General features: G+C 47.6%; 1 protein-coding gene across 6 annotated transcripts; it reads right to left on the bottom strand.

Annotated features, from left to right (window-relative positions):
- Positions 1-34,701: 34,701 nt before the first annotated feature.
- Positions 34,702-41,957, bottom strand: LOC119308474. 6 transcript variants are annotated; one of them, XR_005150141.1, is made up of 7 exons: positions 41,326-41,957; positions 41,131-41,243; positions 40,608-40,704; positions 39,465-39,822; positions 37,124-38,807; positions 36,537-36,694; positions 34,702-34,754 (listed from the first exon to the last, which is right to left on the bottom strand). XR_005150141.1 is itself a non-coding variant. In XM_037584604.1 (5 exons), exons 1-5 carry the CDS (start codon positions 41,511-41,513, stop codon positions 38,793-38,795), a joined length of 561 nt encoding a protein of 186 aa, XP_037440501.1. In that variant the 5' UTR covers positions 41,514-41,957; the 3' UTR covers positions 38,434-38,792. The 6 variants fall into 6 exon arrangements, 2 of the variants coding, with proteins under 2 accessions (XP_037440501.1, XP_037440502.1); XR_005150138.1 differs by lacking the exon at positions 34,702-34,754 and having other exon boundaries at positions 36,422-36,694; positions 39,465-39,520; positions 39,675-39,822; XR_005150140.1 differs by having other exon boundaries at positions 37,124-39,822; positions 40,605-40,704.
- Positions 41,958-72,089: the final 30,132 nt, after the last annotated feature.

The raw sequence follows: 72,089 nt of genomic DNA, 5'->3' as shown, positions 1-72,089 counted from the left end.
AGACCAAACTTGTAACTCAAATATTCTCCTCCATGATCAGATCATAGAAAATTTATTTTCTTGTTACGATGATTTTCCACTTCACTCTGAAATTCTTTGAACTTTTCAAATATTCCAGACTTATGTTTCATTAAGTAGATATACCCATATCTGCTCAAATCATCTGTGAAGGTGAGAAAATAACGATACCCACCGCGAGCCTCAGTATTCATCTGACCACATACATTAGTATGTATGATTTCCAACAAATCTGTTGCTCGCTCCATAGTTCTGGAGAACGGCGTTTTAGTCATCTTGCCCATGAGGCATGGTTCACAAGTACCAAGTGATTCATAATCAAGTGATTCCAAAAGTCCATCAGTATGGAGTTTCTTCATGTGCTTTACACCAATATGACCCAAACGGCAGTGCCACAAATAAGTTGCACTATCATTATCAACTCTGCATCTTTTGGCTTCAACATTATGAATATGTGTATCACTACTATCGAGATTCAATAAAAATAGACCACTCTTTAAGGGTGCATGACAATAAGAGATATTACTCATATAAATAGAACAACCATTATTCTCAGATTTAAATGAATAACCGTCTCACATTAAATAAGATCCAGATATAATGTTCATGCTCAACGCTGGCACCAAATAACAATTATCCAGGTCTAAAACTAATCCCGAAGGTAGATGTAGAGGTAGCGAGCCGACGGCGATCACATCGACTTCGGAACCATTTCCCATGCGCATCGTCACCTTCTCCTTAGCCAGTCTTCGCTTAATCTGTAGTCCCTGTTTCGAGTTGCAAATATTAGCAACAGAACCAGTATCAAATACCCAGGTGCTACTGCGAGCTCTGGTAAGGTACACATCAATAACATGTATATCACATATACCTTTGTTCACCTTGCCATCCTTCTTATCCGCCAAATACTTGGGGCAGCTCCGCTTCCAGTGACCAGTCTGCTTGCAGTAGAAGCACTTAGTCTCAGGCTTAGGTCCAGACTTGGGTTTCTTCTCTTGAGCAGCAACTTGTTTGCCGTTCTTCTTGAAGTTCCCCTTCTTCTTCCCTTTACCCTTTTTCTTGAAACTGGTGGTCTTGTTGACCATCAACACTTGATGCTCCTTTTTGATTTCTACCTCCGCAGCCTTTAGCATTGCGAAGAGCTCGGGAATTGTCTTGTTCATCCCTTGCATATTATAGTTCATCACGAAGCTCTTGTAGCTTGGTGGCAGTGATTGAAGATTTCTGTCAATGACACTATCATCCGGAAGATTAACTCCCAGTTGAATCAAGTGATTGTTATACCCAGACATTTTGAGTATATGTTCACTGACAGAACTATTCTCCTCCATCTTGCAGCTGTAGAACTTATTGGAGACTTCATATCTCTCAATCCGAGCATTTGCTTGCAATATTTACTTCAACTCCAGGAACATCTCATATGCTCCATGATGTTCAAAATGTCGTTGAAGTCTCGGTTCTAAGCCATAAAGCATGGCACACTGAACTATCGAGTAGTCATCAGCTTTGCTCTGCCAGACGTTCTTAACGTCGTCAGTTGCATCTGCAGCAGGCCTGGCACCTAGCGGTGCTTCCAGGACGTAATTCTTCTGTGCAGCAATGAGGATAATCCTCAAGTTACGGACCCAGTCTATGTAATTGCTACCATCATCTTTCAACTTTGCTTTCTCAAGGAACGCATTAAAATTCGACGGAACAACAACACGGACCATCTATCTACAACAACATAGACAAGCAAAATACTATTAGGTACTAAGTTCATGATAAATTCAAGTTCAATTAATCATATTACTTAAGAACTCCCACTTAGATAGATATCTCTCTAATCATCTAAGTGATCACGTGATCCAAATCAACTAAACCATAACCGATCATCATGTGAAATGGAGTAGTTTTCAGTGGTGAACATCACTATGTTGATCATATCTACTATATGATTCACGCTCGACCTTTCGGTCTTAGTGTTCTGAGGCCATATCTGCATATGCTAGGCTCGTCAAGTTTAACCCAAGTATTCTGCATGTGCAAAACTGGCTTGCACCCGTTGTAGATGGACGTAGAGCTTATCACACCCGATCATCACGTGGTGTCTCGGCACGACGAACTTTGGCAACACTGCATACTCAAGGAGAACACTTTTACCTTGAAAGTTAGTGAGAGATCATCTTATAATGATACAGTCAATCAAAGCAAAATAAGATGCATAAAGGATAAACATCACATGCAATCAATATAAGTGATATGATATGGCCATCATCATCTTGTGCTTGTGATCTCCATCTCTGAAGCACCGTCATGATCACCATCGTCACCGGCACGACACCTTGATCTCCATCGTAGCATCGTTGTCGTCTCGCCAACTATTGCTTCTACGACTATCGCTACCGCTTAGTGATAAAGTAAAGCAATTACAGGGTGATTGCATTGCATACAATAAAACGACAACCATATGGCTCCTGCCAGTTGTCGATAACTCTGTTACAAAACATGATCATCTCATACAATAAAATTTAGCATCATGTCTTGACCATATCACATCACAACATGCCCTGTAAAAACAAGTTAGACGTCCTCTACTTTGTTGTTGCAAGTTTTACGTGGCTGCTACGGGCTGAGCAAGAACCGTTTTTACCTACGCATCAAAACCACAACGATAGTTCGTCAAGTTAGTGTTGTTTTAACCTTCTCAAGGACCGGGCATAGCCACACTCGGTTCAACTAAAGTTGGAGAAACTGACACCCGCCAGCCACCTATGTGCAAAGCACGCTGGTAGAACCAGTCTCGCGTAAGCGTACGCCTAATGTCGGTCCGGGCCGCTTCATCCAACAATACCGCCGAACCAAAGTATGACATGATGGTAAGCAGTACGACTTGTATCGCCCACAACTCACTTGTGTTCTACTCGTGCATATAACATCTACGCATAAAACCTGGCTCGGATGCCACTGTTGGGGAACGTAGTAATTTCAAAAAAAAAATCCTACGCACATGCAAGATCATGGTGATGCATAGCAACGAGAGGGAGAGTGTTGTCCACGTACCCTCGTAGACCGAAAGCAGAAGCATTAGCACAACACGGTTGATGCAGTCGTACGTCTTCACGATCCGACCGATCAAGTACCAAATGCACGGCACCTCCAAGTTCAGCACACATTCAGCTCAATGACGTCCCACGAACTCCGATCCAGCAGAGCTTTGCAGGAGAGTTTCGTCAGCACGACAGCATGATGACGGCGTTGATGATGCTACCGACGCAGGGTTTTGCCTAAGCACCACTACGATATTACCAAGGTGGAATATGGTGGAGGGGGGCACCACACATGGCTAAGAGATCAATGATCAATTGTTGTGTCTATAGGTGCCCCCTACCCCCGTATATAAAGGAGTAAGGGGGGAGGCGGCCGGCCAAGGAGGAGGGCGCGCCAAGGGGGAAGTCCTACTCCCACCGGGAGTAGGACTCCTCCTTTCCTTGTTGGAGTAGGATAGGGGAAGGAAGGGAGAGAAGAGAGGAAGGAAAGGGGGGGCGCCGCCCCCCCCCCCCTCCTTGTCTAATTTGGACTAGAGGGGGAGGGGGCGCGCGGCTTGCCCTGGCTGCCCCTCCTCTTCTCCACTAGGGCCATGAGGCCCAATAAACCCCCCGGGGGGTTCCAGTAACCCCCCGGTACTCCGGTATATGTCTGAAACCTCCCGAAACACTTCCGGTGTCCGAACATAGTCATCCAATATATCGATCTTTATGTCTCAACCATTTCGAGACTCCTCGTCGTGTCTGTGATCATATCCGGGACTCTGAACTACCTTCGGTACATCAAAATACAAATACTCATAATACCAATTGTCATTGAACTTTAAGCGTGTGGACCCTACGGGTTCGAGAACTATGTAGACATGATCCTACAGCGTATTTTTCTCATAATTTTTGGAGTTAGGGAAGTATGATGAATCTTGCATTCCTTACAGACTGTACTGTTTTGACAGATTGCTGTTATGTTTGCATTGTTTGCATATGTTTGATTGTTTAATGATTCTATTTGAGGATAGGAGTATTAAATATGCAGAGGAATTTAGTATGCAATGTGGAATAATAGTTTTAGTGATTTGTTACAATAGAAAATTATAAGGTTTTGCGTTGGTTTATACTAACCTATCTCACGAGTTCTTGTTGAGTTTGGTGTGGATGAAGCTTTTGATAAAAAGAGAAACCATGATATGAGAGGAACTAAGGAGACACAAAAGTTCAAGCTTGGGGATGCCCAAGGCACCCCAAGATAATATTTCAAGAAGTCTCAAGCATCTAAGCTTGGGGATGCCCCGTTAGGCATCCCACCTTTCTTCTTCAACAACTATCGGTTAGTATCGGTTGAGCCTAAGTTTTTGCTTCTTCACATGAGTTGTACTATCCTTGCAATGTCATTTTATTTTGTTTTGCTTGCTGTTTGAATACAATACCAAGATCTTAAATTCCTTAATGTTAGAGAGTCTTCACATAGTTGCACAATTATTCGATTACTCATTGATCTTCACTTATATCTTTCGGAGTAGTTTGTCATTTCCTCTAGTGCATCACTTATATCTTTTAGAGCACGACAGTGGTTATACTTTGTAGAAACTGCTAGTCTCTCATGCTTCACTTATATTATTTTGAGAGTCTTTTAGAACAGCATGGTATTTGCTATGGTTACAAAGTTGGTCCTAGAATGATGAGCATCCAAGTTGGGTATAATAAAAACTATCATAGAAAAGAATTGGATGCTATGATCAATATGATGCTTGATAATTGTTTTGAGATATGGAGGTAGTGATATTAAAGTCATGCTAGTTGAGGTGATTATGAAAAGTACTTGTGTTGAGGGTTGTGATTCCCGTAGCATGCACGTATGGTGAACCGCTTTGTGATGAAGTTGGAGCACAGTTTTATTTATTGAATGTCTTCCTTATGAGTGGCGATCGGGGACGAGCGATGGTCTTTTCCTACCAATCTATCCCCCTAGGAGCATGCGCTTAGTGCTTTTGTTTTTGATGACTTCTAGATTTTTGCAACAAGTACATGAGTTCTTTTGACTAATGTTGTGTCCATGGATTATACGCACCTCACCCTTCCACCATTGCTAGCCTCTCTTGTGCCACGCAACTTTCGCTGGTACCATACACCCACCATATACCTTCCTCAAAACAGCCACCATACCTACCTATTATGGCATTTCCATAGCCATTCCGAGATATATTGCCATGCAACTTTCCACCGTTCCGTTCATATGACACGCATTACTTTTGTCATATTGCTCTTTGCATGATCATGTAGTTGACATTGTATTTGTGGCAAGGCCACCTTCATAATTTTCATACATGTCGCTCTTGATTCATTGCATATCCCGGTACACCGCCGGAGGCATTCATATAGAGTCATATCTTGTTCTAGCTTTGAGTTGTAAATCAATAAAAGTGTGATGATCTTCATTATTAGAGCATTGTCCCAGTGAGGAAAGGATGATGGAGACTATGATTCCCCCACAAGTCGGAATGAGACTTCAGACTTTACAAAAAGAAAAAAAAGATAAGAGAGGCCAAAAAAATAAAGGTCAAAAGAAAAAAAGGGAAAAAGGAAAAAAGAAAAGAAAAAGAAAAAGAAAAAGGAAAAGGAAAAAAATAATAAAATGAGAGAAAAAGAGAGAAGGGACAATGCTACTATCTCTTTTTCCACACTTGTGCTTCAAAGTAGCACCATGATCTTCATGATAGAGAGTCTCATATGTTGTCACTTTCATATACTAGTGGGAATTTTTCATTATAGAACTTGGCTTGTATATTCTAATGATGGGCTTCCTCAAAATGCCCTAGGTCTTCGTGAGCAAGCAAGTTGGATGCACACCCACTTAGTTTCTTTTGTTGAGCTTTCATATATTTATAGCTCTAGTGCATCCGTTGCATGGCAATCCCTACTCGCTCACATTGATATCTATTAATGGGCATCTCCATAGCCCGTTGATACGCCTAGTTGATGTGAGACTATCTTCTCCTTTTTGTCTTCTCCACAACCACCATTCTATTCCACATATAGTGCTATGTCCATCGCTTGCGCTCATGTATTGCGTGAAAGTTGAAAAGGTTTGAGATTACTAAAGTATGAAACAATTGCTTGACTTGTCATCGGGGTTGTGCATGATTAAATACTTTGTGTGATGAAGATAGAGCAACAGCCAGACTATATGATTTTGTAGGGATAACTTTCTTTGGCCATGTTATTTTGAGAAGACATGATTACTTTGATTAGTATGCTTGAAGTATCACCATTTTCATGTTAATATGAACTTTTATTTTGTATCATTTGGATCTGAACATTCATGCCACAATGAAGAAAATTACATTGAGAATTATGCTAGGTAGCATTCCACATCAAAAATTCTGTTTTTATCATTTACCTACTCGAGGACGAGCAGGAATTAAGCTTGGGGATGCTTGATACGTCTCCAACGTATCTATAATTTTTGATTGTTCCATGCTATTATATTACCCCTTTGGGATGTTTATGGGCTTTATTTTACACATTTATATCATTTTTGGGACTAACCTATTAATCGGAGGCCCAGCCCATATTGCTGTTTTATTGCATGTTTCAGTATTTCGAAGAAAAGGAATATCAAACGGAGTCCAAACAGAATGAAACCTTCGGCAGCATGATTTTTTGGAAGAATATGATCCAGGAGACTTGGAGTTCACGTTAGAAGATCCTCGAGGAGGCCACGAGATAGGGGGCGCCCACCTCCCCGGGCGTGCCCTACCCTCTCGTGGGCCCCTCGAGGCTCCCCCGACCGACTTCTTTCGCCTATATCAGCCTACGTACCCTAAAAACATCAAATATCAAGATAGATCGGGAGTTCCGCTGCCGCAAGCCTCTGTAGCCACCAAAAACCTCTTGGGAGCCCATTCCGGCACCCTGCCGGAGGGGGAACCCATCACTGGTGGCCATCTTCATCATCCCGGCGCTCCCCATGACAAGGAGGGGAGTAGTTCACCCTCGGGGCTGAGGGTATGTACCAGTAGCTATGTGTTTGATCTCTCTCTCTCTCTCGTGTTATCTCTATGGCACAATCTTGATGTATCACGAGCTTTGCTATTATAGTTGGATCTTATGATGTTTCTCCCCCTCTATTCTCTTGTGACGAATTGAGTTTCCCTCTTGAAGTTATCTTATCGGATTGAGTCTTTATTTGAGAACACTTGATGTATGTCTTGTCGTGTTTATCTGTGGTGACAATGGGATATCACGTGCCACTTGATGTATGTTTTGGTGACCATTTTGCGGGTTCCGCCCATGAACCTATGCATAGGGGTTGGCACACGTTTTCTTGACTCTCCGGTAGAAACTTTGGGGCACTCTTTGAAGTACTTTTGTGTTGGTTGAAGAGATGAATCTGAGATTGTGTGATGCATGTCGTATAATCATGCCCACAGATACTCGAGGTGACAATGGAGTATCTAGGTGACATTAGGGTTTTGGTTGATTTGTGTCTTAAGGTGTTATTCTAGTACGAACTCTTGAATAGATTGATCCGAAAGAATAACTTTGAGGTGGTTTTGTACCCTACCATAATCTCTTCGTTTGTTCTCCGCTATTAGTGGCTTTGGAGTGACTCTTTGTTGCATGTTGACGGATTGTTATATGATCTATCTATGTTATTATTGTTGAGAGAACTTGCACTAGTAAAAGTATGAACCCTATGCCTTGTTTCCTATCATTGCAATACCGTTTGTGCTCATTTTTATCATTAGTTACCTTGCTATTTTTATTATTTCAGATTACAAAAACCTATATCTATTATCTATATTGCACTCGTATCACCATCTCTTCGCTAAACTAGTGCACCTATACAATTCACCATTGTATTGGGTGTCTTGGGGACACAAGAGACTCTTTGTTATTTGGTTGCAGGGTTGCTTGAGAGAGACCATTTTCATCCTACGCCTCCCACGGATTGATAAACCTTAGGTCATCCACTTGAGGGAAATTTGCTACTGTCCTACAAACCTGTGCACTTGCAGGCCCAACAACGTCTACAAGAAGAAGGTTGTGTAGTAGACATCACTTATATATTGGGCATAAAGATCTATAGGGATAGATCGAGATGCTTAATAGGACTTTCACAAAGCACATACCTTGACAAAGTTTTGAAGAAGTTCAAAATGGATCAGTCAAAGAAAGGGTTCTTGCCTGTGTTACAAGGTGTGAAGTTGAATAAGACTCAAAACCCGACCACGACAGAAGATAGAGATAGAATGAAAGTTATTCCCTATGCCCCGGCCATAGGTTCTATAATGTTTGCCATGCTATGTCAGATGTATTGTATACCTTGCCATGAGTTTGGCAAGGGGGTACAATAGTGATCCAGGAGTAGATCACTACACATCGGTCAGAATTATCCTTAGTTAATTAAGAAGGACTAAGGAGATATTTCTCGGTTATGGAGGTGATAAGGAGTTCATCGTAAAGGGTTACGTCGATGCAAGCATTGACACCGACTCGGCTGACTCTGAGTCTTTATCTGGATACATATTGAAAGTGGGAGCAATTAGCTAGAATATCTCCATGCAGAGCATTGTAGACATAGAAATTTGCAAAATACATACAGATCTGAATGTGCCAGACTCGTTGACTAAACTTATCTCACAAGCAAAACATGATCACACATTGATACTCTTTGGGTGTTAATCACATGGCGATGTGAACTAGATTATTGACTCTAGTAAACTCTTTGGCTGTTCGTCACATGGCGATGTGAACTATGGGTGTTAATCACATGGAGATGTGAACTAGATTATTGACTCTAGTGCAAGTGGGAGACTGATTGAAATATGCCCCAGAGGCAATAATAAAATGGTTATTATTATATTTCCTTAATCATGATAAAGGTTTATTATTCATGCTAGAATTGTATTGACTGAAAACTTAAATACATGTGTGGATACATAAACAAATAGCGTGTCCCTAGTGAGCCTCTACTAGACTAGCTCGTTGATCAAAAGATGGTTAAGGTTTCCTAACCATAGACATGAGTTGTCATTTGATAACGGGATCACATCATTAGGAGAATGATGTGATGGACAAGAACCATCCGTTAGCTTAGCATATGATTGTTCAAGTTTATTGATGCTTTCTTAAAGTCAAAATACATATTCCTTCGACTATGGGATAATGCAACTCCCGAATATCGAAGGTATGCCTTGTGTGCTATCAAATGTCACAACATAATTGGGTGATTATAAAGATGCTCTATAGGTATCACCAAAGGTGTCTGTTTAGTTGGCATTGATCAAGATTGGGATTTATCACTGCGTGTATCGGAGAGGTATCTCTGGGCCCTCTCTGTAATACACATCATAAGAAGCTTGCAAGCAAAGTGACTAAGGAGTTAGTTGCAATATGATGTATTACGGAACGAGTAAAGAGACTAGCCGGTAACGAGATTGAACTAGGTATGAAGATACCGACGATCGAATCTCGGGCAAGTAACATACCTATGGACAAAGGGAATTACGTATGTTGTGAAGGAAATATGCCCTAGAGGCAATAATAAAGTTATTATTTATTTCCTTATATCATGATAAATGTTTATTATTCATGCTAGAATTGTATTAACCGGAAACATAATACATGTGTGAATATATAGACAAACAGAGTGTCACTAGTATGCCTCTACTTGACTAGCTTGTTAATCAAAGATGGTTATGTTTCCTAACCATGGACAAAGAGTTGTTATTTGATTAACGGGATCACATCATTAGTTGAATGATCTGATTGACATGACCCATTCAGTTAGCTTAGCACCCGATCGTTTAGTATGTTGCTATTGCTTTCTTCATGACTTATACATGTTCCTATGACTATGAGATTATGCAACTCCCGTTTACCGGAGGAACACTTTGTGTGCTACCAAACGTCACAACGTAACTGGGTGATTATAAAGGTGCTCTACAGGTGTCTCCGATGGTACTTGTTGGGTTGGCGTATTTCGAGATTAGGATTTGTCACTCCGAATGTCGGAGAGGTATCTCTGGGCCCTCTCGGTAATGCACATCACTTAAGCCTTGCAAGCATTGTAACTAATGAGTTAGTTGCGAGATGATGTATTACGGAACGAGTAAAGAGACTTGCCGGTAACGAGATTGAACTAGGTATTGGATACCGACGATCGAATCTCGGGCAAGTAACATACCGATGACAAAGGGAACAACGTATGTTGTTATGCGGTCTGACCGATAAAGATCTTCGTAGAATATGTAGGAACCAATATGGGCATCCAGGTCCCGCTATTGGTTATTGACCGGAGACGTGTCTCGGTCATGTCTACATTGTTCTCGAACCGTAGGGTCCGCACGCTTAAGGTTTCGATGACAGTTATATTATGAGTTTATGAGTTTTGATGAACCGAAGGAGTTCGGAGTCCCGGATGAGATCGGGGACATGACGAGAAGTCTCGAAATGGTCAAGACGTAAAGATCGATATATTGGACGACTATATTCGGAGTTCGGAAAGGTTCCGAGTGATTCGGGTATTTTTCGGAGTACCGGAGAGTTACGGGAATTCACCGGGGAGAAGTATTGGGCCTTATTGGGCCCTGCGGGAAAGAGAGAGGGGCTGCCTAGGGCAGGCCGCGCCCCCCCCCCCCCATGGCCTAGTCCGAATTGGACTAGGGGGAGGGGCCGCACCCCCTCCTTCCTTCCCTTCTCTCTTCCCCTTCCTAGTCTCCTACTCCTAATACATGGAAGGTCTCCTAGTTGGACTAGGAAAGGGGGAATCCTACTCCCGGTGGGAGTAGGACTCCCCAGGACGCGCCATAGTAGAGGGCCGGCCCTCCCCTACTCCTCTCCTTTATATACGGGGGTAGGGGGCACGCCATGGACACACAAGTTGATCATTGAGATCGTTCCTTAGCCGTGTGCGGTGCCCCCCTCCATGATATTACACCTCGGTCATATTGTAGCGGTGCTTAGGCGAAGCCCTGCGACAGGAGAACATCAAGATCGTCACCACGCCGTCGTGCTGACGGAACTCCTCCCCGCGCCTCTGCTGGATCGGAGATCGGGGTGCGTCATCGAGCTGTACGTGTGTCAAGAATTCGGAGGTGTCGGAGTAACGGTGCTTGGATCGGTTGGACCGGGAGGACGTACGATTACTTCCTCTATGTTGCGTCAATGCTTCCGCTTCGGTCTATGAGGGTACGTAGACAACACTCTCCCCTCTCGTTGCTATGCATCACCATGATCTTGCGTGTGCGTAGGAAAATTTTTGAAATTACTACGTTCCCCAACAGTGGCATCCGAGCCTAGGTTTTTATGGTTTGATGTTATATGCACGAGTAGAACACAAGTGAGTTGTGGGCGATATAAGTCATACTGCTTACCAGCATGTCATACTTTGGTTCGGCGGTATTGTTGGATGAAGCGGCCCGGACCGACATTACGCGTACGCTTACGCGAGACTGGTTTTACCGCCGTGCTTTGCACACAGGTGACTAGCGGGTGTCATTTTCTCCAACTTTATTTGAACCGAGTGTGGCTACGCCCGGTCCTTGCGAAGGTTAAAACAGCATCAACTTGACAAACTATCGTTGTGGTTTTGATGTGTAGGTGAGACTGGTTCTTGCTTAAGCCCGTAGCAGCCACGTAAAACTTGCAACAACAAAGTAGAGGACGTCTAACTTGTTTTTGCAGGGCATGTTGTGATGTGATATGGCCAAGACATGATGCTATATTTTATTGTATGAGATGATCATGTTTTATAACCGAAGTTATCGGCAACTGGCAGGAGCCATATGGTTATCGCTTTATTGTATGAAATGCAAACGCCCTGTAATTGCTTTACTTTATCACTAAGCGGTAGCGATAGTCGTAGAAGCAATAGATGGCGTAAACGACAATGATGCTAGATGGAGATCAAGGTGTCGCGCCGGTGACGATGGTGATCATGATGATGCTTCGGAGATGGAGATCACAAGCACAAGATGATGATGGCCATATCATATCACTTATATTGATTGCATGTGATGTTTATCTTTTATGCATCTTATCTTGCTTTGATTGACGGTAGCATTTTAAGATGATCTCTCATTAAAAATTATCAAGAAGTGTTCTCCCTGAGTATGCACCGTTGCCAAAGTTCGTCGTGCCCAGACACCATGTGATGATCGGGTGTGATAAGCTCTACGTCCATCTACAACGGGTGCAAGCCAGTTTTGCACACGCAGAATACTCAGGTTAAACTTGACGAGCCTAGCATATGCAGATATGGCCGCGGAACACGGAGACCGAAAGGTCGAGCGTGAATCATATAGTAGATATGATCAACATAGTGATGTTCACCATTGAAAACTACTCCATCTCACGTGATGATCGGTTATGGTTTAGTTGATTTGGATCACGTGATCACTTAGATGACTAGAGAGATGTCTGTCTAAGTGGGAGTTCTTAAGTAATATGATTAATTGAACTTAAATTTATCATGAACTTAGTCCTGGTAGTATTTTGCAAATTATGTTGATCAATAGCTCGCGTTGTTGCTTTCATATGTTTATTTTGATATGTTCCTAGAGAAAACTGTGTTGAAAGATGTTAGTAGCAATGATGCGGATTGGATCCGTGATCTGAGGTTTATCCTCATTGCTGCACAGAAGTATTATGTCCTTGATGCACCGCTAGGTGACAGACCTATTGCAGAAGCAGATGCAGACGTTATGAACGTTTGGCTAGCTCAATATGATGACTACTTGACAGTTTAGTGCACCATGCTTAACGGCTTAGAATCGGGACTTCAAAGACGTTTTGAACGTCATGGACCATATGAGATGTTCCAAGAACTGAAGTTAATATTACAAGCAAATACCCGAGTTGAGAGATATGAAGTCTCCAACAAGTTCTATAGCTAAAAGATGGAGGAGAATCGCTCAACTAGTGAGCAAGTGCTCAGATTGTCTGGGTACTACAATCGTTTGAATCAAGTGGGAGCTAATCTTCCAGATAAGATAGTGATTGACAGAGTTCTCTAGTCACCATCACCAAGTTAGTAGAACTTCGTGATGAACTATAGTATGCAAGGGATGACGAAAATGATTCCCGAGCTCTTCGTGATGTTGAAATCGACGAAGGTAGAAATCAAGAAAAAGCATCAAGTGTTGATGGTTGACAAGATCACTAGTTTCAAGAAAAGGGCAAAGGGAAAGAAAGGGGAACTTCAAGTAGATTGACAAGCAAGTTGTCACTCCCACGAAGAAGCCCAAAGCTGAACCAAAGCCTGAAACTGAGTGCTTACACTGCAAAGGAAATGGTCACTGGAAGCGGAAATACCCTAAATATTTGGTGAATAAGAAGGATGGCAAAGTGAAAAAGGGTATATTTGATATACATGTGTTTGATGTGTGCCTTACTAGTGTTTATAGCAACCCCTCGGTATTTGGTACCGGTTCAGTTGCTAAGAGTAGTAACTCGAAACGGGAGTTGCAGAATAAACAGAAACTAGTTAAGGGTGAAGTGACGATGTGTGTTGAAAGTAGTTTCAAGATTGATATGATCATCATCGCACACTCCCTATACTTTCGGGATTAGTGTTGAACCTAAATAAATGTTATTTGGTGTTTGCGTTGAGCATGAATATGATTTGATTGTGTTTATTGCAATACGATTATTCATTTAAGTAAGAGAATAAACTGTTGTTCTGTTTACATGAATAAAACCTTATATGGTTACACACCCAATGAAAATGGTTCATTGGATCTCAATCATAGTGATACACATATTCATAATATTGAAACCAAAAGATGCATAGTTAATAATGATAGTACAACTTATTTGTGGCACTGCCGTTTAGGTCATATCAGTGTAAAGCGCATGAAGAAACTCCATGCTGATGGGATTTTGGAATCACTTGATTATGAATCACTTGATGCTTGCGAACCATGCCTCATGGGCAAGATGACTAAGACTCCGTTCTCCGGAACAGTGGAGCGAGCAACTAACTTATTGGAAATAATACATACTAATCTATGCGATCCGATGAGTGTTAAGGCTCGCGGCGGGTATCGTTATTTTCTGACCTTCACAAGATGATTTGAGCAGATATGGGTATATCTACTTGATGAAACATAAGTCTGAAATAGTTGAAAGGTTCAAATAATTTCAGAGTGAAGTGGAAAAATCATTGTAACAAGAAAAATAAAGTTTCTACGATCTGATCGCGGAGACAATATTTGAGTTACGAGTTTGGTCTTCAATTAAAACAATGTGGAATAGTTTCACAAATTCATGCCACCTAGAACACCACATCATAATTGTGTGTCCGAACGTCATAACCGTGCTTTATTGGATATAGTACAATCTATGATGTTTCTTACCGATTCACCAATATTGTTTTGGGGTTATGCATTAGAGACAGCTGCATTCACGTTAAAAGGGCACCATCTAAATCCGTTGAGACGACACTATATGAACTGTGGTTTAGCAAGAAACCCAAGTTGTCATTTCTTAAAGTTTGGGGCTACGATGCTTATGTGAAAAAGTTTTTCATCCTGATAAGCTCAAACCCAAATCGGAGAAGTGCGTCTTCATAGAATACCCAAAGGAAATTGTTGGGTACACCTTCTATCACAGATCCGAAGGCAAGATATTCGTTGCTAAAAATGGATCCTTTCTAGAGAAGGAGTTTCTCTCGAAAGAAGTGAGTGGGAGGAAAGTAGAACTTGATGAGGTAACTGTACCTGCTCCCTTGTTGGAAAATAGTACATCACAGGAACCGGTTTCTGTGACGTCAAAACCAACTAGTGAGAAATTTGATGATGATGATCATAGAACTTCAAATCAAGTTACTACAGAACCTCGTAGGTCAAACAGAGTAAGATCCGCACCTGAGTGGTACGGTAATCCTATTCTGGAATTCATGCTACTAGATCATGATGAACCTGTGAACTATGAAGAAGCGATGGTGATCCCAGATTCCGCAAAATGGCTTGAAGCCATGAAATCTGAGATGGGATCCATGTATGAGAACAAAGTATGGACTTTGGTTGACTTGCCCGATGGTCAGCAAGCAATTGAGAATAAATGGATCTTCAAGAAGAAGACTGACGCTGACAGTAATGTTACTGTCTATAAAGCTCGACTTGTTGCAAAAGGTTTCCGACAAGTTCAAGGGATTGACTACGATGAGACCTTCTCACCCGTAGCGATGCTTAAGTCTGTCCGAATCATGTTAGCAATTGCCGCATTTTATGAAATCTGGCAAATGGATAAACAAAACTACATTCCTTAATGGATTTAAAGAAGAGTTGTATATGATGCAACCAGAAGGTTTTATCAATCCTAAAGGTGCTGAAAAAATACGCAAGCTCCAGCGATCCATCTATGGACCGGTGCAAGCATCTCGGAGTTGGAATATACGCTTTGATAAGTTGATCAAAGCATATAGTTTTATACAGACTTGCGGTGAAGCCTGTATTTACTAGAAAGTGAGTGGGAGCACTACAGCATTTCTGATAAGTATATGTGAATGACATATTGTAGATCGGAAATAATGTAGAATTATTCTGCAAAGCATAAAGGAGTGTTTGAAAGGAGTTTTTCAAAGAAAGACCTCGGTGAAGCTGCTTAGATATTCGGTATCAAGATCTATAGAGATAGATCAAGACGCTTGATAAGTTTTTTCAATGAGTACATACCTTGACAAGATTTTGAAGTAGTTCAAAATGGAACAGTCAAAGAAAGAGTTCTTGCCTGTGTTACAAGGTGTGAAATTGAGTAAGACTCAAAACCCGACCACGACAGAAGATAGAAAGAGAATGAAACTCATTCCCTATGCCTTGGCCATAGGTTCTATAAAGTATGCCATGTTGTGTACCAGATCTATTGTATACCCTGCACTGAGTTTGGCAAGGGAGTACAATAGTGATCTAGGAGTAGATCACTGGACAGCGGTCAAAATTATCCTTAGTGGAATAAGGATATGTTTCTCGATTATGGAAGTGACAAAAGGTTCGTCGTAAAGGGTTACGTCGATGCAAGTTTTGACACCGATCTGGATGACTCTAAGTCTCGATCTAGATACATATTGAAAGTGGGAGCAATTAGCTAGAGTAGCTCCGTGCAGAGCATTGTAGACATAAAAAATTGCAAAATACATAACGGATCTGAATGTGAAAGACCCGTTGACTAAGATTCTCTCACAAGCAAAACATGATCACACCTTAGTACTCTTTGGGTGTTAATCACATAGGGATGTGAACTAGATTACTGAATCTAGTAAACCCTTTGGAAGTTGGTCACATGGCGATGTGAACTATGGGTGTTAATCACATGATGATGTGAACTATCGATGTTAATCACATGGTGATGTGATCTAGATTATTGACTCTAGTGCAAGTGGGAGACTGAAGGAAATATGCCCTAGAGGCAATAATAAAGTTATTATTTATTTCCTTATATCATGATAAATGTTTATTATTCATGCTAGAATTGTATTAACCAGAAACATAATACATGTGTGAATATATAGACAAACAGAGTGTCACTAGTATGCCTCTACTTGACTAGCTTGTTAATCAAAGATGGTTATGTTTCCTAACCATGGACAAAGAGTTGTTATTTGATTAACGGGATCACATCATTAGTTGAATGATCTGATTGACATGACCCATTCAGTTAGCTTAGCACCCGATCGTTTAGTATGTTGCTATTGCTTTCTTCATGACTTATACATGTTCCTATGACTATGAGATTATGCAACTCCCGTTTACCGGAGGAACACTTTGTGTGCTACAAACGTCACAACGTAACTGGGTGATTATAAAGGTGCTCTACAGGTGTCTCCGATGGTACTTGTTGGGTTGGCGTATTTCGAGATTAGGATTTGTCACTCCGAATGTCGGAGAGGTATCTCTGGGCCCTCTCGGTAATGCACATCACTTAAGCCTTGCAAGCATTGTAACTAATGAGTTAGTTGCGAGATGATGTATTACGGAACGAGTAAAGAGACTTGCCGGTAACGAGATTGAACTAGGTATTGGATACCGACGATCGAATCTCGGGCAAGTAACATACCGATGACAAAGGGAACAACGTATGTTGTTATGCGGTCTGACCGATAAAGATCTTCGTAGAATATGTAGGAACCAATATGGGCATCCAGGTCCCGCTATTGGTTATTGACCGGAGACGTGTCTCGGTCATGTCTACATTGTTCTCGAACCGTAGGGTCCGCACGCTTAAGGTTTCGATGACAGTTATATTATGAGTTTATGAGTTTTGATGAACCGAAGGAGTTCGGAGTCCCGGATGAGATCGGGGACATGACGAGGAGTCTCGAAATGGTCGAGACGTAAAGATCGATATATTGGACGACTATATTCGGAGTTCGGAAAGGTTCCGAGTGATTCGGGTATTTTTCGGAGTACCGGAGAGTTACGGGAATTCACCGGGGAGAAGTATTGGGCCTTATTGGGCCCTGCGGGAAAGAGAGAGGGGCTGCCTAGGGCAGGCCGCCCCCCCCCCCCCCATGGCCTAGTCCGAATTGGACTGGGGGGAGGGGCCGCACCCCCTCCTTCCTTCCCTTCTCTCTTCCCCTTCCTAGTCTCCTACTCCTAATACATGGAAGGTCTCCTAGTTGGACTAGGAAAGGGGGAATCCTACTCCCGGTGGGAGTAGGACTCCCTAGGGCACGCCATAGTAGAGGGCCGGCCCTCCCCTCCTCCTCTCCTTTATATACGGGGGTAGGGGGCACCCCATGGACACACAAGTTGATCATTGAGATCGTTCCTTAGCCGTGTGCGATGCCCCCCTCCACGATATTACACCTCGGTCATATTGTAGCGGTGCTTAGGCGAAGCCCTGCGACAGGAGAACATCAAGATCGTCACCACGCCGTCGTGCTGACAGAACTCCTCCCCGCGCCTCTGCTGGATCGGAGATCGGGGTGCGTCATCGAGTTGTACGTGTGTCAAGAACTCGGAGGTGCCGGAGTAACGGTGCTTGGATCGGTTGGACCGGGAGGACGTACGACTACTTCCTCTACGTTGCGTCAACGCTTCTGCTTCGGTCTATGAGGGTACGTAGACAACACTCTCCCCTCTCGTTGCTATGCATCACCATGATCTTGCGTGTGCGTAGGAAATTTTTTGAAATTACTACGTTCCCCAACATGTTGTCATAAGGTTTGACTGATAAAGATCTTCATAGAATATGTAGGAGCCAATATGGGCATCTAGGTTCCGCTATTGGTTATTGACCGGAGAGGTGTCTCGGTCATGTCTACATAGTTCTTGAACACGTAGGGTTCGCACACTTGACGTTCGTTGACGATATAGTGTTATATGAGTTATATGATTTGGTGACCGAATGTTGTTCGGAGTCCCGGATGAGATCACGGACATGAGAGGAGCTCTGGGATGGTCCGGAGGTAAAGTTTAATATATAGGATGATGATATTCGGACTCCAGAAGAGTTTCGGAGTGCACCAGGTAGTTATCGGATCACCAGAAGGGGTTCCGGGCACCCCCTGGAAGTATATGGGCCATATGGGCCAAAAGAGGGGAGCACACCAGCCCACAAGGGGCTGCCACGCCCCTCCCTATGGTAGCAGGTCTAGGGGAGGAAAGGAAAGGGGGAATTCGTCCTCCCCCTTCCTTTCTCTCCCCCCTTTCCTTTCTCCCAGAAGCAAATATGGAGGGAGGGGGGGCCAAGGCAGGAGCCCAAGTCGGTTTTGGTCCTACTTGGGGCACCTCTTGGCATATCCCCTCTCCCCCACCTATATATATGTGGGAGGGGGCGCCACACATAACCACGATAATTGCTTAGCCGTGTGCGGTGCCCCCCTCCATAGTTTAGTCCCTCGGTCATATTTTTGTAGTGCTTAGGCAAAGCCCTGCGGAGATAGCATCACCACCACCGTCACCATGTTGTCGTCCTGCCGGAACTCATCCACTACTTCACCGTCTTGCTGGATCAAGAAGGCGAGGACATCACCAAGCTGAACGTGTGCTGAACGCGAAGGTGTCGTGTGTTCGGTACTCGATCAGTTGGATCGCGAAGAAGTTCGACTACATCAACCGCGTTAACAAACGCTTCCGCTTACGGTCTATGAGACGTAGATACACTCTCCCCCTTGTTGCCATGCATCTCCATGGATAGATCTTGTGTGTGCGCAGAATTTTTTTGTTTTCCATGCAACATTTCCCAACGGTCTTTAATGAACCTATGGCCCCTGAGTCCATTCTCCATTATTACTAAAAACCTAAAATTACTCGTTGTTTTAATTTCATTTTATTTTATTTACATATGTATCACTATAAGATCCTTGCAATTGGGGAAAACAAGGGGATTGACAACCCTCTTGCCTTCGTTGGGTGCAAACATTTGCTTTGTGTCTGTGTAGCTACAGTTTACGTTCGTTTGTGTGTCGTCTCCTTCTTGTTAGATAAATCTTGGTTCTTAACTGTGGGAAATAACATCCGCTAGTATACTACATCACTCTTCCTCTTCGAAGAATCCCAACACTATCACAAGTAGCATCCCACTTCGGTTACCATGTATCGCTTGTGCCACCACCGTTGCATCCCCACTTCAATTACCACAATGATGATTAAGGGTTTCCCCCTGAACACCACATAAAGCTTTAGGGTTATCCGTTACTCCCTATTGCAATGAGCCGTGAAGGTAGGGAGACAAGTATTGTCACTACAGACCTTTGCATCCCACCTTCACACCAATATTAATTCCCCCGAGTCCACAAGGGGCTAATGTTGAGTGAGCACTCTCAACAAAACCATGAGGATATCAACAACACAAATAAAGGAGATATTTGTATCGGTTATTAAACATTAAGTGCTAATCATGCAAAGGTTCAACCAAATCCTTGAGAACTAATACAACTACTCAAACATCATAGAGGGGGATGCAAGTTACAAGCCGGCATAGAGCCGGTGGAGGAGAGAAGCATGGTAGCGATGATAATGGAGGTGGCACCGGTGATGGAGATGGTTCGAGCTGGTGCATGTGGGGGCGATGCCTCCTCTTCGTCCTCTTGATTTGGCCCTTCTTCTCTCTATGGATGTGGTCTTGGAGCAGCAATGCAGATGGGATGGATGTGTAGAAGAATGATGTAAATGATTGTGGCAGTGGCTAGGATTGGAGGTGCATATATAGGAGGTCTCCTGAAGTCCCCTCCGTAGATTTGGGTCCTCCTCCTTCATCTAGGGGCTCAAAATGAGCCAAATCCTCTCCCAAACTATCCTTATCAGCCAAGGATCATGAGGGAACAAATGAAGGCGAAATCAGTGAAGAATCTCGTTTAGATAGGCTACTTTTGGGCTGACTCCACCTAGTACGACCACCGGCACGACTATTTTTGGTCGTACTGGAGGTCATCTTTTGTTCTAACCTCCTCTAATAAAACGCTCCTAATTTCCTCATTCGAACTCCGTTGTCGATGTTCTTGTGCTAGTTGAAATCACAAGAACACCGCAGACGCACCGGTGGTATTAGATTTTGATTTGAGGTACTTTGGAGTAAAGAAATCACCTTTTTAGGCACTTTGGGAAAATCACTTTTTTGATCTTGAGGACGCCAACCGGATCTAAGCTCCACCGTCAGATTTTGAACATGAGGAGCGGCTACACAGAGGGCGCAGAGGATGAAGGAGACATGAGACTGCTGGAAGTGGTGCGGCCGGGGAGCCATAGAGAAGGCAGTCATTGTCGCCATGCTCCAGCCCATTTCCTCCCGCAGAGATTTGGCACAAGATCCAGTCAGTTTGGGCGAATCGCGGTGGAGGACAGGTCCGAGCAACTTACCGGCCAGACGGGGAAGCGACAACGGTTTGGGGGTTAGGGCATCTCCAATGGCAACCCGCGAAAAACCTCCCGCATCCGCGGACAGGGGGGCCAGTCCGCGGACACGGATGCGGGAGGTAGCCATCCAACACTAACCGCATAGATTCGTGCAAACACGGCCGGATTCCATGCAAACATGATGGATTTCATGTAAAAAAGCCAAAATTTCATATAAACATGAAAAATTTCAGTACTTTTACATCAACGGTGCTAGTCCGGCTCTGAAGGTATAATTAATACCTAATCTAAATCGCCGCATGCGGATCCCTTTGTCTTCCTCATGTCCAGCAGCCCAATCATCGGACTGCCGGGAGCCCCGGAGGTATATGCTTCAGCACAAAGGATGACTCGCTTCCCCGCCACTCATCGGAGTGGAACCCCCGGTTGATGCTTCAGCGGGAGGGGAAGGTGGCGCCTCCGCTTTCGTGAAGCCCATGTCAGATCGACAAAGGTCCTCGAAAGAGAAGAACCGGGCAAGGCACCGGATGTGTACGCCAGTGTCGCCTAGGCGGTGGCCTTCATGGGACCCAAGCGGTGGCAGACTCCCGTGTTCTACTTCTCCTCGGTGATGGCGGCGGACGCAGAGGCGGCGGCCACCGACTCATCTCTCTTCGCGCACACGACTTTTGTGTCTTCCTGCATGGAGCGGTCGCAGGCGCGGGAGGTGCATTCGCATGCATGAGAGGCGTAGTCACAGGCACTGAAGGCGTGGCCACAAACGCGGGAGGCACGGTCGTTGACGGCAGCGATGACGCCCGTGTCGCCATGCTCTCCGATGTGCTGGCATCAAGCAACAGGCCAATCCTCATCGAGTGGCCGTGAAGCGGCCAGTTGCTGAACCACGCGGCAGCTTGGGGCGGCAACTTGCTCCGTCGGGTGAGGTGCGGGAGGTGGAGCAGCGACCTGCCTCGCTCGTATCCGGCTGGCTCGGCGGGCCATCCAGCCGGCTTGTATGCCGGAGAACTGCTCGTCAGAAGCCATCAAAAGAGTGGCGGAGGAGGAGATTGGGGAAGCGGCGGAGGGGCGTGGTTCTTCCCGATGTCTTCCCTCTTTTAAATAGAGGACAAATGGTAGAAGATCCTCCGACGTTGGGTTTAATGCTGGCCCGCTCATGAACCAACGTGTGACCAGAGTAGGTTTCTTGGCTTCCACGCGAGGTTAATGGGGGCGTATGAATGCGGCGAGGAGGCATGTCCAGCCGAGCGTCGTGCGACACCCTTGGCCGGCGCACCGCTTCAATGGCGGAGGCAGTGAGAGGTCACGTCCGCCCTGAGCGGCCTTTAATGCGGAGTGACGCACTCTACAACGACATGAATGCACCAGCTGACACCGGGCGGGAGCGCGCGGGGGAGGGGTGGGTTTTTTGTTGGGTTAGGACGGTCAGAAGCGGGCTTGGGAGCGGTCCTGACTCCTGCAAACCTCTCTCACTTTTGTCTCTTGATAAGTATATTTCACATATATAATTTTGGTACTCAAATATAGCATCTATCGTGATATATTTGTCCGTTCTTGCCATGATTGATTGAATATTGCTTGACAATCATAAAAAGGATCATTTACTAGTCTTTGGTCTATTTTGCAGAAATGTGTGCAAAGGCACTAATAATCGTCAAGATTTCGTCTATGTGGCTATCGAGAAGAGTGAAGAAGAGAAGAGAAGGAAGAAGAGACTTGTGTGAGATGAGAGAAGTAACCAGGGGCTAGATATAGAAGTGGGAGGACCTTCTTGTGGAGAAAGAAGAGAAGAAAGAGGGCCAAATCAAAAAGTGCAGATGAGAGGAGGGGAACAAAAATCCCTAGGCGCTGGAGGGATCCGATCGGGCCTGGATACACAACCCTCTCTCCCTCATCCCTCCTTCTCCACCTCCGGCCGCCGCAACGGCCAGGCCGGCGTGGTGGTGCGCCTCCGCGACCCATCCATCCAGCAGCGCCACCAGCTCCACCCCCTCACCACCGAACACTACCGCGCCTCCGTCTTCACTACGCCATCCATCCACCACCACCAACGCCACATCGCGCGACCCACTAGATGGCATGTCTGATCCCCCGCGCAACCAGCACCTCACACCCTCGCTGCTACTTCTCCTCCATGGTCCTGCTGCTGCTCCTCTCTCCCTAGCGTCACCATACTGCTGCTCCTTCTCCTTTGCCTGCTGCTACTCCCTTGCCCCACGCCTCTGCTGCTCCTCCTCTTAAAACTGATGCTGTTCTTCTTTCCCACGTTCCTGCTCTGCACTCTGCTTCTCACCTCCGTTGCTGCTGTTTATCTTCTGAACCTCTGCTACTGTTCAGCTCTGAACCATCTCTATTGTTCTTCTTCTTTACCAAACCGAACCTGCTGCTGTTCTCTGTGTGTGTGTGAGCCTGTGTGCGTGTGTGTTCACTGAACTTTTAGTGTTGAGACTTATTCAATTGTAAACTGCTTTGTGCTATTTCAATATATGTGATTCATCTGTCAAGTAGCCGTCTGTTACATTCAGTTTACTTGTTCTGAATCTTATTCTAAAATTGCTCTCTAATGTAGTCACTTGAGTTGTCATTTAATTTTAGTCTCTGTGTAGCTATGTACCTGTGATATAAGTGTTTGTAATGTGACCCATTTCCATTCTGCTATATGTGTTCATGTCCTGTTGTTCCCTTTGTGTTACTGTTTTAGTTTCTCATGCAAATAAAAATAATACCAAAAAGACGGAGAGTATAATCTGAACCTCCCATTGCTTCTTTTCATTTACTTTGTCTGTTGATTTTCTGGAACTGTCTTAGATAGCTTAGGTTTATTTTCCCTGTAATCGTCACTTAATCTGTGGAGAACACGACATCCGTAGTTTGGGCAAATATTCCACTACATTTACAATTGATTATTTCTGGTTTGCGGGAGAAATCGCGTCTGGACCGCTCCGCGGACCGATACAAGTCGGCGTTGGATGGCTTCCGCGACAGAACCGCCTTCGAGATGCCCTTAGCATGAGGTGGCGAACTGAACTTGTTCTCGGTGTTCTCTGTGGAATGCTTAGAGCAACTCTAGCAGACCCCATATACGGCCGACCCTTATCGCGTGTTTACAGTCCGCGGAAAACGTGTTTTATGGGCTCGAAATATTCTCTTTTACATTTCCATTGTGCGGGTGATGACCCCCAAGTATAGGGGATCAATTGTAGCTCTTTTCGATAAGTAAGAATGTCGAACCCAACGAGCAGCAGGAGGAAATGACAAGTGGTTTTCAGTAAGGTAATGTCTGCAAGTGCTCAAATTGCAATAGCAGAGTAGTTTGTTAGCAAGATAATTTGTAACGAGCAAGTAACGATAATAGTAACAAAGTGCAGCAAGGTAGCCCAATCCTTTTGAGGCAAAGGACAGGCCAAAACGGTCTCTTATAATAAGCAAAACGTTCTTGAAGGTATACGGGAATTTCATCTAGTCACTTTTATCATGTTGATTTGATTTGTGTTCGCTACTTTGATAATTTGATATGTGGGTGGACCAATGCTTAGGTACTGTTCTTACTTGAACAAACCTCCTACTTATGGTTAACCCTCTCGCAAGCATCTGTAACTACGAGAAAAGTATTAAGAATAAATTCTAACCATAGCATTAAACATTTGGATCCAATTGGTCCCTTACGGAATAGCGCATAAACTAGGGTTTAAGTTTCTGTTACTCTCGCAACCCATCATCTAATTGCTACTCCACAATGCATTCCCTTAGGCCCAAATATGGTGAAGTGTCATGTAGTCGACATTCACATGACACCACTAAGGGAATCACAACACATACTATCAAAATATCGAACACATATCAATTTCACATGATTACTTGAAACATGATTTCTCCCGTGACCTCAAGAAAAAAAAGTAACTATTGATGTCTACTACACAACTTTATTCTTGTAGACACGTGTTGGGCCTCCAAGCGTAGAGTTTTGTAGGATAGTAGCAATTTTCCCTCAAGTGGATGACCTAAGGTTTATCAATCCGTGAGAGGTGTAGGATGAAGATGGTCTCTCTCAAACGACCTTGCAACCAATACAAGAAATCTCTTGTGTCCCCAACACACCCAATACAATGGAAAATTGTATAGGTGCACTAGTTCGGCGAAGAGATGGTGATAAAAGTGTAATATGGATGGTAGAAATATATTTTTATAATCTGAATAAATAAAAACAGCAAGGTAGCAAATAGTAAACGGGCACGAAAACGGTATTGTAATGCTTGAAAACAAGGCCTAGGGTCCGTACTTTCACTAGTGCAACCTCTCAACAATGCTAACATAGTTGGATCATATGATTATCCCTCAAAGTGCAATAAAGAATCACTCCCGAGTTCCTGTTAGCAGAGAACAAAAGATAGAAATTGTTTGTAGGGTACGAAACCACCTCAAAGCTATTATTTCCGTTCGATCTATCCTAGAGTTCGTACTAAAATAACGCAAGCTATTCTTTCCGATCGATCTAATCAAGTGTTCGTACTAAAATAATACCAAAGCAAATTCATATTCATAATACTCAGTCCACACAAAGAACTACAAGGAGACCCCAAAATTTTCCATCGGAGAAAAGATAATAAAGCGTGCATCAACCCCTACGCATAGATTACCCCAATATCACTGCGGGGAATCCACAAGTTGAGTGCCATAACTTATATCAAGTGAATCAATAAGATACCCCAATGTCACCTCAAGTATTCGTACCACAAGACATACATCATGTGTTCTCATCTCTGAATATTCAATCTGACATGACAAAACTTCAAAGGGTGAAGATTCAATTCATCACAACAAGAGTATAGAGGGGAGAAACATCATATGATCCGACTATATTAACAAAGCCCATGACTAGATCACGAGAGAGAGAGAGAGAGAGAGATTAAACACATAGCTACTGTTACAAACCCTCAGCCCCGAGGGTGGACTACTCCCTCCTCATCGTGGTGGCCGCCGGGATGATGAAGATGGACATCGGAGATGATTCCCCCCTCCGGCAGGGTGCCGGAACGGGTCAAGATTGGTTTTCGGTGGCTATGGAGCCCTGCGGCGGCGAAACTTCTGATCTAGGTTAACCCCGAAGGGTTTCGAAATATTTGGGAATTTATAGTGCAAAGAAGAGGTACGAGAGGCCACCGAGGTGGGCACAACCCATGTGAGCACGCCAGGGGTGAAAGTGCGTTATATCGACTAGAGGGGGGGTGAATAGGCGATTTTTATGAATTCTTCACTGAGGAATTTGCCGGTGAGGAAATTCCTTAGCGAAGAACTACTTGCAGCGGAATAAGTACTCAGAAGTAAGCATAACAGAATACAAGCATGGTCATCATGATGAAATGAAGACTAGCACAGAGTACAGAAAGCGTAATCACAGGATAACACAAGATGAAGACAAACAGACTGAAGAAATTGAACTGAGGAAATTGAGAAAGTCTTCAGTCAAAGTCTTCAAGCACAGATATGAACAAACACTCAACACAATAATGAGGAAATGGAAGGGTTGAGGAAATATAACCAGTTAGTTGGTGAAGACAATGATTTGGTAGACCAGTTCCAACTGCTGTCTCAGTTGTACGTCTGGTTGGAGCGGCTGGGTATTTAAACTCGAGGACACACAGTTCCGGACACCCAGTCGCTGAGCACGCAGCTCAGGACACCCAGTCCTCACCATATTCTCCTTGAACTAAGGTCACGCAGACCTCGTCCAATCACTCGTGGTAAGTCTTCAGGCGACTTCCAAACCTTCACAGACTTGGTCACTCGGCGATCCACAATTCCTCTTGGATGCTCTAGACCATGACGCCTAACCGTCTGGAAGAAGCACAGTCTTCAAAGGTAACAAGCGTCGGATCCACGCAGGATCAATTTCTTCAGTGATGCTCAATCACTTTGGGTTTGTAGGGGTTTGGTTTTGGGTTTTCCTCACTTGATGATTTTCGCTCAAAGTCCTCGGAGGATGGGTTGCTCTCAAATGACAAGTGTCAAGTTCTCTCGGAGCAGCCAACCAGCTAGTGGTTGTAGGGGGCGGCTATTTATAGCCTAGGGAGCAGCCCGACATGATAAGACATAAATGCCCTTCAATGATATGACTGTTAGGTGGATAAGATATTTTGGGACAGCTGGCGCGCAGCACAGCAACGGTCGGAAATTTGACTCTCAAATTCCTCAGGGCTATCATGTTCCTCACTGTGTAGGCAATTCGCACTGGCGAATTCTTAACTCCTCAGTCAGAACAAATTCATCAGCGACCAGAAGAACTTCGTCTCTGTCACTGAAGAAAGTGACTGAACTGTATGAGATTTCCAAAGGCTTCACTCGAAGGGATTGGTAGGTGTAGGATTTTGAGTTGAGCATCACATGGAAATTTTTCCTTAGTATTTCCTCGACCCCCTTTAACAGTACGGTGTTTCCTATGACTCAAGAAAGAGAAAATGAAACTACGAAAACAAAAGTCTTCACGCTTCATGTTCCTCAAGTGAATACCAAGTCTTCAACGTCACACCAATTTCTTCACTTTCAAAGTCTTAAGAAAGTCTTCAAAATATCAAAGTCTTCAGTCGAAGAACTTCATTTTTAGGGGTCGACTTTCTTTGTAAATATCAAACTCCTCATAGACTTATAGACCTGTGTACACTCACAAAAGCATTAGTCCCTTAACCTATAAGTCTTCAATACACCAAAATCACTAAGGGGCACTAGATGCACTTACAATCTCCCCCTTTTTGGTGATTGATGACAACATAGGTTAAGTTTTCAATGGGGATAAACATATGAAATGTAAATACTGATATTGAGGAATTTGATTGCAAGGTATAGAAGAACTCCCCCTGAAGATGTGCATAGTGAGGAATTTGCTTTTGAGGCAATGCACTTTTGAAGAGTTGAATCATGGAGATCCCCCCCTATATCTTGTAATTCATACACGCATTTGATATATAATATGAAGAATTTGAAATGCATGATGAAATATGGTGCCTGATGAAATTCAGCATGCGTGCAATGTCATTAACGAGGAATAAGCATGCCGAATAAAGCATCAAAAGTTTTAGAGCATAATGCAACAAAAGTATCAGAGCACCATCGGGTTTAAGATTACAACTCGATCCAAATAAAAGTTTCAGAAGAATGAGAGTTGTAACTTAAAAAAATGCCCTTAATATAGACCCGCTTGAAGACTAACTCAGATTTCTCCCCCTTTGTCATCAAATGACCAAAAGGATTGAAACTGAGGACTAACGCCCCTGAAGAATTTCAAGTCGATGGAGGAGCGCCAGCGTTGTCGGGGTTGTTTGTTGTAGCAGGGCCTGCCGCAGTGTCGTCCAAGTCTTCATACTCATTAGTGTCTCGCGATGAAGAATAAGAGCTGGCCACCAGTGGAGGAACTTTGACCCTCTTGAATTTCTTCGGAGGAGGTGCAGACCAGTCAAATTCTTCCGTGAGACCCATAGTCTTCAGTTCTTCGGCGCTATAGACATGAGTGAGGACAACCCAGGTGCGGTTGAAGGTTTCATGAAGGTAGTATTGGTTCTTCTTCACTGCATTGTGTGTTGAGGTCATATTGTGAAGAAGTGCACCAAACTGACGCTTTACCCATTTGTGATTGCGATCAACCTTCTGATGAAGACTGAGGAGTAACTCACGGTCAGTCATCACCCTGGGTGCTGTGGCTTGAGGATTTTGCTTGGCTGAGGTATTTGCGGCAGTGTCATGTGTGGCAGAGTCGTCATTGGTAGAGTAAGATGTAGCCAGGCGAAATTGACCATCCAATGGACGAATGCCTTCATCGATCACAGCAGCTGCCTTGCCTTTATCATCAGATGATGAAACTGTCCGTTTGAGGACTTCAATGGGAGGCAAGTAGCTACCGTGGTTCAGAGTGTCAGCTTTGTAATTCAGTGAAGATCTTGCCCTGATGAATCTCATAATCCAAGGAGCATAGGGCTTCAGCTCGAATGGTGACATAGCAATATTGGCCAGAGTCCTCATGAAGAAATCATGGAAGTTGACGGGAACGCCATGAATGATGTTGAAAAGCATATTCTTCATGATGCCAACAACTTCTTCATCATTTGAGTCGTGGCCTTTGATAGGACTCATTGTCTTCGTCAGAATGCGATAGACAGTCCGAGGCACATAGAGTAATTCCTTGACGAGGAATTTGGTTCGTGGGGCCTGCCCAGGCTTCAAAGGCTTCATGAGCACTTGCATATAGTGATTTGTCAGTTCACGATCACTGTAGATGCAACTTGCACTGTCATGGGGAGGATCGAGAGGAAGGACACGAAGCAATTCAGTTGCCGGTGCCTTGTAATGAGTGTTTTCAGTCATCCAATCCAACACCCATGAGTTGACATCTTCAGCGTCTCTAGTGATATGCAGTGTAGCGTAGAACTGAAGAATGAGTTCTTCATTCCAATCACAGATGTCAGTGCAGAAATTGAGTAATCCTACATCGTGAAGAACACTGAGGACTGGCTCGAAGCATGGCAGAGATTCCATGTCCACGTGAGGTATATGTTCATGATCGAAGATTTTGTCTTTGTCAAACAGCACTGAGGAATAGAAGTTGGCTTGACTAGCAGTCCAGAAACGTCTCTTCCTTATGCGAGCAGAGTCATAGGGGTTGTAGTCAGTGAAGAATACATGCTCGGAAAAGAAGTCTTCAGCCTTGAACTTCTGTTTGCTTGAGAACGAATTCTTCGGCTTTGGCAGAGGGATGTCAGTGAGTTGCATCACCACCTCAGGAATCGCGAGCTCAGGTTCTTCAGGCTGAGGAATTTCTGGTTCCTCTTCTTGTACAACCTGAGGATCAGCAACAGCAGGTTCTTCAGCACTAGCGACTGGAATATCTTCATGCACAGAGGGAGTGGGATGAGTTTCTTCAGAGCCCAGTTGAACTGTTGTTGCAGGGGACTGAGGAATCTGTTGGATAGGTGTGAAGAGAGGAGTATTAGGATGCTGACTTTCCCAAAAGTCATCATTCAGCACAGGTGTGGTGCATCCTATATCCACATCTTCATCTTCAATTTCCTCAACACCAGTCTCTTAAGCTGTGAACTGAGGCATAGGTGAGGAAATGACCGGCGTTGAAGGGATTTCGTCCGCTTCAATTTCTTCATCAATCTGCTCTGACGAAGCAGCAGAATGATTTTCTTCATCAGATCCGCTTGGGATCACATAGTATTCTCCAAAAGGGACAAGGTCCTTTGATGGCATGGAGGAAATTGGAACAGCATCAATTGGATTTTCGATTGAGCTGGTCATTGGCTTCATCTTCTTCGCAGCCGAAGAATTTGACACAGCTGATGCCTTCCTTTTCTTCACTGCAGCTCGCTCAGCAGCCTTGGTCTTATTCACATCATAGGCAGATGGAAGAATTGGAGTTGGTGTAGGCGCGGGAGGAGCTGAGGAATCTGGTTGATTTTCTTCGGACGCAACTGATGCAGTTTCTCTGATCTCTTCAGTTTCTTCAGGCGCACCACTAGTGGATGCCCTGGCAATTTCTTCAGCGACTGGAATGGAGTCATCAGCCCTGGAACTAGCATTTTCTTCAGCAGGCTGAAAGTCATCAGCGGTGCTGGCATGTTCTTCAGCAGGCTGTGCAGAGTCTGCAGCCTGAGGGTTTTCTTGTTGCGTTGGGGCTGCATCATTTGTGATTTTCTTCGTCAGGTTGACGAATCTCACTTTGGCTCCTTGCCAATCAGCATAATAGGCATCAAAGTCTTTGTTGAGGGCTTGAATTTCAGACTGAGCCTTGAGAAGTTCTTCAGGTGTCATTTTGACAACATTTTTCTTCAGGAGCTTCTCCTTTCTGTATTGCGCTTTCTTGATTTCTCTTGCCTTTTCAAACTTCCATTTCTCTTGAGTGATGAAATGGGTCAGCATGTGACTTTGACCAGGAGTCAGATGAAAATCAGGCATAGGGGTGTTTGGATCCTTGTGCCAGAGATCAATGTAATCGAGGATTTTCCTCGGATCCAAAAGCAGTGGCACAGATGTGCCTTTGGCTCTAGCGGCCTTCACCTGTCTGTCTCTGATGATTTCTGCAAGTTCATCATCAGAAGCTTCATCATTAGAAGGCACATGGAATGTGACCTGTTTCTTCTTTGGACTTGGCCGAGGACCGCGTCCAGCTGTTGCTTTAGTCTTCAACAGTGTGGGGCCTGATGAGGAAATTGGTGCAGCTGAGGAACTTGCTGAGACACCAGAGGCAATCGAGAAACCAGCAGTCCTTTGACATGTAGCCAGATGCACAGGAGCTGAGGACTTTGAAGGAGCTGCTGAGGACTTTGGTGGAGCAGTAGCAGTGTGAGGAATTTGCCGTGAGGGCATTGCTGAGGAACTTGGCCGTGAGGGCGCTGTTGGTGAAGCACTTGGCTTACGAGCAGGCTTCTTTGGCATAGATTTCCTCGGCCTGACCAAGTCCTCAGTTGCAGCAGCAGTGGCAGAATCCTCATTGAATTTCTTCACTGCCTCCTTGGCTTGCCTTGCCAATTTAGCTTGGCGCTTAGCCCATTCTTCAGGAAAGTCCTCACCACGCTTGATGCTGGTGGGATCAGCTACTTGGCCAGGTGCCAATGGAGCTCTTGGGCATGGAGGATTTAAAGCAAATTTCTTCATGTACTTTGGAGTAACATATCTGTACTCCCTCCATTCTCTTGCCCATCTTCTTTCAATCTTCTATATGCGCACCTTGCGCTGATTTTTGTTTTCTTTGCCAAATTTTGGCTTCATCAGGTGTGCAATAGTCCTTATAAATGTCATCAGGGATCTCAAAAGCAGTCATGACCTCAGGCTTCTTTCCTCCTTTCTGCGGTTTCTTACCTTCAGCCATATTCTTCAGACGAGGAATTTGAACAATTGAACACTCTGAAGAAGTATGCAGTTTTTCTTCGAGGAACGCTGCAAATGAGTTAAGTTGATGAGAACCTAGTGATTCAGCAGCAGACATGAGTACCTATGAACAAAGTGTAGGTGTGAGGAATTTGGAGAGGTCATATGCATTCTCAGAAGGTTTTTCGAAAAGACAAGTTTTGAGGAATTTGACCAGATGAACCTTGAGGAATTTCACTAAGCGTTCTTGTCTTAGGTTCCAGAGTTGTACAGATCGAAGATCCACACAATTAGGGAATCTTGAAGAAAATGATTGCTTAGAAAAACAGTTCAAGATCATATGTGAGGTGTTCATATGTGTCAAGATTTGAAGAATAAACACCTTTGAAGATTTTCAGGAAAGTTTGAGAATCAAAGTGAGTAATAAAAGTAACTTCTAATTACCCGAAGTGAAGAACACGACGAACTGAGAAGAACAGATGTGAAGTTCGTCAGGTTAGATCTCCCACGCCCTAACTTGGCAGAGGAAGACAGCTACGGCGGCGGCCGAGTGAAGATTTCCGCAACCGGCGCGAGTACGACGGCGACGAGGTCGAGGCAGCGAAGCTCTTCCTCACCGGCGACGATGGAGTAGCGGCGGCGCTAGGGTTTGAGGAGCTCGAGCGAGAGAGAAGCGATCGAGCGGAGTAAATGAAGTGAGGAAGGGGAGAGGGGTATTTATAGACACGGTGAAAAACTGTTCGCCTGAAGATTTTGGGACGAACGTGCCCCTGCCCTTTCTCCTTCTCGCGACATGTGTCACCCACGTACTGTGTAGTTACGGAGTCTGGATGAAGGAGTTCATATCCTATCTAGGTGTAATACCTAGTGCATCGTGTCCAATAAAAATCTTTTATGACAATACTGGAGAAATTGCCTTGCCGAAGGAATCCAGATTTCACAAGAGAACCAAACACATAAAGAGATGCTTCAATTCCATCCGCGACCAAGTCAAGGAGGGAGACATAGAGATTTGCAAGATACATACGGATCTGAATGTTGCAGACCCGTTGACTAAGCCTCTCTCACGAGCAAAATATGATCAACACCAAGACTCCATGGGTGTTAGAATCATTACTATGTAATCTAGATTATTGACTCTGAGCAAGTGGGAGACTGAAGGAAATATGCCCTAGAAGCAATAATAAAGTTGTTATTCATATTTCCTTATATCATGATAAATTTTTATTATTCATGCTAGAATTGTATTAACCGGAAACTTAGTACATGTGTGAATACATAGACAAACAGAGTGTCCCTAGTATGCCTCTACTTGACTAGCTCGTTAATCAAAGATGGTTAAGTTTCCTAGCCATAGACATGTGTTTTCATTTGATGAACGGGATCACATCATTAGAGAATGATGTGATGGACAAGACCCATCTGTTATCTTAGCATAATGATTGTTTAGTTTTACTGCTATTGCTTTCATCGTGACTTATACATGTTCCTTGGACTATGAGATTATGCAACTCCCAAATACCGCAGGAACACCTGTGTGCTATCAAACGTCACAACGTAACTGGGTGATTATAAAGATGCTCTACAGGTGTCTCCGATGGTGTTTGTTGAGTTGGCATAGATCGAGATTAGGATTTGTCACTCCGTGTATCGGAGAGGTATCTTTGGGCCCTCTCGGTAATGCACATCATTATGAGCCTTGCAAGCAATGTGACTAATGAGTTAGTTACGGGATGATGCATTACGGAACGAGTAAAGAGACTTGCCGGTAACGAGATTGAACTAGGTATGAAGATACCACGATCGAATCTCGGGCAAGTAACATACCGATGACAAAGGGAACAAGGTATGTTGTTATGTTGTTTGATCGATAAAGATCTTCGTAGAATATGTTGGAACCAATATGAGCATCCAGGTACCGCTATTGGTTATTGACTAGAGATGTGTCTCGGCCATGTCTACATAGTTCTCGAACCCGTAGGGTCCGCACGCTTAACGTTCGATGACGATTTGTATTATGAGTTATGTGATTTGATGAACCGAAGTTTGTTCAGAGTCCCGAATGAGATCACGGACATGACGAGGAGTTTCGAAATGGTCGAGAGGTAAAGATTAATATATTGGAAGGTCACATTCGGACACCAGAGTGGTTCGGGATGTTTCAAGTGATTTTGGGAGTACTGGGGGTTACCAGAACCCCCCGGGAAGTTATGGGCCTTAATGGGCCATAAGGGAGAAGAAGAGAGGGGGACACAAGGTGGAGCGCGCCCCCCAAGGGCAGTTCGAATTGGACTAGGGGGAGGGGGCGCGGCCCTCCCTTCCTTCCCCTCTCCCTCTCCTTCCCTCCTAGTTGGAATCGAAAGGGGGGGGGCGAATCCTACTTGGACCGGGAGTCCAAGCAGGACTCCCCCCTATGGCGCGCCCCCCTTGGGCCGGCCTCCTCTTTCCCCCTCCTTTATATACGTGGGAGCGGGCACCCCAACGGCACACCAAGTCTTCTCTTAGTCGTGTGTTGTTCCCCCCTCCACAGTTACACACCTCGGTCATTTCGTCGTAGTGCTTAGGCAAAGCCCTGCGCTGGTAACTTCATCATCACAGTCACCACGCCATTGTATTGAAAAAACTCTCCCTCTGCCTCAACTGGATCAAGAGCTCGAGGGACGTTATCATGCTGAACATGTGCTGAACACGGAGGTGTCGTACGTTCGGTACTTAGATCGGTTGGATCATGAAGACGTTCGATTACATCAACCGCATTACTAAACGCTTCCGCTTTCAGTCTACGAGGGTACGTGGACACACTCTCCCGTCTCGTTGGTATGCATCTCCTAGATAGATCTTGCGTGATCATAGGTAAAATTTTGAAATAATGCGTTCCCCAACAGTGCCCACCTGGTGGGCCTCCCTTGGTACTTATTTGCTCCAATATTCATCAAATATTCCATAAAAAATCTCTGTGGAGTTTCAGCTTGTTTGGAGTTTTGCAGAATAGGTAGCCTGACGTAGCTTTTTCAGGTCCAGATTTCCAGCTACCGGAATTCTCCCTCTTTGTGTGTACCTTGCAAATTATGAGAGAAAAGGCATTAGAATTACTCCAAAAAGCATTATTATGCATAAAAAATCATAAATAACAGTAGGAAAACATGATGCAAAATGAACAGATCAACTCCCCAAGCTTAGACCTCGCTTGTCCTCAAGCGAAAACCAAAGTCGAAAAACATGTCCACATGCATAGAGAGAGCGGCGTCGATAAAAACAAAATACGTACATAGAAGCATCATGTTCTTTATTATAACAACAACAAACTTAAACATAAGAATCTTATCATAGAACTTTTACCATAGACTTCTCATGAATAAGTGACAATTCATCACACTATCGAAGTATAAAGCAAAAACTCTATTAGAAACCAACAAACTATGTTCTCAGTCAACTTTGCAACTACAATTCATCATCTTTTCAGGAAGGGTCACGTGTCGGAACCTTTAGGCAAGTCCACATACTCAACCATCATATAGTCTTCTATGATTGCTAACACTAACCACATACCCATGAGCAAAACGTTTCAACCGGACACATAGAAAGATAGGGGCTTATAGTTTCGCCTCCCAACGTATTGACCTCGAGGGTGATGTCAACAATAATAACTAATGCTACCCATACTCAACTAGACATATGTGCCTAGATATTTCCTCACCACATGATGCTTGCCAAAGGAGAAAATAAAAAGGAATAGAGGGAAAAACTTTTGACTCTTTGCATAAAAGTACATACATAAAAGTAAAAGATAGGCCCTTCACAGAGGGAAACAGAGGTTGTCATGCGCTTATTTGTTTGTATACTCAACCCCTTAGTGCAAAAGAACGTCACGTTGTATTACCCCTTGTTATAGCGACCTTTATTATGTAGTCTGTCGCTTTTATTCTTCACCATCACAAGTTCGTACAACACTCAATTTTCTCTTACACTAAATGATATCACACTTTTAGAAGCAATTTTTATTGCCTTATTGCACCGATGACAACTTACTTGAGGGATATTGCTCGATCCCTAGGTAGGTATAGTGGACTCTTGAAAATAAGATTTGGGTTTGAGGGTTTTTGGATACACAAGTAGTATCTCTACTTAGTGCGGAATTTTTTGCTAGCAAAGATAAAGAGAAAGCACCACATGTTGAAGGATCTATGACAATATAACTTCTATGTGGATATGAACAAACATAAATCATTAGGTTGTCTTCGTTGTCCAACATCAACAATTTTGGCATATAATATTTTGATGGGGCTCACAATCACAAAAGATTTCTAGGATAGTATATTTATATGTGAATCTTCTCTTCCCTTATTAATTCTTTCATGAGTTGCATCATTGACTAATGCCATCTCTTCCCTTATTAATTCTTTCATGAGTTGCATCATTGACTAATGCCATGTTTGTCAATCTCTAATAAAATTTTCTACTTATACTTTTCCTTATGTGGTGTCAATCACCTACCATAAGATTAGCATATGATCTTTTTGATTTACTAATTGACCCGTTGCGCCAAATGGTGCAGAGACCCACTAAAGCCATGTTATCGATAAAAATAGTTTCATTTTGGAAGAACATATTCGATATTGGTAATATAAAGACCATGTGTTACAGTCATGCTATATTGAAAATATGTTTATCATGCTGATAAATCTGAGTTAAAAAATCATATTTCTATAACATCCATAGACCAACTATAAGGAAGCATTTTTTTAGTTAAAAATATGGTTATCACCATGCGAAATCTGAGTTTGAAAAACAAACATGTTTGTATATGAAAGCATAGGTATTTGAAAGGTATATATGCTACCTAGCTCGGTCCAGAAACAATTCTTTGTGTGGCCCGTTCGGAGTCGCGCCAGCATCCATCATGCTTATTTATCCCCGTTTCTTCCTCAGCTCCTCATTTGGGCGAGAGACGCATACTCAACTGGTGAGATTTCTCTTGTCCTATTATTCCGGATTTCTCTGCATGCATGGTTACACATATGGCCCATTACACCAAACACCACAATGTCCATTTCAAACACAAAGTGTTTTAAAAATTAAATTATGTTTTACCATGGAGGAACAGTCCAGATTTGAAACAGCAGATGCAACTACTTTACCAATTCAAACTCTTTAGCAACCATTTATGATTATGATGTCTAATGGCACAACGTGTCAATTTAGACTGAAGAGTTATTTGAAATGTGTTTCATTTGTTCTTTACAAAGTGCTAGATACAATTTCACTGCACATAAGAATTTTGAAGCTCGATTAAAAAGGTATTTTCATGCATACAAACCATAACTAAACAAATGTAAATATATATGACTGGGTCATACTTCCTAATACAAAAACAAGCAACGGACTGGTAATAGGTAGGCATGTTTTAGAGAGATTGTGATAAATTACAGTTCATTGTCTTCATATCCTTTTCTTCTAAGAGCTGGTGTGATGCCTTGCTCCTATTTATGGATCTTGACCTATAATTTTTGAACAAACTAAATTGGTTATTTATTCAATGGGAAATCTGAAGTGGGGATTACTTCGCCAATATCGTTAGCAAGTTTATGAGGGAAAAGAAAGCAATGTAACTTCCAAAAGCAAAGGTAAGAATGAAGTACATAGTAGTGTAGATGGGAAAGTAGGACCATGAGCTGCGACATGTTTCAGAAAAATGGCCGAGGTTCCTTGATCCTAGTAACATGAGCTGCGATTATTCTGTCAGGGACTCATGGTTGTATATAACTTTCACAAGCAACATCCCATATGTGACAACCTACCTTCGATCTAAGCCTGTGAATAGTTTATCATCCAGACTAAAGCCAGCCCAAACCAGGTGACTACACAGGCAGCATCCAAACCAACCCGATCCAACAAAATTCTTATTGAATCCAAACCAAACCAATCTGTAGTTGTTTCTTACCCAACCCAATCCAAAACCGGTGCCATTTTTGGACTGAATCCATATATTGAAACCGTGGACAAGTCCATATACGCAGGTGCCTGAATTGCATCTAGCCATCTAGCAATCTTTCTACAGGAAGCGGTGAAGGAAACACCGGGGAGGTAGGACCTGTAGGCGGAGCTCTGGACCTCGACGAGGAGACGGAAACCCGCAGCGATGGAGATGACTCTAAAGTCGAAACCAACGGCGGCGACTCGGCGACGGAGACAGACTCGAGCTCGATGGCGGCGGCGACGACTAGAGCCTTGGGACGTTAGAGGAAAATTAAATCAGGCAGCTTCAAGGGTCAGAAAACTGGAGGAAAGATAAGCTGGCAGTCGGAGCTCCAGCCGGTGGCGGCGACGGCCGACGGCCCGGCGGCCCCCGCATGGCATGGCAATGACCGTCGAGGCTGGAGGCGTTCGTCTCGTACAGTTTTGGTCGACAGACCGGTCTCTATCTCCGAGTTGAAACTGTTTGAGACCGATTTATACGTGTCCAAATTGAACCAGATTAATCCATTATACCTAAAGCCCAAACCAAACCAGATTATATTAGAGGCTCAGCCCATTTAAACCCATCCAAAGACCGTCCGATAGAGAAACCAAATTGAAACTGCGGTTCCAATCCAAACCATTCTCAGGTTTACTTCGATCACAAAGCTATATGATCTATATAATGGAGAAAAATGGAGCTTTCGATAACCTGCATACCTATTTTTCCCAAAGCAAAGCTAAGAATGAAGTACATTATTGTAACTGGGAAAGTAGGAAAATTAAGTCATATACTCTGAAACATATTGCAGAAAGAGAAGCATGAAGCACACTTCCTTGAAATTTGAACACAATCAGACATTCATTTTTGTTAAGCCTGCTATATATCTATGCGGAAGCATGGATAAGAAAAGATAGAAATTTATAAAATGTATGCAAATTCACATATATTTTTCTAAAATCCCATGGAAATTTGTGGGTCCACTTGGTCTATCAGGACGGTGTATTTCAAAAAAGCAAGTCAGGCAGCTAATAGTTTGGATAAAACCTCTATAGATAATAGAAAACAACTTCCAACGATTCGACTGTACAGACTAAAAAGTTCGCCAGGAAATGAGAAGAGCCAGCAAAATACACCAAGTTACAGAAGAAGCACCTGAAATAAAATAGTGGCAGTTAGTTTGGCAAGAAACCTGCATATATTTGAGTGCAATTCGCATCCTCTATGCCATCGTTCTCACGCATTTTTTCCTAGTATGTAGAAATCATATATAGAGTATGAAAAGGGGATACAGATTACACAACAAATAGTAGTTTCAAAGCTTTAGAAGGCCGTCCAGTTTTAGATATTATGCTTTCACCTATGCAGAACTGGACGATGTACTACTTATTTTAGAGTCAAGACATATTTCAATCTCTAAAAGAAACCTGACACAAATCATCTGCTACTCTAGAAATTTGATTTATCACGGCTAACCAACATGGGACGATCATCTGACTTTGTGGCTATACTAAAGTGTAAATATTTGGCAGGTATAGACTAGTTCAAGTTGACTACAAAAGCAAGGAAGGTTGCTGTAGCTAGATAAATGACTCGTTCAAGTTGACTGCCAAATTTTTATTAGAAAATGGATGCCTACTAATAGCGCAACTCGGGAAATCACAGTGAGAATGAAAGGCCTGGAGAAATGCAAAACGGCAAGATAAAATTCAGACATTGGCATAGAAAGAAACTAATAGGAAAACATGCACCATCAATCACTCATCATAAGGTCAGCAACTGGACAATAGCTGAGCTGCAGTAGATGGTTACCAAGTAATGAACAGGAGGAAAATCACTACAAAATAACCATGAGAGCACCAAACTATCTGCAAACATGAAGGCCCTTTCTTGGATTAGACAGGACGAGTACGCCATGATAATCCAAAGAACAAAAAGATGGATTTAAATTTATAGAGTAATGCTAGGAAGATATTGTCTTGAAGAACGAAAAGTAAGAAAACAATAAAGCAAGCAACGAACCTGCAAAAAAATATTCTCCATGTTTTGCGTGAAAATCTGTCGAATATATCCTTGATCGCATATTTGTTTCTGTCGAGTTACTCTATAGGAAGGTTCTCCAAAAAACAGAGTAAAGTTGTTTTGCCTTTTCGAGAGTTTGATAGCAAACCTGCAATGTATCAAAAAGGGATTAGAATTGATAAGAAAAGAAATCTCTGCTATTTTTTAGTCGAAGAACATGCTTCAATTGACAAAAATACAAAAACATTGAAATTTGATGGTGTAAGAAACCTGTAGTGATATACTGAGCCATAAACTACTTTGCAATGATATACTGAACCATAAACCTGAAGCTCTACTTTGATGCCAATAAATTTATAACTGGGAAAGTAGGAAAATGAAATCATATACTCTAAATCATATTGCAGAAACAGAAGCGTGAAGCACACTTCCTTGAAATTTGAACACAAGTGAACATTCATTTAGCATACAGAGGTAACATAAACTTAAGCAAGACTATTCAATTGATCATGGTACATGGTGGATTTTTTAAATTGATATTTAGAAGTGGATAAGTTCTGTAGATATTCGGATGCTCATTTTCAGTAGTCAGATAAATCGACCTGATTTCCCAGCTTAGACGTTTCAGACATGTCTCACAATATGATGTGACCATGGGTTCAACCCCATGTTCAATTATGTACGAAGAGAGGCCCCATTTGGAAACATGTAAGCACAATCAAATGTCTGGGCACATAATTCTATTTACAAAGATATTTGCAGGTTTGAATGCATTGCAGCAAGATGGCATGATAATCTATAGTAACCAAGAATGTTCGAGAAACACGACAGAAAAGCATAGCAGAGGAACCGAGCAAATCAGTTAAGCACGATATATAAGACGTGACTGACATGATGGAACAAGATGCATGAATGGCAAGTAAATACTACTACCACATGATGTAGATAAGGAGAGCACGACGTTTTAAGCATATAGTAATATGAATGGAGCTCACGGGAATATGGCGCGATGACTGGCCGTCTTCACTTCCTATAAAACAATTATGATTTCCATCAGATAAAGGAGAAAGCTACTTACAAACCTACAGTAGAGATGCTACATAATGTAAGCTGAAAAGAACACAAGCTTTCAAATTAATGTAATGAACAGGCCAAAACTCTGCACCTATCATCATCACAACTGTGGACATACGATGTGGTGTGTATTTTTAGATCTTTCATTCAAATAATTTGTAGCACTGGCAGACATACAAAGGCTGACCCATGTTATTTCAGTCTTATGACTTTTACTTTAGCAGAACACTCATTTTGTCAATCTTGGTAGAAGAGCACCGAAACAATTTTAGGAGCATCCATTAAGAAAATAGTAACAATAGCAGCATAGTTAGGCATATAAATTGGTGAGTAAAACATATCTTCTTTGGATTATCTACCAGGATAGATAATAAAACTTCACCTGTCATGTCCTTTTTCAGCATAGTGCCAATATATACTTCAAAACAGCATTGGACTACCATATTGTCTAATATATTTTGGGATCCCTGAGGAATGTGGTCTTCTATGTCAGATCTGCACACCTCAAGTTTAAAAATACAAATATGAGCAAAGTAAAATATGAGTGAGGAAGTGAGGGAGAGAAAGAGTGGAGCACCTAGTTCGCCACTGGCCTGCATCGCTCGAGCCACCTCCAACAGGCACGTGTTGTTCTCCTTGTACTCCAGATGCACGAGACATCCATTGGAGGAGAGATGAGCTCATGCTTCCTCTCGCCTTCCCACACTGCCTGTTCACCTCGAGCTCCTTTCCCGGTGGGGGGTGGAGGCAGAGGTGGCACCTCATGGCGCAGAGGAGGCGACGACGTGGTGGCGCGACAAGTCAATCCGTCGGCCGCCAGCAGGTGCGCGAGGCCTCACCCTGCCCCTTAGCCCCACCCGCTATTGCTTGCCTTCCTCACCGGCCTCCTCCTTCCCCTTGTTGTCACATCTACCCCCCATCCGCACCGCGAAGACCCTGCCGGCGCTGCTCCCCCATGACGATACGGCCGATCTGGATCGACGGCGACATGGAAGAGAACAGGAGGAGGTAAGCAGAGGAGAAGGCCGGCGGTGGATCGATGACGACGTGGTAGAGGAGAGGAGGCGAGTGGAGAGACAAGGCCGGCGGCTGCAGGTGAGGAGAGGATGAGGGAGGGAGGGGTGTGGCGGCTCGTCGGGATGGAGGGGAAGGAGAAAGGGCGCTAGGGTTTGTTTGGCGGGTGGGGTGGGCGTGGGGCGAGAAGCAGGCGATTGGGTGCAGAGCGCGCCGAGCTCATTGGGCAAAACCTGGTGCACCCGGAAACAGCCAACCCAGCCAACGAGCGCCCGACGTGAGCCCACTCGTCATTGGACAACTAAAACAACTGCGAGGTGAAAATCGGGTTTGTCCGCAAGGTGAAGATCTGACGGTCCAGACATGCTAGAAAGTCAGATCCGATGGCCGACGAAGGCCCAATCGAGGGAGCTTTGTGGAGGCAAGTTGGCTAGCCTCTTTATATGTTAGGCGAAGTATCAAGTGAAAATAGGTCCTCAGTGAAAATCTAAAAATTCTCACGTGGTCCATCAGATATATAACGAACGGCACTGATCAAAGGTGGGATCTCTAATGATCCACTTAAACACAGTTAGCAGAGAACCCCCTGGCTTGTTCACCATCAAGGTGGTTTACGTTTCAATCTTAACGTGAATCACGTTTCGGCGGCCGTGAGCCCTTGCCTTTCGACGGCAACGACGGCCCCTCCGATGGCAGCAACAGGCCCTCTGTCCGCTGCGGCTCATCCTCCGCCGGTGGCGACTCGAGTTATGTCCTTCCCTCCGACGGCAGCGACGGGCCCTAAATCGGCTACAACTCATCCTCGGCCGGTGGCGACTGAAGCCATCACCTTTCCTCCGTCTGTCGTGACAGGTCTCCATTGGCTGCTCACCCTTCGTCGGTTGCATCTCAATCTTCAGAGTACTCAACGCCGTCGGTCGTGAAAGGGCCTCCGTTGAGAGCTTCAATGTCGTTCTTTCAGAACTCCTTTTGTTACCTGCTACTGAATTTTCTTTATCTGTAGAGAAACATTGCTAGTTGCTTGTTTTGGTGAACTACATTGATAAAGTTCATGTGTTGCGTGATTTGTCAATTGACATTGTGCCAATATTTTATCAAGTTGAACCGTGCAAAACTCTACAAAGATGTTAGTTTATGGGCTTCATGCCAACATTTTATCAAGCTGAAACTGTGCAAGAATTCTGAAGTTCTGTATTCATATTCTTTTGCCTCCTACACAGAGATTTTTGCAACGAGCCCACCACCCAATCAATCTTAATCTTTTTGTAGCTAGACACATGTACATGGGCCCAAATTACAGTCTTTACAAGCAAGTTTAGAAACAAACAGAGGGACAAGCCCCAGCCAAACATTGCACAACTCTTATGATCGAGCTAGCATGTTCAGGTACATTTTCTGAAATAAGAGAGGTTGTGCGGACGTTTCTTCTGAGAACTGTATAGTTGGCTACAATTTTTCAGAGAAAAGCGTAGCATGGGGCAGCATGCGTCCGCGTGTTGCCGTTCGAGGTTGACGCATCTGGATGCTACTGTGATTGTCGCAGCTAACTCGTACACTGTGTTACAGTAAAATTTGGTTCCAGCGAGCTGGAACATTCAGTTAGGCAAGCGACTACACATCACTTTGATATCTCTTGAGTTCATGACACAATTTCCAACGAGATGCCACCGAACAATCACCACAGGAGAGTTGCACAACTCCAACACTAACAATATAGCAAATTTCAATGCAAAAGCTTCAGCATGTTTAGGTACATTTTCTGAAATAACAGAGGTTGTGCGGACGTTTCTTCAGAGAACTATATAGTTGAGCTACAAATTTTCAGAGAAAAGCATAGCATGGGGCAGCCCGCGTCCGCGTGTCGCCGGTCGAGGTCGACGCATTTGGACGCTACTGTGATGGACGCGGCTACCCTGCAGGTCACACCCGCCGACCACTGTCATCGTGGCGCAGCATCTCGGATGCACTGGAAACACCAGGCCGCTCAGTTTCACCACTGCGGCTGGTCTGTCGCGTGCGTGTCACCTATGCAGTCCCACTCCTCCGCTACACGGTGTGCGTCGTCGGCGAAGCTGCCGGGGCGGACGTCGCGGATAACCTTGCCTTCCGCCGGGGCGGCGTCCTCGCCTCAAGTCCTTGGGAGCCCTGCCTGCCGATGAGAGCTCTGATGCGCTGCGTGCCCGTTTCGCCGCCGGTTCTGTCCGCCCCGCCTCGGGCCTTGCGGCTGCAGGAAGGCTCGAAATCGCCGTGGCGTTCCCCGCGGAAGCAGCCCTATGGATCGGCCAGGGAAGAGTTAGATTGGAGTTGGGCAAGGCAATCCCCCACATGATATTGGTTAATCACCGAGAGAACAGGGGTTATCGCTAATTGTGTTTAAGTGGATAGTTAGAGATCCCACCTTTGATCGGTGCCGTTCATTATATATCCGATGGACCATGTGTGAATTTTCAGATTTTCACTGAGTACCTATTTTCACTGGATACTTCGCCTATATGTTAAAATTTCCTTTCCTTTTATTTATTTCCTTTCTTTTTATTGCCACACGAAAGTAAAGAAAGCAAAAACTCAAACTAAACTTTAGTATATGTCGGGGATATACCCCGCGGTGTAACTCGCCGGATGTATGACCTGGCTGGAGCTTGGCGACTCACTGGCGACTCACCTGGACCTGGCGGTTTACGGGCAACCCGCCCGAACATTGCAACTCATTGGTGACCCGACGGGCGGGTCAGACGGACGACAAGGCCCAAGGCCCAGAAGGCCGGCTCATGTTATGGTGGGCCGGCTTAAGAGGAAAGCGTAAGGAATATTCCATTACAAAGGAAACAAGACTAGGACTACATTTGTAATAGAGTAATCCTAATCCTACTAGGCTAGTCATGTAACCCGCCCCTTCAACTTATATAAGGAGGGGCAGGGCACCCCAAGGGGACAGGCTGAATAATCTCTAGGGCTAGACACAACTAGAGGAGAGCTGGTTTATGCGGCGACTCCCTCATGAGCATAATAAGACCTAGCCACAAATAGCATGTAGGGTTATTACCGGATGACGTTTCCCGGGGCCCAAAGCTGTCTAAATTCTTGTCTTGTGTGTTAACCCGCCTCGCGTCTCTCGATTCCGATCAACCCTATTCAGGCTATTACCTAGTTGCGTTGGCCTCATGACAAGTCCTCACATTAGGACATATGTCGTGAAAAATCCACCATATTTCGCGCCCACCGTGGGGTCGCTGCGTCTGTGCGCTGTCGCGGTCGCCAGATCAACCGGATTGAGTTCGACTCTGCTGCAAAATTGTCGTATACGATCGTAAATCATCAAGGCCGACATGGTTTCTATTTGAACGGGTGAAAATTACTGTCGGTGTCAAAACCGTCGGATCTCGGGTAGGGGGTCCCGAACTGTGCGTCTAGGCGGATGGTAACAGGAGACAAGGGAGACGATGTTTTTACCCAGGTTCGGGCCCTCTCGACGGAGGTAAAACCCTACTCCTGCTTGATTAATATTGATGATATGGGTAATACAAGAGTAGATCTACCACGAGATCAGAGAGACTAAACCCTAGAAGCTAGCCTATGGTATGATTGTTGTTCGTCCTACGGACTAAAACCCTTAGACACCGGAGAGGGCTAGGGTTACACAGAATCGGTTACAATGGGAGGAGATCTACATATTCGTATCGCCAAGCTTGCCTTCCACACCAAGGAAAGTCCCATCCGGACACGGGACGAAGTCTTCAATCTTATATCTTCATAGTCCAGGAGTCCGGCCAAAGGTCATAGTCCGGCTATCCGGACACCCCCTAATCCGGGACTCCCTCAGTAGCCCCCGAACCAGGCTTCAATGACGATGAGTCCAGCGCGCGAATTTGTCTTCGGCATTGGAAGGCGGGTTCTTCTCCAAATTCCATATACCTGTCGAATAGTGTCCGGCTTCTGGTGTATGTTGCGCTCCTTGGCTTTTGTGCCCAATAATGGTCATCTTCCACGTGTCAAACGAATGCGAAAAGCTAGGGAGTTTTTTAATTTACCCCCTAGCTGCGTAAGTGAGCCGCCCATAAAAGAGACGGGGGTTTAGATCCAAATCACACCATCTTCCCTCCGCGAGCATTCATCGGAGCGCATTCGACTGAGATCCAGTCCATCATGGCCAGTCGACGCAGCTCCTCTTCTCGCCCCCCAGCCCTCGTCCTGGAGATTGGGAGAGATGTTCCGTCCCGCACAACGAGCTAGTGGCGCTCCAAGCCAAGGGGTTACTCCCCCCAGCCTACATGGTCCCGGTTCGAGCCGGGCTCGCCACCTATAATGGTGGAGAGCAAACGGAGAGTGTCCCCAATCCCTCCAAAGGAGAGCGGGTATGCCTTGTCCCTTATTTGATAAGAGGGCTCGGATTTCCAATTCATCCGTTTCTTCGGGGGCTCCTGGAGTTCTACGGCCTCCAGTTGCACAGCCTTACGCCTGCCTCCATATTGCATATTGCGGGCTTCGTAGCCCTTTGCGAGCTGTTTTTGGGCGTCGAGGCTCATTTCGCGCTGTGGAAGAAGCTGTTCTGCCTTGTGCCCCGTTCTCAGGAGGGGTCGATATATCAAGTGGGCGGAGCCGAACTATGGTGCATCGCCGAGACCGGATATCTATCCGGAACCCCAAAGAAGGCGTCCGAAGAGTGGCCTTCAGAATGGTTTTATATAGAAGACGTCCCCCTGCCGGACCCTGTATAGATCGGCCTCCCTGAGTTCGATATGCTCCTTTGAAGAAGCGCCTAAGCTGGCGTCCACGGAGCCCTCAGAAGGAAAATGATAGGGACGTCCTTTACCTGATGAGCCGGATAAGGTTCTTAGCTCATTTCGGACTGACCACGATCGAGGTCATGGCCACATGCATTATGCGGGGGGTGCAGCCGCTTCAGTATAGAGGCCACCCCATGTGGGATTTCAACGGGGAGGACGACGCCACCCGGTGCGGCCGTAAGGGGCCGGAATCAGCTGCCGCTCTAATAAAGATCTTGTCCGCCTTGTACAAGGGAGAAGAGGAGGAATTCCTCCGCGTCAACCCATGGGGCGGATTTTCTATATGCAATCCTCCAAGCTGGGTAAGTGAACACTTTCACTTGCCCATCCGTTTCATATTCCCACAGTTAAGTATTTAGTCTAGCAATTCCAACGTAGGAGCTACGCCAGGCTATAAAGGAGATAAACAGCCCTCCTCCACAACCCGAGGACCCGGAACGGTCCTTCGACCCGGACTCCGAAGAGGACCCGGACTTATGTGTGGAGCTGATCGATGGGGTGTTTCATCAATTGAGCAAGGACAACACCTTAGTGGCCATTACGGCTGACTATCCCGGACTACTTCCAGCCTCACAAGTAACCGAGACCGAAGTCCCAGTACTTTTAAGATGATCCTCCCGTGCTTATTTTTTATCACCGTATACCAATGGCGTTTTTGCATGGGAAGTCCTTGAGGCGGAGGGCCGAGCCTGCGGCGGCTAGCCAACAAGGGGCATTAAGGCCCAGCAGGCTGAAAAAGAAGTGCGGTCCGGATTGAGACGCTGGCGCAACGGTACGACGCGCCATTTTATTCCCAGGCTTTATTCCCTCAAGGCATACTAACGCTTGTGCTTTTTTCAGGAAAAAGAGCGCTCGCCGGACTATATCCGGAGAGATTGCCAATCGCGCCTCCACCGACCAGGCTCCAAGGCCGGGTCCGGAAGTGGAGGAGAACACGAGGCGCGCACCGGACGCTCCTCCGACAGAGGATGCGGACGGGCTGTCTGCCACCAATTCCGAGGTGGAGAGTGCCATGAACCACAGGCGTCGCCGGTCAATTCTTCGTGACGCTTGTTTCTCCCAAGAGGCATTGGATGCCTTCAATACGGGAGATGCGTACCTCCGTGCCGCTCAAAATGGTCTAGCCAGAGCCACAGAGCAGTATGTAAAAGACATACGGGTGAGAAAATTTGATGGTTACATATGTCACTAGCCCCCGAGACTTGAAACAGTTAGAATAACTGATTTAAGGATCATTTGTTATGCGGGATCTTACAAAAAAGAATACCCAACTGTCCCAGGAGCTGGAAGAATGCAAAGCCCAACTTGAGGCCGCACTAGCCGCGGCAGGGGAGGCCAAGGAGACCCCCTCTAGTAATATATGCTTCAAAGGATAAGTATGTTTGTGAAGTGCGGCATGTGTGCAAATCTGACAAGAACATTGCAGATGGCGCCGGAGTGGATCTGGACAAGCAACAACTCTTGCGCCGGTTAAAGGCCGGCGAGAGCATGCTTGCGAGGGTGAGGCAAGAGAAGAATAATCTCCAAGATGCAAACACCCAGCTGGGCGAGGAACTAAAGGATGTTCGTGCTCAGCTGTCGGACTCCGTGAAGGAGAATCGACGGCTTCGACGCGGCATTTTTAGTAAGTGCTTGAACGAACTTTTTGAAAAAGAGTTTGGCGAGGAAGTCGATTAACAGAGTTATGTCTGTAGGTATGCTGACAGGTCGACCTGCAGAGGAAATGCCCGGTTCTACGGGTGACCTTCTTCTCGAGCTCTCACAACTCCACGAACGAGTTCGGCAGGTAATGCAAGGCGTCGCCCAGGCCTTGTTGCCATCCGTCTCATGCCCGAAGGCCTTCGAGAGCTTGCAGAGAAGCTGAAGGGAGCGCGGCGGAGCTTCCGATTATGGAAGATATCGGCCTACCGTCAAGGCGCCAGGGAGGCCTGGGCCATGGTGAAGACGCGGTACACGGAGGCTGACCCAAACCACATGGCCGAGGTCGGACCTGTGGGGCCTGATGGGAAGGAAATGAAGGAAATATGCCCTAGAGGCAATAATAAAGTTATTATTTATTTCCTTATATCATGATAAATGTTTATTATTCATGCTAGAATTGTATTAACCGGAAACATAATACATGTGTGAATACATAGACAAATATAGTGTCACTAGTATGCCTCTACTTGACTAGCTTGTTGATCAAAGATGGTTATGTTTCCTAACCATAGACATGTGTTGTCATCTGATTAACGGGATCACATCATTAGGAGAATGATGTGATTGACATGACCCATTCCGTTAGCCTAGCACTTGATCGTTTAGTATGTTGCTATTGCTTTCTTCATGACTTATACATGTTCCTGTAACTATGAGATTATGCAACTCCCGTTTATCGGAGGAACACTTTGGGTGCTACCAAACGTCACAACGTAACTGGGTGATTATAAAGGAGTACTACAGGTGTCTCCAAAGGTACATGTTGGGTTGGCGTATTTCAAGATTAGGTTTTGTCACTCCGATTGTCGGAGAGGTATCTCTGGGCCCTCTCGGTAATGCACATCGCTATAAGCCTTGCAAGCAATATGACTAATGAGTTAGTTGCGGGATGATGCATTACGTAACGAGTAAAGAGACTTGCCGGTAACGAGATTGAACTAGGTATTGGATACCTACGATCGAATCTCGGGCAAGTAACATACCGATGACAAAGGGAACAACGTATGTTGTTATGCGGTTTGACCGATAAAGATCTTCGTAGAATATGTGGGAGCCAATATGAGCATCCAGGTTCCGCTATTGGTTATTGACCGAGAATAGTTCTAGGTCATGTCTACATTGTTCTCGAACCCGTAGGGTCCGCACGCTTAAGGTTTCGATGACAGTTATATTATGAGTTTATGAGTTTTGATGTGCCGAAGGAGTTCGGAGTCCCGGACGAGATCGGGGACATGACGAGGAGTCTCGAAATGGTAGAGACGTAAAGATCGATATATTGGACGACTATATTCGGAGACCGGAAAGGTTCCGAGTGATTCGGGTATTTTTCGGAGTACCGGAGAGTTACGAGAATTCGCCGGGGAGTATATGGGCCTTATTGGGCCATACGGGAATAGAGGAGAGAGGCCGAAAGGAAGTAGGCGCGCAGCCCCCCTCTAGTCCGAATTGGACAAGGGGTGCGGCCCCCTTTTCCTTCCTCCTCTCCCCCTCTTTCCCCCTTCTCCTACTCCAACAAGGAAGGAGGGAGTCCTACTCCCGGTGGGAGTAGGACTCCCCTTGGTGCGCCTCCTCCTAGGCCGGCCGCCCCCTCCCCCTTGCTCCTTTATATACGGGGGCACGGGGGCACCCCATGACACACAAGTTGATCTACGGATCGTTCCTTAGTCGTGTGCGGTGCCCCCTCCACTATATTCCACCTCGGTCATATCGTCGCGGAGTTTAGGCGAAGCCCTGCGCCGGTAGAACATCATCATCGTCACCACGCCGTCGTGCTGACGGAACTCATCTCCGGAGCTTTGCTGGATCGGAGGTCGGAGATCGTCATCGAGCTGAACGTGTGCTGAACTCGGAGGCCCCGTACGTTCGGTGCTTGGATCGGTCGGATCGTGAAGACGTACGACTACATCAACCGCGTTGTGCTAACGCTTCCGCTTACGGTCTACGAGGGTACGTGGACATACACTCTCCCCTCTCGTTGCTATGCCATCACCATGATCTTGCATGTGCGTAGGAAAATTTTGAAATTACTACGTTCCCCAACAGTGGCATCCGAGCCTAGGTTTTATGCGTTGATGTTATATGCACGAGTAGAACACAAGTGAGTTGTGGGCGATACAAGTCATACTGCTTACCAGCATGTCATACTTTGGTTCGGCGGTATTGTTGGATGAAGCGGCCCGGACCGACATTACGCGTACGCTTACGCGAGACTGGTTTTACCGCCGTGCTTTGCACACAGGTGACTAGCGGGTGTCTGTTTCTCCAACTTTAGCTGAATCGAGTGTGGCTACGCCCGGTCGTTGCGAAGGTTAAAATAACACTAACTTGACGAACTATCGTTGTGGTTTTGATGCGTAGGTAAGAATGGTTCTTGCCCAGCCCGTAGCAGCCATGTAAAACTTGCAACAACAAAGTAGAGGACGTATAACTTGTTTTTGTAGGGCATGTTGTGATGTGATATGGTCAAGACGTGATGAGATATAAGTTGTTGTATGATATGATCATGTTTTGTTGAAGTTATCGGCAACTGGCAGAAGCTCTATGGTTGTCTCTTTGTTGCATAAGATGCAAGTGCCAAATGATTGCTTTACTTTATCGCTATGCGATAGCAATAGTTGCAAGAGCAATAGTTTGCAAGATGACCATGTGACAACACATTGATATAGATCAAGATGATGAAGATCATGGTGTCGTGCCAGTGACGATAGAGATCATGACAGTACTTTGGAGATGGAGATCAAAGGTGCAAGATGATCATGGCCATGTCATGTCACATATTTTGATTGCATATGATGTTTATCTGTTATACATCTTATTCTGTTTTGTTTGACGGTAGCATTTTAAGATGATCTCTCACTAAAATTATCAAGAAGTGTTCTCCCTGAGTATGCACCGTTGCAAAAGTTCGTCGTGCCCAGACACCACGTGATGATCGGGTGTGATAAGCTCTACGTCCATCTACAACGGGTGCAAGCCAGTTTTGCACACGCAGAATACTCAGGTTAAACTTGACGAGCCTAGCATATGCAGATATGGCCTCGGAACACGGAGACCGAAAGGTCGAGCGTGAATCATATAGTAGATATGATCAACATAGTGATGCTCACCATTGAAAACTACTCCATCTCACGTGATGATCGGTTATGGTTTAGTTGATTTGGATCACGTGATCACTTAGATGACTAGAGAGATGTCTGTCTAAGTGGGAGTTCTTAAGTAATATGATTAATTGAACTTAAATTTACCATGAACTTAGTTGTCGGAGTAATGGGCCACGGGTAGGCTGACCCGGGACCTAGGATCTTTCAAGACATCGGGGCAGGCCACGCCCCTCCAGCCGAGTCCTAGCTGGCGACCTCCAGAGAGGCCGAGTCCCAGCTGGCGATCTCCCGAGAAGCCGAGTCTCAACTGGCGATCTCCGGAGGAGCCGAATCCCAGACGACGACTTCAAAGCAAGCCGATTCCAAGCTGGCGACCTCCAGGAGTGCCGACTATGGGAGTCGGCCCATGACACTTCATGAAGCCCGATGCGGGGTACGGTCACGACGTGGCTGTCCCTCCCTGCCTACGAGGGACCGGCATGGCTACAGTGAGCCGTATCGTTGGGAGATCTTTGGCGAGGCGCGGCACTGTTGCCATGCCTGCCCTGACCTCAGCCACAGTGCACGACGCACTGTGCCCACGATGCCGGCCTGTACGGCCCGAAGACCACGGGGCCGCATGTCAGTGGGTGAATCGAAGGCGGCCAGAGCGCCCGAAGACGGCCCTGTGGGAGTCAGCCTCCCCGGAGTCGGCCGTCTCCCCTCCAGGGCCCCACAAGCCATAAACCAGATTGGATGGGGAGTGGCGACAGTGATCGCCTGATAGACGGCGGTACTGTTGCCACGACCCAATGACCAAGCCTGCGTCATCAGGAGCATCGCACAGTGTCCGGCCTGTCCGCGGGACCCACTAGTCGGCGGGCCCCGGAAGCTGGCGGGAAGGACGGCGACATGAGAGACAGACGGCTGGGACCCACGCCCAGTCGGATTACCATTGTACACCCGGGGGGTAGGCCTATATAAACCCCCCGGGGCACCCATGCAAAGGGTTTGGACCTTGATAGAGATAGACACATAGCCCAGGGAGGAGAGAACTAGCCTTGCTCTCTCCTGCCTCCCGATACGGCTCTAGGAGCACCATTGTAGTCACCTTGCTATAGTGACCATGCGGAGACCCCGCAGAGCAGCAATAGGGGTGTTATCTCCCCGGAGAGCCCCGAAGCTGGGTAAGATTCGCCGGCGTGCATGTCTACGCCTTATCCCGTTTCCAGGCACCGGCGACGTTCTACTCGCCCCCACCATGATAAGCCATCCTTTGGCATATGTCGCACCCAACCCCTGACATTTGGTGCCCACCATGGGGCGAAGTGCACCATCGTCCGGAGATCTGTTCTGGACGGGAACCCTCTTCCTCCCTGGCGAGCGCAGCCAGCCAGGCTCGCCAGATGGAGTCTGGATCGACACGCTGCGCGGCGCTGAGGCCGCCTACGCCGCGAGCAGCCTCGCCGAACTTATCGGCGAGGTACGCGTCTCCGACGAACCCGCGTCCGACGCGGGCACGAGTGGCCCCGAGTGCCTTCTCGCGGGTCTCCTCGACCAACTCCACGTCGCCGGCGAGCCTGCCGTAGATTTGGAGTCCTTAGGCTCCACCGACCCGATGCTGGTCGACTCCGACGCCGTGTCGCTTGACATCTTCCCCACCAACGTGGTGGTCTACGACGAGCCGCTTCCGTATGAGGAGAGCGGCGGAAGCGCCGTCACGGAGGTGCTCGTCATTAGTCATGGCGAGCACTCCGGCGAAGAAGCCCAGGACCCGCTAGCTGCGGCCCTGCAAGACCTAACCGCGCCCATTCCAGAGGACGCAGACGCCGAGACGCTGGAGACGCGCCGCCTTCAGATCATCGAAGGCGCCAAGAAGCTGGCAAGCATGAGGCGCTTGTCAGAGGCATACAGGAGCGAGATGGATCGCGCCGTAGGCGGCTCGCTGGCTCCAACTGGGCCGAGCCATCTAGGTGCGGTCCGGCAGCGCGGCGCAGCCATCGCCGACTTGCTCGGGGCAAAACACCCCGTGTACGCCACCCCAGCGGAGAATATCCGCGCCGCCCAAGTGGCGACTAACGAGCTGAAGAACTTCGAGGGCGAAGAGCGCCATGTGATGACGGAGCGAGTCCAACAGCTCCTTGACGCAGTTGCTACGCAAAACGCGGCCGGCGGCCACGCGGATGCGCTGCAGCAGCCGAACGACGACTTGCCTCCCCGCCAAGATCAAGGCGCGACCTCTCGGACGCCGACTGGCGGAGTCCGCGGAAGGAAAGAGAAGGAGCCGGCTGTCAGTCACAGTCGGACTCATATCACCATCGAGCGCGACCAGTAGAGCGGCGGGACGATTACCTGCCTCCCCCGCCAGAAGAGAGCGGCGAGTTTCCCCGCCGCCTGTTGAGCATCCGACTCTCGGAGGTCGCCTTGGCCGCTGAGAGGGAGTCGGAGAGAATGACGCCCGCCATCGGATCGACCGACTCCACCGATCCCTGGCGCTGGAAGAAGAAGATGAGCTGGGTCCGCCTTGCTTCGGGCCCCGCATCAGAGACGAGCCCTTCCCCAAAGGGTTCACGCTCCCCCGAGACACACCCAAGTACACCGGCTCCATGAAGCCGAAAGACTGGCTGATAGACTACTCCACTGCCGTCAGCATAGCCAACGACAACAAGCGAGTTGCCGTGAAGTACGTTCCTCTCATGCTCCAGGGCACGGCCCGGACATGGCTGAACAGCCCGAAGCCCCGCAGCATCAATAGCTGGGTCGACTTCACCGAAGCCTTCATCCGCAACTTCACAAGCACGTACAAGCGACCTCCCAAGCCGCGGCAGCTCTCCTTGTGCGTGCAAGGCCCTGATGAATCAACATGCGACTACCTCACGCGCTGGGGCGAGCTTCGAAACTCCTGCGAGGGTGTGCACGAGGTGCAAGCTATCGAGTACTTCACTGCCGGGTGCCGAGAGGGCACCCTCCTCAAGCACAAACTCCTCTGCGACGAGCCAGAGACCCTCGATGAACTGCTAGTCATAGCAGACAAGTACACCACGGCTGACTCGTCCATGAAGATGGAAATTCAAGTCAACGCGACTGGCAAGGTGACTCCCCAGGCTCCCAGAACCCCGGCTGGAGACACCAGTCGGCGACAGCAACAGAACAACAACAAACGCAAGGCCCAGCAGCCGACTTCCAACAGTCGGCAGGTCGCGGCAGTTGAAGATCAACAGCCAGAGGGGCAGCCTCCGGCCAAGCGGCAGAAGGGCGGCAAATCCAATTGGTTGCCAGCCTTCTCCTATGAGCAGACTTTGGATGGTCCTTGCAAGTTCCACAGCGGTGCGAAGCCGTCAAACCACACCACCAGAAAGTGCCACTGGCTCACCAGGATCGCCAAGGGAGACGGCCTCACTCCTCCACCGCCTGCTGGGCCGCCGCCTCCGCCACCGCCCCAGCAGCCGGCGGCTCGGCCAGTCGGCGCAGTACAAGACGAGTTCCCAGAAGAGCATGGAGCCTACGTAGTGTTCACCAGTGTGGCAGATGACCGGCGCAGCAGGCGCCAATAGCAACAAGAAGTAAATGCAGTAGCAACAGATGCTCCAGAGTTCATGCATTGGTCCGAGAGGCCTATCAGCTGGAGTCGGGCGGATCACCCAGAGGTGATGCCGAGTCCGGGCTCTTATGCCCTGGTCCTAGGTGCGACCTTGGCCACTGATAGGCGGGCCGCCCGTTTTTCGTGGGTCCTGATAGATGGAGGCAGCAGCATAAACATCCTGTACAAGGACACCATGGAGAAGCTAGGAATCAAGCGAAGACAGCTGCAAAACAGCCGCACCCTGTTCCACGGAATTGTACCCGGCCTCTCCTGTTCACCGATCGGCAAGATCCTGATAGACGTCCTCTTCGGAGACAAAGATCATTTCCGCTGAGAGCCAGTCTGGTTCGAGGTGGTGGACTTGGAGAGCCCGTACCACGCTCTGCTTGGCTGACCTGCCTTGGCCAAGTTCATGGCGGTTCCCCACTACGCCTACCTCAAGATGAATATGCCGAGTTCCAAGGGGATTCTGACCATAGCCGGCGACTACAAGAAGTCGTCCGCTTGCGCAGCCGTGAGTAGTCGGCTGGCCGAGTCCCTGATGATCGCGGCCGAGAAGCGGCTCCTTGACCGAGTCGTGGCGATGGCCGGAAAGCAGCCAGAGATGTCGCCCGACCCCAAGGAGTCGGAGGCGGAAGGATCATTCAAGCCGGCCAAAGAGACCAAGAAGATACCCTTGGACCCGGAGCACCCAGAAAGGTACGCTGTCATGGGCACGGGCCTTGACAGCAAATAGGAAGGCGAGCTCGTCGATTTCCTCCGTGAGAATCGGGACATCTTTGCATGGTCCCCCAAAGACATGTCGGGTGTACCGACGGAATTCGCCAAGCACAAGCTACACGTCAGGCCAGATATGAAGCCCGTCAGGCAGCCCTTGCACCGCCTGTCAGAAGAGAAACGAAGAGTTGTTGGAGAAGAGATAGCCCGGCTCCTGGCAGCCGGTTTCATCATGGAAGTGTTTTTTCCAGAGTGGCTGGCAAACCCGGTTTTGGTGCTGAAGAAGAACAAGCAGTGGCGGATGTGCATCGACTACACAAGCCTAAACAAAGCCTGCCCAAAGGACCCGTTTGCTCTGCCAAGGATTGATCAGGTGATAGACTCCACAGCCGGATGCGAGCTGCTAAGTTTCCTAGACGCATACTCAGGATACCACCAGATCAAGCTGAACCCAGCGGACAGACTGAAGACCGCATTCATCACCACCATTTGGAGCCTTCTGCTACCTGACAATGACGTTCGGCTTGAGGAATGCCGACGCCACCTTTCAGCGTTGCATGCAGAAGTGCCTCCTCAAGCAACTCGGCAGGAATGCCCACGTCTATGTGGATGATGTGGTGGTGAAGACGGAGAAGCGTGGGACGCTGCTGGAAGACGTCAAGGAGACCTTTGAGAATCTGCGCCGATTCTAGATCAAGCTCAACCCTGAGAAGTGCGTTTTCGGAGTACCAGCCGGCCAGCTCCTTGGCTTCCTGGTCTCCGAACGCGGCATAGAGTGCAACCCCGTAAAGATCAAGGCCATCGAGAGAATGGAGGTACCCAGCCGACTGTTGGATGTGCAGAAATTCACCGGCTGCCTGGCGTCCATCAGCCGATTTATCAGTCGGCTGGGCGAGAAAGCTCTGCCCTTGTATCAATTGATGAAGAAGACCACCTTTTTTGAGTGGAACCACAAGGTGGATGAGGCATTTCTCCAGCTGAAGAAGATGTTGACTACTCCCCCCGTGTTGGCGGCTCCGACTCCCAAAGAGCCCATGCTCTTGTACATCGCCGCCACCAGCCGAGTAGTCAGCACAGTCATTGTAGTCGAGCGCAAGGAGGAAGGCAAGGCGCTCCCTGTCCAGAGACCGGTATATTACCTGAGCGAGGTACTATCGACCTCCAAGCAGAACTACCCTCACTACCAGAAGATGTGCTACGGCGTGCATTTTGCCGCCAAGAAGCTGAAGCCCTACTTTCAAGAGCATCCAATCACTGTGGTTTGCACCACTCCACTCGCCGAGATCATTGGAAGCCGAGATGCCTCCGGCCGAGTGGCCAAATGGGCTATAGATCTAGCTCCTTACACCATCTACTACCAGCCCCGCACCGCCATCAAGTCGCAGGCGCTGGCCGACTTCCTCGTCGACTGGGCCGAGACCCAGTACCTGCCGCCAGTGCCTGACTCCACCCATTGGCGGATGCATTTCGATGGCTCCAAGATGCGCACCGGCCTGGGAGCCGGCGTCGTCCTAACCTCCCCTAAGGGCGACAAGCTCAAGTATGTGCTGCAGATCCACTTCGCCGCCTCCAACAACGTTGCCGAATATGAGGTGCTCATTCATGGGCTCCGGCTTGCCAAAGAACTCGGCATTCGCCAGATCCTGTGTTATGGCGACTCCGACTTGGTGGTTTAGCAGTCATCCGGCGACTGGGACGCCAAAGACGCAAACATGGCGAGCTACCGCTTCCTGGTGCAGCAACTCAGCGGATACTTCGAGGGGTGCGAATTCCTTCACGTGCCAAGAAATGACAATGATCAAGCAGATACCTTGGCACGAGTCGGCTCCACTCGCCAAGCGATACGCTCCGGCGTCGCCCTTCAGCGCCTCCTCAAGCCGTCTATCAAGCCTTCACTAGAGTCAGACTCCATCTTCGTGCCGGCTCCTCCAGAAGTAGTCGGATCCGACTCCAAAGCCCCAGCAGACAGCCTCAAGAAAACCACAGTTGAAATCGGCCCGGGGACTTCAGAGCCCGGCCCGGGGACTGCACCAACCGGCCCGGGGACTTCAGAGCCCGGCCCGGGGACTGTGCCAACCGGCCCGGGGACTTCAGAGCCCGGCCCGGGAGCTGCGCCAGTCGGCCCAGAGATTCTGTCAATCCAGCAAACGGCCGCAGACTCCAGCCCGCCGCCTCCCAGCCCAGCCACCCTTGTCCAAGTCGCTGTGGTAGCAGTTGAGGAGATAGTAGCACCTTCATGGGCGCAGCCCATCCTCAAATTTCTAGTGAACAGAGAGTTGCCGACAGATGAGATCCTGGCTCGGCAAGTGCAGCGCTGGGCGGCAGCATACACCATAGTTAACAGAGAGCTAGTCAGGCGCAGTGTCACTGGTGTCTACCAGCGCTGCGTAGAATCAGAACAAGGCCAAGCAATTCTCAGAGACATTCATCAGTGCGAGTGCGGCCACCATGCGGCTTCAAGGGCACTCGTCGCCAAAGCCTTTCGGCACGGTTTCTTTTAGCCGACTGCCCTGGAAGAAGCTAAAGAGCTAGTCCAAAAATGCAAGGGGTGCCATATGTTCCGCTCCAAGCCACTTCAGCCGGCTTCCGCGCTGAAGACAATTCCCATCGCCTGGCCCTTCGCAGTTTGGGGCCTGGACATGGTAGGACCATTCAAGACGGCCCGAGGCGGCCTAACTCATCTGCTTGTCGCGGTGGACAAGTTCACCAAGTGGGTGGAAGCAAAGCCCATCAAGAAGTTGAACGGGCCGACTGCAGTAACCTTCATCGCCGACATCACGGTGCGGTACGGCATACCGCACAGCATCATCACCGACAATGGCACAAACTTTGCCAAGGGCGCCTTGGCTCGTTTCTGCGCGATGCAGGGCATTCGACTGGACTTAGCGTCCGTTGCCCATCCGCAGTCAAACGCCCAGGTGGAACGAGCCAATGGCCTCATTCTGTCCGGCATCAAGCCTCGACTGGTCGAACCACTCGAGCGTTCGGCCGGCTGTTGGGTCGAGGAGCTGCCAGCCGTCCTCTGGAGTCTGCGCACGACTCCAAACAAGTCAACCGGCTTCACGCCTTTCTTCCTCGTCTAAGGTGCCGAAGCTGTCATCCCGATGAATATAGAGTTCAACTCTCCAAGAGTCACCATGTACACCGAAGAGGAAGCTGAAGAAGCACGCCAAGACGGCGTTGATCTGCTGGAAGAGGGCCGGCTGTTAGCACTCAGTCGGTCCAGCATCTACCAGCAGAGTCTGCGCCGATATTACAACCGCAAGGTCAAGCCGAGATCGTTCCAAGAGGGCGACCTTGTGCTCCGGCTGATTCAGAGAACAGCCGGCTAGCACAAGTTGTCGGCACCTTGGGAGGGTCCCTTCATCATCAGCAAGGTGCTAGGGAACGACGCCTACTATCTGATTGACGCTCAGAAGCCTCGAGCGCGCAAGAGGGACGACTCCGGCAAAGAAACAGAGCGCCCATGGAACGCGAATCTTCTTCGAAGATTTTACAGTTGATGCAGTATGTATCGCACCACCCCCTTTGTATTAAAGTATTAAGACCTTAGGCCCCCCGAGACGAGCTCGGGGACTGCCTTTTTGTTATCTGTATGATAAGAATTACGCTTCCGAATATGCTACTCTTTTTTATCATACTGTCTGGCACCGGGTCCGACTAGTCGGCCCGAGGACTTGCCGTCTTGCGCTATGAAATGCTTCCTGCAGTCAGACAAGTAATGTGTTGCGCTCAAGCCGTCTCCTGTCGAAAGCCGCAGCTCGCAGAGCGACTGCCGATAGGCGGAGAACAAGCAAGAACGAGCGCGCACATGAAAAAATGGCTAAGGACCTAAAAAGCTTATGCATAGCTCAAGCCGGCTACCGGCCTCCCCCCACAAAGCCGACTCATGAGCAGTCGGCTCGTCGTCTTAGCTTTTATCAAAGACAGCCGACTCTCGGATAGTCGGCCTGTCGCTTTCTAGCCGACTTGCTAAAGAAACTCTAAACGGCTAAGTACTTGCCTTCCTGAAGTAGCCAAGCACTTGACCTAGCGACAGTCCGTAGAGCGGCTGTCCAGCCGGCAAGGCGGCAACTAAAGGAAGACGGCAAAGGAAAAAGTCTAAGGAGCAATAAGCAAGGAGAGGCGGAAATCGGATAAAATATTTACATAGGCCCTTGGCCGAATCTTCGAATAGAAATTCAGGATACACCCCGCGGGTGGAATTGTTCGAACCTAACAAGTCTTTCAAAAGATTACTAAAGACAGATAAATAGAAGTGGAAAAAGCAGTCTAGGAGGCGGCCTCCAGGGCCGGAGGATCGGAGGTGACGGCGGTGTCGGGTGCCGGGGTAGTCGGCTGGGCGGTCTCAGCTTGGTCGCCTCCGGCGGCAGTCGCCTTGTCTCCGCGCGGCTCGTTGCTGGAGGCGCGATCGGGCTGAGGCTGGCCGCCTGCTTCGTCTTCTGGCACCTCCTCCTCGCCTTCGTCCTCCGCCTCGTCCTCCTCCTCGATGCTGGAGTCGATCACCTCCGCCGAGTCTTCGTCATACTCCGGGTTCATCCCGAACCAGTCCGGCGGCACTTCCTCGCCGCCTTCAGTCTGCTCGGGCACGAAGACGCTGGTGTCCGTGTACTCGGTGATGGCTGCCGCACGCTCGACAAGGGCGCCTTCTATAGCCTCCAGCTCGGCCTGGGCTTCTGACCGGAACGCGGCCAAGCGGTCCAGGTCCAGCCCCGGATACCACGCCTTGACGAATTCCAAGGCCCGGTGTGCTCCGGCCCGGGCCGAGGAGCCCTTCCAAGCCTCAAAACGGCCGGCGGCGACTTCCAGCCAGTCGGCGGTTCGACTGGCAGTGCGCAGAGCCGACATGTCCGGCCACAGGGTGGCAACCGCCTGGGCACCGGCATGCTGAAGCCGGCGCAGCAGCCGGTGAGCCGGACGAAGACGGGCCCCAATGCTCAGGAGCTGCTCGTCGATGGTTCGGGGGGCATTGGCGGCGATCACCTCACCCTTCGCCCTTCGAGCCTCCCGAGCAGCCTCGATGGCCAGAGGGACTGCCTGTGAGTGACCAGGAAAGAAGTCTGCCAAGCCAAAAAAGAAGAAAAGTCGGAAAATCAGAAGTCGGCCTGACACATAGTTGGAAGCCCAAAGAAACGAAAGAGACTTACCATCAACGATGTCCTCGAGATCGTGGTAGCCAGAGGTCAGTATCGCCTCCCTATCAGTCCAGGCGGAGCGCTCGATCTCGAACTCGGCCATGAGGGCGGCCTCCCGCGTCTTGGCCTCGTCCTGCGCCTTCTGGAGCAGCTCCTTCTGCTCGGCCAGCTGCATCGCCAGCAGATCGCGCTCTTTGGCAAGCCTGCCGCACTCTTCTTCCTTGGCACGCCGAGAAGTGTTGGCTTCGCCCAGCTGCTCCTGAAGGGTGGCGTTGGCGCCTGAAGAACGAAGAAAAAGACAAGAAAGTCATCAGAAAATTAGATCGCCGGGGAGATCCGGCCCGACTGCTCAGCAGTCGGCCCGAATCTCGAGGACTACAGCCCGCGGGTGCGCCAGCGCGCCCCCGCGAAGAAGGAAGAAAAGAGCTCACCCCGGCTTTCCACCAAGTCGGCGGTCCGCTTGTTCAGCTCCTCGACATTGCGGTTGAAGGCAGTGGCGCGGAGGTTATGATACTCCTACAAAAAGCCGACAAAGGCAAAAGTTAGTATTCGGAGCTCGCCAGAGGGAGTTCCGAACCGCCTGCTCAAGCAGCCGGCCCGGAACTCGGGGACTACACCCAGGGGGTGCGCTGGCGCGCCCCCACAGAGAAGGACAAGAATCAAAAAAAGAAGAAGGAAACATACTCGGACGGATGTCCGCACGGCCAGATGCGCTCTGGTGCAGACTTGGAGGGCGTCGCTCTCCGCGCGCAGTTTTGCCTGGACGTCCAGGAGCGCTTGGTTCAGCGGGCCGGTACCGCCTCCGCGCAACCACCCGGTGGGCGCGGCACTGGAAGCCTCGACGTCCAGACTCGCCGAGCTGGCGGCGCCCGTCTCCCGAGCTCGTGGCGCCGAGGTCGTCCTCTCAAGCCGGCGACGCGCCGGTGCGGCGACTTGAAGAAGCAGCCACGCCTCGGCCTCGTCCGCGATCGGCGGATCCAACGGGCCCACCGGCTGTTTGCCGTGCGGCCTCCCAGATGGTGGCGGAGGCGGCGGAGGCGGCGCAAGGGTGTCCGAGCCTGAAGCCTCGCCGCCCTCCTTCATGAGGGGGTTCTCGGTGCCGACCTCTTCGGTCTGGCCCGTGAACTCCGGAGCCGGCGGCGCCGACGACAACGGAGGGACGAGCATCGCCGATCGGCGACGTGCGGCCTCCTCAGCACGCCGCTTCGTCGCGGCAGCGGTTTCGGCCTCCTCCAGGTTCTTCTAGGCGTTGGAGGCCGCCTTCTCGGCCTGCGCCTTCTCCAGGCGGTCGGCCTCTTCCTCGTCGTGCTTCTCCCGCGCGTTCCGCTCCGTCGCCTCCCGAAGGTCGGCGGCGGGATCGACCCGCCGGGTGTTGGCGGACGTCTCTACCGACCCCATGACAGAGGGGACGGTGACTCTCTCAAGGGAGAGGGGGGCTCTGGAGAAGAATGGAGGGAAAATCAAAGAAGACTCGGACAAGATCCAACAAAGAAAATAAAAGAGCGAAAAGACTTACGCGGAAACTAACGGCGGCCTCCTCACTTCCCTTCGGAAGCGGTTGGCCTTCGCGGCCGCCTCCTCCCGTTTGGTCGTGGCGGCCGCCCCCTTGAGCTTCTTCGGCTTGCCGCCGGGCGCGCTCGGCCCGGCGTGACGCCTCTTCGCGCCGCCTTGGCCGGAGTGGCCGGCCCTCGGCTGGTGGCGTGGGACGACTTCCACGTCGGCGTCGTTTTCAGGCCAGTCGGTGAAGGTGGCCGAGGGCCTGAAGCCGTCGTCTGCCCCTTCTCCACCGCCTTCGGCGTCGGCCTCCAGCGCTGCCGCCCCCAAGTCGGGGTCGTCGACGTCGCTATCCTCGCGGTCTGGGACGTAGTCGTGGGGCTCTCTCACGGCGCCGGCTGCAGGCTCCGTGAGGGGGTTCTGCCCAGAAGGAACCAACAAAGATTAGAAGCCGGAGTCGGCTGCAAAAAAGACCAAAGCTACAGAAAGATGCGACTTACCACTGGAGGGGGGTTGTCGCGCGAGTACGGCTCCTTGCCGAACTGCCAGTCCTTCGTGAACTCGCAGTGCGCGATGTGGTTCACCAAGTTCGCCACCTCCCTGTGGGGCATCTCCTTGGTGCACATCCGACTCGGGTCGTGGCGGCCGCTCATCTGACAGATTAGATGAGGCCGGCCTTGAAGCAGGAGGACTCGGCGCGCCACGAAGGCGGCCAGAAGGTCGGATCTGACGAGGCCCTCCGACTGCAGCAATACTCGGAGTCGCGCTACAGCGGCGGCTCCGGAGGGAGTCAGCGACTTGGCCCGATGAGACCAGCTGGGGAGCCTCCCAGTTAGGGGGGCCGGGTTGAAGGGCGGCAAGTTGACCCAGTCGCCGTCGGTGGAGAGGTTCTTCACGTAGAAATAAGAGCGCTGCCACATCTTCACCGACTTTATCAGCGAGATGGGAGGAAAGGGGTTGTCGGCCGTCGTGCGTCACACCGCGATGTAGGTGCCGCACTGAGCCGGCGTGCCGGTGGCCTGTGTACCAAGCTTCGAAGAAAAGAATTCTCCCCACAACTCGAGGGTGGGGAGAACGCCGAGGAAGCCTTCGCACAGAGTGGCGAAGGCGGAGAGCAGCACCACCGCATTTGGAGTGAGGTGGTGCGGTTGGAGGCTGTGGAACTCTAGGAACGAGCGGAAGAACCCGCTCGCCGGCAGCCCCAGGACGCGCATGAAATGCGAGCAGAAGACGACCCGCTCGCCTTCCTCCGGCGCGGGCCGGATCTCTCCCGCCGCCGCGGGAAGGGCGTGCACGAGGTCCGCGCTGGGGAGACGGCGGGTCCGGCGGAGGAACTCGATATGTTCCGCCTCCACATCCGAACTATCCCACATGCCGGAGCGCGAGGCAGGGGGCGCGGCGGAGGAAGAACTCATCGTCGGGGTGAGAGGTGCTCTTGCTCGCGGCGGAGGAAGAAGGAAAGGCAGGAGAGTGGGGGAGAGGATGCGCGTACAATACCGCCCCACTCCTCTCTGCCTATTTATAGCCCTACGGGCTGAGGAGCCGAGGGGGCGAGCGTGGGATTAACTGCGCACGAAGCCCCACGCCGCCCCGCGATTTACCCCACGAAGTTACTGCACGCAGTAACGACGTGGGGAAGCCAACCGTTCGCGACCGCAGCGGATCCGTTCGGAAGTCGAGGCGCAGTAGTGGCGGGCCCCGCCTGACGGCCCGTCCCGTCACGCGCGTGGGTGAGCAGACTATCCTCCCCACGTGGCGCCGCGCGATAGGACCGCCTCGATGGCAGCGGGGAAGCGTATTCGATACGCTGCCTGATTTCCCACCGCGACTTACAAACAATGGCCCCTCGCTGAACGAGTCCGACTTCGGCGAGTCGGCCCAAAGAAGACAACGGCCGAGTCTTAGAGTCGGCGCTGGGAAGTTTGAAACTGTTGAAGCCCCACGAGGCGGCGTCCGCAGGGCTTCATCAGCTTCGGGGACCACTGTCGGAGTAATGGGCCACGGGTAGGCTGACCCGGGACCCAGGATCTTTAAAGACATCGGGGCAGGCCACGCCCCTCCAGCCGAGTCCCAGCTGGTGACCTCTAGAGAGGCCGAGTCCCAGCTGGCGATCTCCCGAGAAGCCGAGTCTCAGCTGGCGATCTCCGGAGGAGCCGAATCCCAGATGACGACTTCAAAGCAAGCCGACTCCAAGCTGGCGACCTCCAGGAGTGCCGACTATGGGAGTCGGCCCATGACACTTCACGAAGCCCGATGCGGGGTACGGTCACGACGTGGCCGTCCCTCCCTGCCTACGAGGGACTGGCATGGCTACAGTGAGCCGTATCGCTGGGAGATCTCCGGTGAGGCGCGGCACTGTTGCCATGCCTGCCCTGACCTCAGCCACAGTGCGCGACGCACTGTGCCCACGACACCGGCCTGTACGGCCCGAAGACCATGGGGCTGCATGTCAGTGGGTGAATCAAAGGCGGCCAGAGCGCCCGAAGACGGCCCTGTGGGAGTCGGCCTCCCCAGAGTCGGCCGTCTCCCCTCCAGGGCCCCACAAGCCATAAACCAGATTGGATGGGGAGTGGCGACAGTGATCGCCTGATAGACGGCAGTACTGTTGCCAAGACCCAATGACCAAGCCTGCGTCATCAGGAGCGTCGCACAGTGTTCGGCCTGTCCGCGGGACCCACTAGTCGGCGGGCCCCAGAAGCTGGCGGGAAGGACGGCGACATGAGAGACAGACGGCTGGGACCCACGCCCAGTCGGATTACCATTGTACCCCCAGGGGGTAGGCCTATATATACCCCCGGGCACCCATGCAAAGGGTTCGGACCTTGATAGAGATAGACACATAGCCCAGGGAGGAGAGAACTAGCCTTGCTCTCTCCTGCCTCCCGATACAGCTCTAGGAGCACCATTGTAGTCACCTTGCTATAGTGACCATGCGGAGACCCCGCAGAGCAGCAGTAGGGGTGTTATCTCCCCGGAGAGCCCCGAAGCTGGGTAAGATTCGCCGGCGTGCATGTCTACGCCTTATCCCGTTTCCAGGCACCGGCGACGTTCTACTCGCCCCCACCATGATAAGCCATCCTTTGGCATATGTCGCACCCAACCCCCGACATTAGTCCTGGTAGTATTGAGCAAATTATGTTGTAGATCAATAGCTTGCGTTGTTGCTTTCATATGTTTATTTTGATATGTTCCTAGAGAAAACTGTGTTGAAAGATGTTAGTAGCAATGATGCGGATTGGATCCGTGATCTGAGGTTTATCCTCATTGCTGCGCAGAAGAATTATTTCCTTAATGCACCGCTAGGTGACAGACCTATTGCAGGAGCAGATGCAGACGTTATGAACGTTTGGCTATGCTCAATATGATGACTACTTGATAGTTTAGTGCACCATGCTTAACGGCTTAGAATCGGGACTTCAAAGACGTTTTGAACGTCATGGACCATATGAGATGTTCCAGGAGTTGAAGTTAATATTTCCAGCAAATACCCGAGTTGAGAGATATGAAGTCTCCAACAAGTTCTATAGCTAAAAGATGGAGGAGAATCGCTCAACTAGTGAGCATGTGCTCAGACTGTCTGGGTACTTCAATCGCTTGAATCAACTGGGAGTTAATCTTCCAGATAAGATAGTGATTGATAGAATTCTCTAGTCACCATCACTAAGTTACTAGAACTTCGTGATGAACTATAGTATGTAAGGGATGACGAAAACGATTCCCGAGCTCTTCGTGATGTTGAAATCAATGAAGGTAGAAATCAAGAAAGAGCATCAAGTGTTGATGATTGACAAGACCACTAGTTTCAAGAGAAGGGCAAAGGGAAAGAAAGGGAAACTTCAAGTAGAATGGCAAACAAGTTGTCACTCCCGTGAAGAAGACCAAAGCTGGACCAAAGCCTGAAACTGAGTGCTTGCACTGCAAAGGAAATGGTCACTGGAAGCGGAAATGCCCTGAATATTTGGTGGATAAGAAGGATGGCAAAGTGAACAAGGGTATATTTGATATACAGGTTATTGATGTGTGCCTTACTAGTGTTTATAGTAGCCCCTGAGTATTTGATACTTGTTCGGTTGCTAAGATTAGTAACTCGAAACAGGAGTTACAGAATAAACAGAGACTAGTTGAAGGGGAAGTGACGATGAGTGTTGGAAGTAGTTCCAAGATTGATATGATCATCATTGCACACTCCCTAAACTTTCAGGATAAGTGTTAAACCTAAATAAATGTTATTTAGCGTTTGCGTTGAGCATGAATATGATTTGATCATGTTTATTGCAATACGGTTATTCATTTAAAGTCAGAGAATAATTGTTGTTCTGTTTACATGAATAAAACCTTCAATGGTCATACACCCAATGAAAATAGTTTATTGGATCTCGATCGTAGTGATACACATATTCATAATATTGATGCCAAAATATGCAAAGTTAATAATGATAGTGCAACTTATTTGTGGCACTGCCGTTTGGGTCATATCGGTGTAAAGCGCATGAAGAAACTCCATAAAGATGGATCTTTGGAATCACTTGGTTATGAATCATTTGATGCTCGCGAACCGTGCCTTTTGGGCAAGATGACTAAAACTCCGTTCTCCGGAACAATGGAACGAGCTACTAACTTGTTGGAAATAATACATACCGATGTATGCGATCCAATGAGTATTGATGCTCATGGCAAGTATCGTTATTTTCTGACCTTCACAAGATGATTTGAGCAGATATGGGTATATCTACTTGATGAAACATAAGTCTGAAATAGTTGAAAGGTTCAAAGAATTTCAGAGTGAAGTGGAAAAATCATCGTAACAAGAAAATAAAGTTTCTGCGATCTGATCGCGGAGACGAATATTTGAGTTACGAGTTTGGTCTTCAATTAAAACAATGTGAAATAGTTTGATAGCTCACGCCACCTGGAACACCACAATGTTATGGTGTGTCCGAACATCGTAACCGCACTTTATTGGATATGGTGCGATCTATGATGTCTCTTATTGATTTACCATTATTGTTTTGGGGTTATGCATTAGAGACAGCTGCATTCACGTTTAATAGGGCACCATCTAAATCCGTTGAGACGACACCATATGAACTGTGGTTTAGCAAGAAACCCAAGTTGTCATTTCTTAAAGTTTGGGGTTGCGATGCTTATGTGAAAAAGTTTCATCCTGATAAGCTCAAACCCAAATCGGAGAAATGCGTCTTCATAGAATACCCAAAGGAAACTATTGGGTACACCTTCTATCACAGATCCGAAGGCAAGTTATTCGTTGCTAAGATGGATCCTTTCTAGAGAAGAAGTTTCTCTCGAAAGAAGTGAGTGGGAGGAAAGTAGAACTTGATGAGGTAATTGTACCTTCTCCCTTATTGGAAAGTAGTTCATCACAGAAATCAGTAGTGATTCCTACACCAATTAGTGAGGAAGTTAATGATGATGATCATGAAACTTTAGATCAAGTTGCTACCAAACCTCGTAGGTCTTCCAGAGTAAGATCCGCACCAGAGTGGTACGGTAATCCTGTTCTGAAAGTCATGTTACTAGACCATGATAAACCTACGAACTATGAGGAAGCGATGATGTCCCCAGATTCCACAAAATGGCTGTACGCCATGAAATATGAGATAGGATCCATGTATGAGAACAAAGTGTGGACTTTGGTGGACTTGACCGATGATCGGCAAACCATAAATAAATGGATCTTCAAGAGGAAGACAGACGTTGATAGTAGTGTTACTATCTACAAAGCTCGACTTGTCGCAAAAAGGTTTTTCGACAAGTTCAAGATGTTGAATACAATGAGATTTTCTCACTCGTATCGATGCTTAAGTCTGTCCGAATCATGTTAGCAATTGCCACATTTTATGAAATCTGGCAAATGGATGTCAAAACTGCATTCCTTAATGGTTTTCTTGAAGAAGAGTTGTATATGATGCAACCAGAAGGTTTTGTCAATCCTAAAGGTGCTAACAAAATGTGCAAGCTCCAGCGATCCATCTAGGACTGGTGCAAGCACCTCAGAGTTGGAATATACGCTTTGATAAGTTGATCAAAGCATATAGTTTTGTACAGACTTACAGTGAAGCCTGTATTTACAAGAAAGTGAGTGGGAGCACTACAACATTTCTGATAAGTATATGTGAATGACATATTGTTGATCGGAAATAATGTAGAATTATTCCGCAAAGCATAAAGGAGTGTTTGAAAGAAGTTCTTTCAAAAGAAAGACTTCAGTAAAGCTACTTACATATTGAGCATCAAGATCTATTGAGATAGATCAAGACGCTTGATAAGATTTTCAATGAGTACATACCTTGACAAGATTTTGAAGTAGTTCAAAATGGAACAGTCAAAGAAAGAGTTCTTGCCTGTGTTGCAAAGGTATGAAATTGAGTAAGACTCAAATCCCGACCACAGCAGAAAATAGAAAAAGAATGAAAGTCATTCCCTATGCATCAATCATAGGTTCTATAAATGTATGCTATGCTATGGACCAGGCCTATTGTATACTCTGCCCTGATTTGGCAAGGGAGTACAATAGTGATCTAGGAGTGGATCACTGGACATTGGTCAAAATTATCCTTAGTGGAATAAGGATATGTTTCTCGATAATGGAAGTAATAAAAGAGCTCGTCGTAAAAGTTACAACGATACAAGATTTTACACCGATCCAGATGACTCCAAGTCTCAATCTGGATACATATTAAAAGTAGGGAGCAATTAGCTAGAGTAGCTCCGTGCAGAGCATTGTAGACATAAAATATTTGCAAAATACATACGGCTCTGAATGTGACAGACCCGTTGACTAAACTTCTCTCACAAGCGAAACATGATCATACCTTAGTACTCTTTGGGTGTTAATCACATAGCAATGTGAACTAGATTATTGACTCTAGTAAAACCCTTTGGGTGTTGATCACATGATGATGTGAACTATTGGTATTAATCACATACAGATGTGAATATTGGTGTTAAATCACATGGTGATGTGAACTAGATTATTGACTCTAGTGCAAGTGGGAGACTGAAGGAAATATGCCCTAGAGGCAATAATAAAGTTATTATTTATTTCCTTATATCATGATAAATGTTTATTATTCATGCTAGAATTGTATTAACCGGAAACATAATACATGTGTGAATACATAGACAAACATAGTGTCACTAGTATGCCTCTACTTGACTAGCTTGTTGATTAAAGATGGTTATGTTTCCTAACCATAGACATGTGTTGTCATCTGATTAACGGGATCACATCATTAGGAGAATGATGTGATTGACATGACCCATTCTGTTAGCCTAGCACTTGATCGTTTAGTATGTTGCTATTGCTTTCTTCATGACTTATACATGTTCCTGTAACTATGAGATTATGCAACTCCCGTTTATCGGAGGAACACTTTGGGTGCTACCAAACGTCACAACGTAACTGGGTGATTATAAATGAGTACTACAGGTGTCTCCAAAGGTACATGTTGGGTTGGCGTATTTCGAGATTAGGTTTTGTCACTCCGATTGTCGGAGAGGTATCTCTGGGCCCTCTCGGTAATGCACATCACTATAAGCCTTACAAGCAATGTGACTAATGAGTTAGTTGCGGGATGATGCATTACGTAACGAGTAAAGAGACTTGCCGGTAACGAGATTGAACTAGGTATTGGATACCGATGATCGAATCTCGGGCAAGTAACATGCCGATGACAAAGGGAACAACGTATGTTGTTATGCGGTTTGACCGATAAAGATCTTCGTAGAATATGTGGGAGCCAATATGAGCATCCAGGTTCCGCTATTGGTTATTGACCGAGAATAGTTCTAGGTCATGTCTACATTGTTCTCGAACCCGTAGGGTCCGCACGCTTAAGGTTCCGATGACAGTTATATTATGAGTTTATGAGTTTTGATGTACTGAAGGAGTTCGGAGTCCCGGATGAGATCGGGGACATGACGAGGAGTCTCGAAATGGTCGAGACATAAAGATCGATATATTGGACGACTATATTCGGAGTTCGGAAAGGTTCCGAGTGATTCGGGTATTTTTCGGAGTACCGGAGAGTTACGGGAATTCGCCGGGGAGTATATGGGCCTTATTGGGCCATACGGGAATAGAGGAGAGAGGCCGAAAGGAAGGAGGCGCGCAGCCCCCCTCTAGTCCGAACTGGACAAGGGGTGCGGACCCCTTTTCCTTCCTCCTCTCCCCCTCTTTCCCCCTTCTCCTACTCCAACAAGGAAGGAGGGAGTCCTACTCCCGGTGGGAGTATGACTCCCCTTGGTGCGCCTCCTCCTAGGCCAGCCGCCCCCTCCCCCTTGCTCCTTTATATACGGGGGCAGGGGGCACCCCATGACACACAAGTTGATCTACGGATCGTTCCTTAGCCGTGTGCGGTGCCCCCCTCCACCATATTCCACCTCGGTCATATCGTCGCGGAGTTTAGGCGAAGCCCTGCGCCGGTAGAACATCATCATCGTCACCACGCCGTCATGCTGACGGAACTCATCTCCGAAGCTTTGCTGGATCGGAGGTCGTAGATCGTCATTGAGCTGAACGTGTGCTGAACTCGGAGGCCCCGTACGTTCGGTGCTTGGATCGGTCGGATCGTGAAGACGTACGACTACATCAACCGTGTTGTGCTAACGCTTCCGCTTACGGTCTACGAGGGTACGTGGACATACACTCTCCCCTCTCGTTGCTATGCCATCACCATGATCTTGCATGTGCGTAGGAAATTTTTGAAATTACTACGTTCCCCAACAGGAAATCCCTGTGAGCTTAGTGTACGGCCAGGTAGAGTTGGCCGCCAAATATTCCCAACTTGACTGTAAACTAGATAGCCTGTTGGATGGTATTGAAGAGGAATATACCCAGTCAAATTGACTATGTAATCTAAGATGACATGTGAAATGCCTTCTAGCCGGATTGTAGATCGTTTGTCATGGCGGACCTTTTCGCTTCAATCTCGGGACCCGATAGTCCAGAGTTTGTCCGAATACCCTCTCGGTTATGTAAGAACCGGGGCATGCATGGAGACCAGGCGTAGGGGTCATTAGTGCTTGAACAGACAAGTGGCCAACTAGTTATGTTATATTACATGGTTAGTAAGAAACATCTTCCAGGGAGAATAGTTCCGTTAGGGGTTCCTTTCCCTGGGAGGCATGCCCTAAAGTGCATGTCCGGACTGCGAAAAAAGCAGAAAAGCATCTGGGGTGGATAAATAAACGAGTGAGAAATCATATTTTAGTTCACCGACCGAATATTCCCTTAAGAACGCTAGCTTTCGGCTTCACCCAGTCTGAGGTACACATCCGGCTGACCCGGCAGTAACAATCGCATAGGTGCTCCCTTTACCGCCTAGCCGAACAATCGGGAACGTAGGGGTAAGCACAGGAGCCAGGCAACCCAGCTTGGCCAAAACTTAAGTCATATCGATGCATATAATGGTGAATAAAAGGTACATGTGGAAGTGTGACACATGTGTTGGGCATGAGGCCCGTATAACCAAGCTTCTGTTAGAGAAGCCCTTAGGTATTATGAGCGCAGATAGCGCGTCAATTGTGTGCGAACAAGGCGCAAACGAGCCCTTAAACACTGTAAGAGAAAAGGAGGGAGAAGGAGAGAAATATAAGACAGCTAATGTGTAAAAAATAGACAGAGGAAGGAGACGAACACAGAGTCCGGCGCTAGGCGTAGAATCTTCGTAAACGGGCTGCGTTCCATGGGTTCGGCTCGAGTCGGTTATCCGATGCATATCGCAGACGGTATGCTCCACCAGTCAGGACTTGGTCAATTATGAAGGGACCTTCCCATTTGGGCTTGAGTTTGTCCTTTTTCTTGTCCGGCA

Source organism: Triticum dicoccoides, chromosome 5B (genome assembly GCF_002162155.2).
Source record: "Triticum dicoccoides isolate Atlit2015 ecotype Zavitan chromosome 5B, WEW_v2.0, whole genome shotgun sequence".
NCBI classification, from domain to species: domain Eukaryota; kingdom Viridiplantae; phylum Streptophyta; class Magnoliopsida; order Poales; family Poaceae; genus Triticum; species Triticum dicoccoides.
Note: the sequence above shows the minus strand (reverse complement) of the source record. Positions and strands in the feature narration are given on the sequence as shown.

What these genes read in the sequence shown, in the direction of transcription:
- LOC119308474 (XM_037584604.1), bottom strand. Translation starts at nt 41,513, where the DNA reads ATGAGGTGCCACCTCTGCCTCCACCCCCCACCGGGAAAGGAGCTCGAG. An exon ending in GCAGGCCAGTGGCGAACTAG is followed by an intron (nt 41,244 to 41,325) that starts GTGCTCCACTCT and finishes TGAGGTGTGCAG; the next exon opens with ATCTGACATAGAAGACCACA. An exon ending in GCTGAAAAAGGACATGACAG is followed by an intron (nt 40,705 to 41,130) that starts GTGAAGTTTTAT and finishes ATTGTTTTATAG; the next exon opens with GAAGTGAAGACGGCCAGTCA.